This window comes from Vipera ursinii (assembly GCF_947247035.1).
Source record: "Vipera ursinii genome assembly, chromosome: 8".
Classification (NCBI taxonomy): Eukaryota; Metazoa; Chordata; class Lepidosauria; order Squamata; family Viperidae; genus Vipera; species Vipera ursinii.
In genome coordinates this window covers 9,587,274-9,637,768 of record NC_139519.1, presented here as the reverse complement: position 1 = coordinate 9,637,768, position 50,495 = coordinate 9,587,274, and the positions used below count along the sequence as shown (strand labels likewise).

The 50,495-nt window shown below is 40.2% G+C and overlaps 2 protein-coding genes across 3 annotated transcripts; both read right to left on the bottom strand.

Moving 5' to 3' along the window:
• Window positions 1-8,573: 8,573 nt before the first annotated feature.
• LOC310644112 (D(1) dopamine receptor-like) lies at window positions 8,574-9,977 on the bottom strand (the record flags this gene model as incomplete). Its single annotated transcript, XM_083368884.1, has 1 exon — window positions 8,574-9,977. One exon carries the CDS (start codon window positions 9,975-9,977, stop codon window positions 8,574-8,576), a length of 1,404 nt encoding a protein of 467 aa, XP_083225010.1.
• Window positions 9,978-19,481: 9,504 nt separating this feature from the next.
• On the bottom strand, window positions 19,482-38,723 carry CHMP7 (charged multivesicular body protein 7). 2 transcript variants are annotated; one of them, XM_083368518.1, is made up of 10 exons: window positions 38,178-38,723; window positions 36,250-36,424; window positions 29,824-30,009; window positions 26,891-27,024; window positions 26,367-26,415; window positions 25,796-25,915; window positions 25,346-25,444; window positions 24,493-24,553; window positions 22,669-22,845; window positions 19,482-21,100 (listed from the first exon to the last, which is right to left on the bottom strand). In XM_083368518.1, exons 1-10 carry the CDS (start codon window positions 38,465-38,467, stop codon window positions 21,036-21,038), a joined length of 1,356 nt encoding a protein of 451 aa, XP_083224644.1. In that variant the 5' UTR covers window positions 38,468-38,723; the 3' UTR covers window positions 19,482-21,035. The 2 variants fall into 2 exon arrangements, with proteins under 2 accessions (XP_083224644.1, XP_083224643.1); XM_083368517.1 differs by having other exon boundaries at window positions 22,669-22,848; window positions 38,178-38,721.
• Window positions 38,724-50,495: the final 11,772 nt, after the last annotated feature.

Below are 50,495 nucleotides of genomic sequence, written 5' to 3'. Positions count from 1 at the left end.
AAGCTTCTTCAGTTCTGGAACTGAACTGAAGAAGCTTCGTGGATGAGAAGCGAAACATCTTCAAGCAAAAAGCAAAGTCCAGTTGCCTTTGAAAAAAAACACCGTTGGGACATGAGTAACCTCATTTGTGGCTCATTTAGGACAACCCTGACCTAGATGACTGAGAATCTCCATGGAAGTCACCCATGGTCTTTGGAAAAGGTATTCTCACAATTGTTATTTGGGTAATTTGTGGTATATAAAGTGTGCCTGATCACTACATCAAAAATGCGTGTTGATTTCGTTAGATTTAGTCTTTTCTGTCCAAGAATCCTATCTTTTTTGGGGGGGAGCATTTGCATGATTTCATTTCCAAGTTAGCTCTGAGGAAGCTAAAGGACCTTTGCCTATGGAAAAGATTGAAGTAGAAAAAGTCCAAATTTCACTGTTAGCAAACAAGACAGAGAAGCAAGATAGAAATAGGAATAAGAGGACTGATATATTCCAATAGCCTTAAGACTATTTTTCAACTCCCTTTCTCTCTCCTTTGTATTGGATTACAACTTCCATAATTTAAAGCAGAACTTCTGCAAGGTATAGATTCCGTTTTCTTTCAAATCTCTGATTCTGGAGAGAGCACACCTCATCTAAGATCTGGTTAGAGAGCACACCTCATCTAAGATCTGGTTAGAGAGCACACCTCATCTAAGATCTGGTTAGCTTATGTTCCCTCTAGACATTGTGGTTCCCTTTTGACCAAGGCCTTTGCAAATCCTATTGTTCCACTGCAGCCAGACACATTAGAACCAGACTAAGAATAGGGTGAACTTCCTTCAGCCACGGAGGCTTTGTCAGTGATTCTTGGTCAGCCATTCCCTTTCAGCCCAAGCTACCCTGTAGGACTGAGATGGAGAACAATTGAAAAAAGGGGAATGCTATATACACTCTATTGAGCACTGAAGCACCTGTGGAAAAAAATCAGGACATACTGTAAATATAATGGACGCATTATTCATTCGCTGACATTTTTCTCAGCTTCCCAAGTGGCCTTTTCAGAGCTTATCAAGCAAAGGGGTAGCATAGCTGAGCCCTTTTTTTAGGCCACCTTGTTGCTGCCATAGCTCCCTCTCATTGCAGGAGAGGCCTTGCCCCCAGGAGGTTAAGTGCTCTGACTCTTTTTTCCCTCCCTGAACTAATGCTGATTGCCCAAAATTAACATACAAATTGAGAAAGCCAATCTTATGATTGCACAAGAGTCTTTCCTTCAAGCGGTCAAGACCTTCAGCATCTTCTAGATGGGCTTGGCTTGCTTTTTCCAATTAATAGATCCACTGCATAAGCATAGTTTCTTTCTTCCTGATGAGAATAATCTCAAAGGTTGGAATAACAGAACGTTAGTGACAGAAACCCCTTGGCTTCTGGAGAACTGCTTGATTTCCAACACCAGACAATATTTTTATGCTCTTCTAATCCTCTGTCTCGTGAAAGCGTGCTGGGTTGGGGCTCGTCGGCAGTATTATCCAATATACTTATAGGTTACCCAGGTGGGAAAGTGATTTTCAAATGCCCAAACCACTTTATAAACATTGGTTGAGTTCAGTCATGTTACTAAGCTATGTAGGTTGCAATAATCAGGATCCCAGATAAAAGAACATAGAATAATTAGGTTGGAAGGGACCTTGGAGGTCTTCTAGTCCAACCCCCTGCTGGAGCTTTTTCCTTCTATGTTCATTTTACCAGCATATCTCTAGGAGAGAGAGAGAGAGACAAGAGACAGAAAGAACACATAAAATACTAAGTTTTGAAGGAACCTTGGAGGTCTCCTACTCCAAGCAGGAGACCCTACCATTCCAGGCAAATGGCTGTCCAGTCTCTTCTTGAAAACCTCCAGTGAAGAGCACCCACAACTTCTGAAGGTAAGCTTTTCCACTGATTAATTGTTCTCACTGTCAGGACATTTCTTCTCCCTTCTAGGTTGGATCTATCTTTTATGATCTTCCACCCGTTATTTCTTGTTGTGCCTTCAGGTCCTTTAAAGGTAAAGGTAAAGGTTCCCCCGCACATGCGTGCTAGTCGTTTCCGACTCTATGGGCCGGTGCTCCATTTCAAAGCCGAAGAGCCAGCGCTTGTCCAAGGATGTCTCTGTGGTCATGTGGCCGGCATGACTAGACGCCAAAGGCACACGGAACGCTGTTACCTTCCCACCGTAGTGGTCCCTATTTTTCTACTTGCATTTTTACGTGCTTTCGAACTGCTAGGTTGGCAGAAGCTGGGACGAGTAACAGGCGCTCACTCTGTTACACGGCACTTGGGATTCAACCCGCCAAACTGCCGACCTTCTGATCGACAAGCTCAGCGTCCTAACCCACTGAGCCACCGCATCCCTTTGGAGAATATCAATTCCCCTCTTCTCTAATGCAGCCCCTCAAAGTAGGAGAAGACCGCTATCATATCACCCTTAGTCCTTCAGTACATGCTGCAGTACACCATAAAGCGTAAGTTCCTAGCTGCAACAGCTATTTTTACCCACTGCTCAAAGTCAGAATTGCAGCATATCAGCCCCAATATAGCTTCTCACGATGATAGGTGAATGTAGACATCTAGATCAGCGCGATGATCTTTTGAACCAGGCTCTCAACCAAGCTGAGAGAGATGTCGACGCTGGCTAAAGAACTTATGGCAAAGATGTCCTTTGAACCGGCCATTTCCGCACTTCCTTCAGCTACATCAGATCTTGAATCAAACCTCCAGGTTTGATGGCTGCACAATGGGAAGGAAGGAATGCAAGCTTGCACCAGCTAATCATGGTGATTCTCTGGACGTTGACGAGAATCCTTGGTTTGGGTTTCCATTTCAGTTTTATCCTACCCAGAGAAGCTCACTTCCCCATATGCTGGGCCCCACACTCCACTTTCTGAGCCAACACTTAGAATCACCTCCACAATTCATCCCCGTTCCAGAGGCGTGAGTCATATACTCTGCCTGACCTTTGTGTCTCTAAGAGCATCTGGTTCGGCTTCTTAAGCAGCAGCAGCCTTAGACCCACCAGTCTGTTTCCTGGTAACTGGGGATGTTAGGAAAATGTCAAACCTGGTTAATTTATTGTGCATTCCACCCCACCACCCAAAAGCCTGAGCTGAAAAGAGCTCGGTGGATGGCTTAAAGCTACTACAAAAATGCAGCTCTTTTCCAAGGTGAGGAATTGTTTCAGTACCTTCCCTCCAGTTTGGAGTTTAGAAGCAACTTTATTTCTCACTCAATAGAACTACTTTCACCAGGTCACTCGGTAAATGTTCACAGAGGGGTCTAATCAGCCATTGTTAATATAGTATTTACGTTGTTTTTTTGAGTCGACTCCGAATCGGATTTTGCAAATTTAATAATAATAATAATAATAATAATAATAATAATAATAATAATAATAATAATAATAATATTAATAATAATAATAATAATAATAATAATAATAATAATAATAATAATAAGAAGAAGAAGAAGAAGAAGAAGAAGAAGAAGAAGAAGAAGAAGAAGAAGAAGAAGAAGAAGAAGAAGAAGAAGAAGAAGAAGTAGTTGGAAGGGACCTTGGAGGTCATCTAGTCCAACCCTCTGCTCAGGAAGGAAACACTATACCATTTCAGGCAAATGGCTGTCCAATCTCTTCTTAAAAACTTCCAGTGTTGGAGCATTCACCACTTCTGGAGGCAGGTTGTTCCACTGGTTAATTGTTCTAACTGTCAGGAAGTTTCTCCTTAGTTCTAGGTTGCTTCTCTCCTTGACTAGTTTCCATCCATTGCTTCTTGTCCTGCTTTCAGGTGCTTTGGAGAATAGCTTGACTCCCTCTTCTTTGGGGCAGCCCCTGAGATATTGGAACACTGCTATCATGTCACCCCTCAGCCTTCTCTTCATTAAACTAGACATACCCAATTCCAGCAACCGTTCCCTATATGTTTTAGCCTCCAGTCCCCCAATCATCTTTGTTGCTCTTCTCTGTACCCTTTCTAGAGTCTCAACATCTTTTTTACATCGTGGTGACCAAAACTGGATGCAGTATTCCAGGGGTGGCCTTACCAAGGCATTGTAAAGTGGTATTAGTACTTCACTTGATCTTGATTCTATCCCTCTGTTAATGCAGCCTAGCACTGTGTTGGCTTTTTTGGCAGCTGCAGCACACTGCTGGCTCATATTGAAGTGATTGTCCACTAGGACTCTGAGATCCCTCTCACAGTTACTACTATGGAGCAAGGTACCCCCTATACTATACCTGCGCATTTGATTTTTCCTGCCTTAATGTAGAACCTTACTTTTTTCACCATTGAATTTCATTTTGTTAGATAGCGCCCAGTGTTCGAAAACGAAGCCTAGCATGCATAGCGCAAGGCAGGCTCTGAAGAGTTTCACAAAAGAAAAAAAAAGCTGAAGTTTGCCCGCCTCTGATTGAAATAACGGTAGTCCTCAACTTACAACAGTTTATTTAGTGGCCATTTGAAGTTACAACAGCACTGGAAATAAAAGTGAACCATGACCATTTTTCACATGTACGACTGGTGCAGGATCCCCCTAGTCATGTGATCAAAACTCGGACACAACTGACTCCTATTTATGACGGTTGCAGTGTCCCGGGGTCATGTGATCACCTTTTGAGACCTGAGGAGTGAAGTCAGTGCGGAAACCAGATCCACTTCACAACTGTGTTACTCACTTCACAACTTCAGTGATTCACTTAACCACTATGGCAAAAAACGTCGTAAAATGAGGCCAAATTCACTTAATCAATGCCTCGCTTAGCAACAAAAATTTTGGGCTCGATTGGGATTGTAAGTCGAGGACTACCTGTCAAAGGGAATTCATAGCTGACTGGGGGAATTCTGGGAGTTGAAGTCCACAAGTCTTAAAGTTGCCAAGATTGGATAGCCCTGTACTGAAGTATATACACCCGAGTCTTCTAGTCTGGTTCATGTGCCGGAGTATTAGAAACTGACTTTTTTCATCTGCCCAATGTTGTTTATTCTCCTTGAGTCACTGATCATTGGGATAAAGTGTTGGTGGAGCAGGATGTTATGTGCATAATAAATCACTGCCTTTCTGCAACCATGCATCGGTAACCATCAGGTCCCAATCCATGTGTTCATGTGCTGACATGCTTTCTATTAATATTTATGATCTTCTGGTAGCTAAACCCCTGAAGATGACATATAGTGGCCAAATACTGCTTTCTCACTTCACATCTTTATATTAGGGAGACACAAATGTGCTGTATATAACTCCTGCAGCTCTGTCGTACATATTCTTGCTCTGCTTTGTATTTTATTAAGATACTGCTGATTTGAGACTGTCAGAAAGTTTATATATTCTGCACCCTGCAGCTTGTTTGTTTTGTTGCCAAGCTCTTTGGTTCAGCAAAGAGAGCCAATTTCAATACTTTGAATAGTGTTTGAACTCTACATGTGATCACACATGAAAAATTGTTCTTCCTATTAATATTATTGCCAGTGACAAGTAAAAGTGGATTGTATCCTAGAGCAGCGTTTCCCAACCTTATGAACTTGAAGATGCGTGGACTTCAACTCCCAGAATTCCCCAGCCAGCTATGCTGGCTGGGGAATTCTGGGAGTTGAAGTCCATGCATCTTCAAGTTCCTAAGGTTGGGAAACGCTGTCCTAGAGAGGTGTGTGAAAAGTATTGGTGTGTTCCCCTGTACTATTTTCATTGCAGTCTACATGCCCCAATAGTGTTTTAATTTGGTACAGAAACTCTGAGCTGTGGATAATCAAGTTTATTCTTTAATGGATATTCTGGAGCGGGCTGCCATTGTAGCTGACACAGGCCCTTCTTCCTTCAGCAACTAATTTCCATTTAGATCAGGGGTTTAATTGGTTTGATTCAGACAGGAACCCCCTTGCAGTGAATAGCTTTACCTCACTTGAAGAGTGTCTATGCGGGATTTGGACATACAGAGGGCAAAGGGCCCTTTCTGAATTGAACAATTTATGAACTGTGAAATGATACAAGGGTGCTTAACAGGTGTCACCTGATAACAATCCTGATTCATCTTCTCTTAGGGGAAGATGGGCAAGGCAGATTCTAAAGGAACAAACATCATTCAAGTTCACATTCAAAAAGGTCAAGACTGGTAGCCAAAAGATCTAATATTTGAAAGAATTCACAGTAGGATGCATGCGTGTGTATATGACAGGTGTATGTGCCACATGCGTATATGTATATATGTGTATGTTTTAGAAAACATGTGCATAGCTGTATGTTTGTACAATATGCATGTACTGTATATATGTCTCTCTCTCTCTGTGTATATACATAAAATCTGTATATATCAATGGATTGATTGATTTATTAAATTTATTTGCCACCCATCTGACAGTTCAGGTGACTTTGAGTGATTTACATCAATATAGTAAGGATTGGGACAATGACAAGCCCCTTATCTTTCTTACTGTATAAAATTGCATCTCGAGTCAGATTTTTGGATGGTTTTCTTATTGTTTGAATCAACTTTAGTATGCTTTTAATTCCTCTTGTGATTGCTTTTGTTGTTTTCTTTTAGGAGTTGCCTTGCACAGCCTATTCAGACTGAAAGATGGGGTTATATACATGCAATTAACTAGCAGTAGTGATGCTGATTTCAAGAGTTCCAGAAATTAGATGAGGGATCAATCCAGCAACTTCAAGGTAACCTCAGTTAGCTCAATTAAATCAATCAATCAATCAGTAATTTAAATAATAAATAATATACCAGGTCCTTGGGAAGGATTCGATAGGCAGACAAAAATGTCAAATCCAGCCTGAACATCTGGCTGACTTTGTGACAAACCAAAATAAATTAATTATATCCATTCATGAGATAACCTCAGTTACCTTCAGCAACTAAGTAGATTAGATCTGCCACAATAATGCAGCAGCAAAACCCTGGGACAGTCTCTTCAAAGGGCCATAAAAATGCTTCAGCCTCTCACCCCAGCCATGCCACAGTCAGACTATGATTAAGGGACATTTTGTTATCCCCATTCTGCAGTAATTATCCAATTCTGATCGTTTTGTCTCCTTTTGTTGAAGATTGCCAAAAGAAGAAAGTGGAAAGTGAACTTTTGGTTTTACAAATGACCTTCAGCAACGGTGGAATGTCAAGGAAATGGAGATCTGCCCGTTTCACCTTGAGCATAGGACGCTTGACTCCTGAAATACTTTGCTCTGTTTAAAAATGGTAGCACAATTTTCTCTTTGACGTCACACTGAATATGGAAAACAGTCGGCTGTCCCCCCTTTCCTCTTTTCTGTTTCTTTCCTCTTGCCACTCTAAATTTGGCAGACAGGATGAGAATACACAAAAGAGGAAATAATTAAAAGTTGCAAATAGGAAAAGCTAAGTAAAGAGGCATTGTTATTGAAATAAGGTACAGAGGTGTTATTAACAGCCAATCCAAATCAAATGTTCAATCAAAGAACATTAAATTCAGGGCTGAACCAGACATGCATTAGACCGATACATCACATGCTCTGGTTTCTTTAACTAAATTTTGAAGAAACTCCATTTGGTTAGGTTAAAACTCGTGCTGTTTTATAATGGTGTGGATATTTCTTTATTAAAAAATAGTTCTATGCAGTGGTGCTATTATAAAGGAACCCCAAAGCACCAGAGGGCAGGACCAGGAGGAATGGGTGGAAGCTTGTTAAAGAGAGATCCAACCCAGAACTAAGGAGAAATTTTCTGTCAGTGAGAACAATTAATCCAGGGGTCTTCAAACTTGGCCCTTATATGACTTGTGGACTTCAACTCCCAGAATTCCTCAGCCAGGCACATTAAAACATTAAAAAGAAAATCTAATTCTTTTAGACAAGCACACTGCATGTACCAAACACAGCTGATGGAGGGGTCCACAAATACCCTACCCCAAGGCTGGGAGAACAATCAAATTTTTAAACATATGGAACATCATCCAGATGGAAGCCAAACATAGCTGTTAAATAAGGTCCTACAAAAAGGGCCACATAAACAGCAAAGCCAAAGCAACTACTGTACATGACTGGTTTTGCGTGATGTGTAATTCCAGCTTCTAGAAATTAGCTTAATAAAATGACGTATTTGGAGGTTGTGTCCTAACAGCCAACATTTCTATTTTTCCTTTTTTAAAATGTGGTATGAACCAGATTTCATTTTAAGTCATGCAAATAACTGGCACTATATTTACACCTGTCCATAAAAGAGAGAAAAAAACGTTTAGAATAATCTTCTCTTTGATTCTAGCTAATGATTGAACATTGTTGGCTGCATAATTACTAAAAACATTGAGTAAAGTCTTGGGGCACTTTAAAAGCTAACTATTTATTCTGTCATAAAAGTTTTTGGAAAATAATTCGTCACATGCATGATGTAGTCCTGTGGTCCATAAAACCTCAGGTCATATTATCTTTTAAGATACCCCAATAAACTTTTTTTGCATTTTGCTACAACAGACAAACCTAATTATCCCTCCAGAAATACTTTCTAATAAGATACATCAATATTTGTTTTGGATGAGATAGACGTACAAAATGATTTAATTGGGCCCGTTCCCTTTTCCTTCACGCGCATCCAGCCAGTTTCATCTAACCCAAGGAAAAGGTTGACTGCTTCCATCTCCCTCTGCGTGATCCTCCTTGGATCTCTCTTCCTCTGTCACATCGTTGGCAAAGGGAGTGATCTTCTCCAGTGAGAGATCCGTTTCATACTCCACATGAATAATGGCCGACAAAACAGTTGCACTGTTACCATGAGATGATTGGAGTTCCTCCTCCTCGCCCGGAAAAGTGATAGCATGAGGGAGAAAGTGTGGGTAGCTTAAGGTCCCGAGTTCTTTTGGGCAGGTGGTGTCATGGTGGTAGGAAACCAACTCGTTGCTGAAGTTTACTGTCTCCACGGCAGTGCTGGGACACAATCGACCACAGCCCAGGATGGCTGCAAAAGCCTTCCGGAAGTCAGCATTGAAGGCATAGATGATGGGATTGAGAGAAGAGTTTGCCCAGCCAAACCAGACAAAGATGTTGAAAACTGTATCACTCACGCAGGGGAGCTTCCCCAGCTTATGAAGGCTGGGATCGCAGAACGGCACGATGCAGTTGAGCACAAAGAAAGGAAGCCAGCAGAAGACAAAAACTCCCATTATGATAGATAGTGTCTTCAGGACCTTGGTTTCTTTTCTAAAGGAGTTCTTCAAGGAGACCTCATGAGAACACTCACTGCTTTGGCAACTCTGGGCGTGCTCCACAGCCCTCTCCAGAGAAGAGATCCTCCGTATCTGTCTCTGAGCAATGCGGAAAATCCGGGTATATGTCACGATCATGATGGCGACTGGAATGTAGAAACTGATAAATGAGGAGGAGATAGCATAGGTTCTGTTGAGGCTCGAGTCACAGTTTCCCTTGAGCATCCAGGTGAGGTTGGAGCCCAATTCCTCACCAGGAAGCAGCTTCCTGGCTTTGTGCCATCTCAGATGGACAGGTATGAATGAGATCAGAACAGAGAGCATCCAAGCCACCCCAATCATGACAGAAGCTACCCGCTGGGTCATCTTCCGCTCGTAGCAGAAGGGGCTGGAAATGGCCCAGTAGCGGTCCATGCTGATGATGCACAAGTTGAGGATGGATGCTGTGGAGCACATGATATCGAAAGCCACCCAAATGTCACAGAAAGCCCCAAAGGGCCAGAAACCAGCCACTTCGGCGACTGCTTTCCATGGCATCACCAGCACAGCCACAAGGAGATCCGAAACAGCCAAGGAGATGACGAAGAAGTTGGTCACCTTGGAGCGTAGATGTCTAAATTTGATCACCGCCATGCACACAAGTGTGTTGCCCAGTAAGGTGAAGAGGATGAGAAGCACTAACAAGGCAGCCATCACCACACGCAAGGAGGTTTTTGTATGTTCCACTTGGCTTTTCTTCATGAACGTATCATTAGTCGTGGCAGATGCTCCATCTCTTCCTCCTGACAAGCCCGGTCCATCCATGTCTACCTGTGAGCCTTCTGTGCCCGTGATGCAGTGTGTGTGTCATCAACTACATCTTTGCTCCTCCAACAGTCACCACGAAGCCCAAGCTTCTCCACTTGCATTTCAGAAACAATCACCCCGCACTCCCAAACTTTCCAGGCTCACAGGCACAACTTGAGCTGAAAGAAGCAACGTCCCAACATTTTGCTCCTTTTCAGGACTCCAGCAACGAGCCAGACATTCCCTCCTCCACCGCCTTCTGCATCCCTAGGCTGCCACGCTCAGCCAGCCAGTTGTCACCTTCTATAATTTTGGCAGAGAGGATTCATAGTGCAAAGGCTCCTTCACTCTCTGCTTCCCGCCTTCCCCACAAGGCTTGCCACTTTTGTCTCTGGCCGGCAAGAGTTTAGCCAGAGCTTAGTCCATTTTCTGCTGGTAAAGATGGGATGGGGTAAGGTAAGACCTGGAGACGCAGAGAGAGATTGAGACTTTCTTCCCGCCCCCCCCCCCCCGCCCCCGTTTTGCTGCTGCTGCTGCTAGAAGCTCTTTCTGCATTTGAGCTCAAGTGCTGTTGCTGTGCTTCAGCTGGTCACCACATGCCAAGACCTCTGTTCAGGTGAGAAACCCTTTTGTTATCTCTGTGTACCTCTTTCTTCACAATTATCAGGGAGCTGAGACGAGGTATCTTCCGCAGAACCCAAGGACTCTCCCAAAAATAAAAAAGCAAACAAGGAGTGGGAAAGCAACTAGAGAAATTCTAAGGATTCAGAACCTTCGATTTAACATGAAGGCAGCAAATTCTTTCAAAAAATATCCTCTCTTTGAAGCAGAGCAGAAAGCCACCGAATGTGGGAGTCAGAAACTGCAGGGGTAAGAAAGGGCTTTGACCCAAACTATTGTTTTTGTTATGTTTGGGGTGGGGGGGAGGGAATATGCCGAAATCTCCCTGAGCACCAGCTCATTTTCAAATGCTCGTTTCAAAACAGTCATTTGAGTGGAAGGAGGAATTCTTTGATTTTACAGTAACGGAAATGTATATTTTTCCTTTAATTGGGAAAAAGTATCTAGTCCAACAGCCAGCCAATGGATGAAATCAGGGATCAAATTTCTCTATCTACTACTCTCTGCTAAAAAAAATTCTTCCCTGCCTTTCAATCCAGTCTGTTTTACTCTCAAGTAGCTTTATTTTAACATTTAATCAAGGCACCCACTTTTTTATAAGGCAAGACTGCTATTATGTCACCCTTAATCCTCCTCTTCCTTAGATTGAATATACCTAGTTCCCTTAGATGTTCTTCATATCTTTTAATCTCCAGACACCTTTATCGTCTTTGTTGCTCTTCTCTGCACTCTTTCTAAGGTCTCATCATCTTTTTTTGTATCATGGTGACCAGGACTGGGTGCAGTAGTGCAAATGTGCTCTCACCACTATATTATGAAGAAAGAAATATATATATATATATATATATATATATATATATATATATATATATATATATATATATATATATATATATATATATATATATATATAAAATGGGTGCAATTTCATATACATAGGCAGTGATAAAACCGAGAAAAAACTGTTTAAAAAATAACCCTATTCGGGCAGTTGCGCAACAGAATCCATGCATTTCCTACCTGATGGGCATTGCACTTTTGAGTTTTACTGGTACTGGCGACAGGGAACTTAGGTGACTACAAAATGATGCTTTGGTACTGTGCCACCAAGTCTGCCAGCATGACTAAAACAAGCCTATCTACCTCAATTCAAGTGCATGTACCTTTTCAAATTAATGGCCTGTGTTTGCTAGCAATGTCAGTTGCAGTCCTGCAAGCCTACATTTTTGCCCTCCTCTAACTGGGGTTTTAATTGCGTGAAACAGCAGGTGAAAAAGTGAGCTTTTCAAAACATTTTTTTCCACTGGGATACCCCTTTCCCGTGGTTGCTTGGCTGATCTACGTTCTGCCAAATTGCCCTTTGTGATGAATGATGCATTTAAGGCATTGGTTACTTTCAATGCTCTTTGTAGCCCGAGACTGCACAAATGTCAAACCTCACAAGCCATTTTAACCTAATCGGTTTTCTTCCTGAGCAAAACAGGGATGAAGTCTATAATACAGGATGGATGAGAAAGGATACCGAGTAATCAAACATAACACGGTTGGAGCATGATAGTTTATTTCCCGGGCATTATTTTTTGTTTCTGAAAGACTTGAAACACAAATACAGTATAAAGGAATCAAGAATGGGAAAACTATAAACCAAATCCTAATTCCTGTTCAACTTTTCATAGCACATCATCACTCTTTTGAGTACTTAGCCCAAAGTGGAAGTGAGGAAGTCTGGAAAAAGTGAATATACACAAGCTATGTTGTGCCTGCAGTTGAGCATTTCACCTTGGAACCAACAACTGATTCCAAGGTGTTTCTCAGCCTTGGCATTTCGAAGATGTGTGGACTTCAACTCCCAGAATTCTATGCTGGCTGGGAATTCTGGGGATTGAAATCCACACATCTTCAAACTGCCAAAGTTGAGAAACACTGAATTATTTCCAAGTGTTTATTCTTATCCCTGAGATCAGATCATCGAATCATAAGATTAGAAGGGACCTTGGAGGTCTTCTAGTCCAACCTCCGTAATCGTAACTGCCCTCATGGATGTTTGGTTTGTTCCCCATACTTTGAGCAGGGCTTCCGAGCCCTTTGTGGCTGACCTTGCTTTTCCTTCCTGAGTTTGTTCCTGCTAAGCTTGTAAGCCGCCCTGAGTCTTTGGAGAAGGGCGGGATATAAATGGAATAAAAATAAAAATAAATAAATAAATTTATTGAGACCCACGTTTAAGGGAGCTCAAAGCAAAATCTTCAGGGGTGAGACAGTTCAAGGGTTTATTTACAAGCTCTTAAAGCTCTTAAGCTCTTAAGCTCTTAAAACCCAGCTTAACAAAACACTTTCTGTGCTCATACAAATATTGAGTCCAAGCTAACCCTTTGAGGTTTAGCCTGGTTCAAGCAACAGTCGGAGACATTGGCTTGCTCCTCACAACACAACTATCTAATTGCATTGTAGCCAAGTCTAACATCATCAGATTTGCTCCATAAAGTTATCGGTTTGTTTTGGGATCTCATTCAAAGCCCTAAATTGTTTAGACCAGGGGTGTCCTTGGCAACTTTGGATGAGCCTTGGTGGAGCAGTGGGCTAATGCCTCCTTAAGTAACACCAGCTGCCTGCAATTAGTGCAGGTTCGAGTCCCACCAGGCTCAAGGTTGACTCAGCCTTCCATCCTCCCGAGGTAGGTAAAATGAGGACCCAGATTGTTGGGGGCAATTAAGCTGACTTTGTAAAAATGCCGCTTGGGGGGTGTATGAAAGCCCTAATAAGCAGGCATATACATAGAATGAAGGCTATTGCTAAGCTTGTAAGCCGCCCTGAGTCTTCGGAGAAGGGCAGGATATAAATGGAATTAAAATAAAATAAAAATAAAATAAAATAAAAACTTTAATAATGTTGACTAGAGAATTCTGGGAGTTGAAGTCCACAAGTCTTACAGTTGCCAGGGTTTAGACCAAAGATACCATAACCCTCAGCTTGGTATCCTAGGATTGTCAAGCAACAATTCATTAGAATGAGAAACAGAACCTTCTTAAATCCACATTATGTAAGCATTTGTCCTGGTTGACTTGACCAACTATCTCTTAATGATGTTTTCATAGATGGCAAAAACCTATTTAATAGTTATTTAAAATAATTTTGTGATTCTGATGCATTGTTAGTCCTGAGTAATTCAGAAATACCAGAAGAGTTGCATATAAATTTCACATCAAGAAATAAAATTTGACTAAGAAAAATGTCGTTTTTAAAATTGATTTCAGAAAGAATTTTCAGAATCTGTAACGGCTGGTTGGCTCTAACTATGCAATCAATATAATTGCCCTACCAAGGTTATGTTCCAAGAATAATAATCCTTATGTGGGCATCTCCTTTCAAAACTTCCTGCCAGTTAAAAACAGCAAAACACAAAAAGGATTGCTCTGGAACAGTTCTAGCTGATGATCTTTGTAATTGCAAGGAGCTTTTATATAAAGAATATTAAATAATGGTATCTCTCTTAACTATGGCCTAAATGACACAGACCATTTCCCCACTTTGTTGTATTGTCTACTTAGAGTAGACCATCTCCAAGTTTCATGTAATCACAACTATTATTTTTGATCCAAAGACTTAATAATATAGGACGACCTCAGATGCCCCCTATTCAGAACCATCAGAAGCAAGGCAGCAAGGCAGCAAGCGGGGGTGGGGTGGGGTGGGGGGAGGCCTTTCCTAAAAACCTTCAGTGGAGCATTGTAAAATATTTTGATTCAAGGCCCATGTCCCCAAAGGCGCTTTTTCCAAAAAGCTGCTGGGCTTCAGTCTCAATTCTGAAGAAGCTTCTCAGATGAGAAGCAAAACATTTTCAAAGGGGTGCGGGGTGGAAACCAAGAAAGTCCAGTTGCCTTTTGGGGAAAAAAAGCACCTCTGGGAAAACCATGACCTGGATGATTGAGAAACTGCATAGAAGTTAAAGGCTGATGTTACACTGTCAAGCAACTTTTAAGAATTTAATTGGAAGTGTGCAAAAAGCATAACCTTCAGCGGCCACGAGAGCCATGTTCAAGGAGGTGCAGAACTCTACACATCCCTATCACCCAGCCTTCTTCCTGATCTGGGGCTTTCTACCACCCACAGCACTGTCCTGATCTCCCTCCATCCCTTCTTTTCTATGTATTCTCATTCTTTCTCTCCTTTCTAGCCAGTATTCTACCTCCATTGCAACATCTGCATCTCACGCTGCTTTTCTACCTGGCATTTCGGATAAAAAAAGGTTACAGAAGTTTAATTTGCTCCTGCGCTTGTTGTGAAACCCAACCAAATTATCTTTGCTCTTCTTGTTCTTTATAAGCAGTGGCATACTCTAACTTATCACATGCTAATACTGAAGCTGGCGTACTATAAAAGCATAATGTCTTATAGTATACAGTATACGCAGTTTGCCCCTTGATCACTTCTAATTAAACAGTTCTTTTTAAGTACTTTTTAAATATCAGGATACTTTGCTAAACAAAGCATCTTTGGCAAAGCCAACAAGGATTTAGGAACAATGCCTCTGCCCAATTGCTGCCAAGATGAGGGAAAGCTGTAATTTTTCTCTAGCTGTAGCTTTGTTTAAGTCTTCTAGGACAACAATGTACACTTTTCACAACAAACAAGAAAAGAGCGCAATCACTTCCTAGACTGTATTTCACTCAAACCCCAATTACTAACTCTTCTGAGGAACATTTGTCGAAATCAGCATGAGGTTTAAATGACTAAATCAATAAGCAGATTAAAATTAATGACCAAAGCAATACTTGTAATTGCTTTGGAGAAGAGGACTTAACCTGAATGAATAGCTTTATTACTGAATTTGGATCTGGGGGAGTGGGGTAAAGTTAAGACACAGTAAAAGAGAAGGATGCAAATCCCTGCTTAAAAATGGAGTCTATCAAATGTTCCTTGGGCCACTGACTCTCTCTGAAACCCACTTAGCTTCTTGAGGCTGTTGCATGTTAAAATGAGGCAAGGCAAAGACGCCATCACGTTGCACTTTGAGTGACATCACAGACCCATCTATGCAGTTGTCTTGCAATAATATGCAAGTATATTTTCTATTTCTTTCACAATCTAGCATGCGGTCATGATAATTTAGCGGTCTCCCGTGTAGGTAATAATCTGCTAAGCTTTTCAAGATCAGCCACGTTGGTTAGGTGCTAGTAATATTAAAACATTCATTTGCATGCTAATTCCATATTGGAGATGAGAAAAACTGAAGTGGGAGAATGGCTTAGTCAGAATGTCCATCTATATTATTATTTCAAATTGTATAGCCACTCATCTCACAATTATGGGTTTCAGTGGCACACATGGGGTTAAAATCAAACAAAACAAAACACAGTAGCAAAAGTATTAATGGCAGCTAAAGAGAAACCCAACATCCATTATATAAAAGAAAAACAGACCAATAGGCACACCTAATTTCCAAATTCCATGTCCAAGGGAATATCCAAGGATTTCCAAAATCCTAGCAGATCAGAGGACTTAGTGTTCCAAAAGGCAGATGCCACCCAAGATATTTTGGAAAAGGGGCTGGAAAAACACTTGAAGAAGTGACCTCTATAAATAATTGCTGAAGAACTTACAAAGGGAACTGGAATTTTAGTGCAGTGAAAGAACCCAATAATAGCAGCATTAGCCTTATCTCTTTTGGACACAGTGATCTGGACGAAGCAATACTAGAAAAGAATGATCTGCTGTAAAACCAAGGAACTGGAGGCGTAAGTAAATGAAAGAAATGAAATTCATCTGTCCTCAGACTACTTTTCCTACATGAAAATGATGAGTCCCAGTGCTAATATCACTGTGGATTTAAAACATAAGCAGGACAAGAAACAATGGTTGGAAACTGATCAAAGAGAGATGCCACCTGGAATTGAGGAGAAAGTTCCTAATAGTGAGGACAATTAACCAGTGGAACAGAAGTTGGCTTCAGAAATCATGGGCACTCCATCACTGGAGGTTTTTAAGAAGAAACTGGACAATCATTTGTCTGAGACACTACAGGTTCTCCTGCTTGAGTGGGGAGCTGGACTAGAAGACCTCCAAGGTCCCTTCAAGCTCTATTCCTATTCCTATTCCTATTCCTATTCCTATTCTATTCTATTCTATTCTATTCTATTCTATTCTATTCTATTCTATTCTAGTCTATTCTATTCTATTCTATTCTATTCTATTCTATTCTATTCTATTCCATATTTATTCTCTCTTCTATTCCATTCCATATTCTATTCTATTCTATTCTATTCTATTCTATTCTATTCTATTCTATTCTATTCTATTCTATTCTATTCTATTCTCTATTCTATTCTATTCTTCAATATGTTAACCACAAGCCAGAATTGCTCCCTGCTCAGAAAGAAAAATATCTTAGAGAGGTGTTCATTATGGAGCTTCATATTTTATATTTTGGCATTATAAAAATTAAGCCAATATATGAAAGTTCTTAATTCATATGATTCAAGAACCTCAAGCACCCGAAGAGGACAAAATGCTGCAGATTCCAAGCAAACCCTTTCAACTACCTTGTTTTTCCAAGCTTTGTCCATTATCTCCTTGCTACCTTTTATTCCACCAGCACAATTGCTTCTTAGGCAAATATTTTTAATTCCCAGTTCCCCAAAACATGCCCATTAATTCCCAGGGAAATAAGAATGTTTGCTCTCATTTAAAGCACCAAGTTAGAATCATTTTGGTACAAATTCAGGAGGAGGACAAAGCATTAAACATTTGGGTGCTAGTGGCGATATATGTACCCAGTGTGACATAAACACCCTTATTTTTCCCCTGGTATTCCACCATCACTAGCACATTTAAAATTTAATCTCTTCTGCTCTCCCTTCTAAAAAAACATTCTCTAGATAAATTGCCCTCTTTTAGTAACTAGAACTTTATAATTTCTTTTCCTTCATTCATTCGCTTTTAGGGTCAGTGCGTGAAAATTACAGACCACTTCAGCAAGGAACAAAATTGTTCTGCGTTAACTACTCTTCCAGTCTTTCTGACGTAGCAAATATTTTAGATCCAAACACATTAGAGACTGACATAATAAGACCTTCTTGTCTCTTATACAGATGATTAAGAGAAGCAGGAGATCCTCTTCTGCAGGTTGTATTGAACATTATTGTTTCCCAAAACATAAAGACTTTGAAGCTAGAGAGAGAAAATAACCTTTTATCCCTTTGTAGATTTTATATACACAGTAAAAATAGAGCTATTTATTACAAATGTTGGTTGGCAGAAGCTTGGACGAGTAACAGGCACTCACTCTGTTACGCGGCACTCGGGAAACGACTAGCACGCATATGCGGGGGAACCTTTACCTTTACCATATTACAAATGTTAATTCTGAGTATAAATAAATCCCTTGGAGTCAGCAGTATAGGTAGTCAACTTACAACAGTTCATTTAGTGATCATTTGAAGTTATGGCGGCACTGGAAAAAGTGACTTATGACCATTTTTCATACTTACGACCATTGTGGCATTCCCCATGGTCACATGATCGAAATTAAGATGCTTGGCAAATGACTTGTATTTATGACGGTTGCAGCATCCCGGGGTCATGCGATCCCCTTTTGCGACCTTCTAACAAGCAAAGTCAATGGGGAAGCCAGATTTTCTTAACCACCATGTTGCTAATTTAACTACAGTGGTTCACTTAACAACTGTGGCAAGAAAGGTTGCAAAATGGGGCAAAACTCACTTAACAAATGTTTCACTTAGCAACAGAAATTTTGGGCTCCGTTTTGGTCATAAATTGAGGATTACATGTATAAGTAGCTAATAGGTAGAAAGCTCAAATTCAGCTTCCTCGTAAAGCTGTTTTTTAACAGTTGGCTCCTAAATTTATAAAGTTTAAAAGCATGTCAGCCTATATATATCCAAAGGAAGGAATTGTCTGTGCTTGCTCTTCCCATGACCAGCAAAAATCATACTCCAAATGTGGAATCTTGCAAATTTGCCCTATCAAGGTCATCAAATTTATTTTCTGAAATATAAAATGTGAATAGGGTGCAGCATAACAATTTTGCCAAAGGCAAAGAACAGATAATCCAGCACTGATACTGCTTTTCCAAAAAACAGCAACTGTTTAATTTGCACTGGGATGAGAATGGGAATATAATCTGATTCCTATGTGCAGCATCACATGTGGGGAATGTGCGCATAGTTAATCTCAGAGGAAGTATAGAAACGAATCAAAATTGATTTTGCTAGATGAATAGCGAATGAGCAATGAACCTATTATGTTGCTGTGCTCAACTCAATGGAATGAGGGCCCTCTGGTGTGGAGGTGCAGTGGAGATCAAATAGCTTGTCAATGCTATGCTCAAATAAGACAAAATGTAAGAAGGAATTCTGATCAGAGCCACAGAGAATGAGATGCCTTTACAAAGCAAGCGAACCTTTGGAAGTGAATACAATTCCTGTATAAAGGTAAGGTAAAGATTCCCCCGCACATGCGTGCTAGTCGTTTCCGACTCTAGGGGCCGGTGCTCATCTCCATTTCAAAGCTGAAGAGCCAGCGCTTGTCCGAGGACGTCTCCGTGGTCATGTGGCCGGCATGACTAGACGCCAAAGGCACACAGAACGCTGTTACCTTCCCACCGTAGTGGTCCCTATTTTTCTACTTGCATTTTTACATGCTTTCGAACTGCTAGGTTGGCAGAAGCTGGGACGAGTAACAGGCGCTCACTCTGTTACGCGGCACTCGGGATTCGACCCGCCAAACTGCCGACCTTCCGATCGACAAGCTCAGCGTCCTAGCATTGATTAAGGCTTTGCTTGAGGTCCAGCAGGAATTCTCACTCAGAAAAACAAGAGATGAAGGAGAAATAATGAGTCAATTGAATATTGTTATATGGAATGATAAAAGCACTAAACTCCAGAAGTCTTTTCACTCCTTTATTATTTCACTGTTTAGAAAATAAATAAAAAATAAAGAAGCCGGAGGGACATTTTTCCTTCCTCTCCTTTCTAAACCAATCAAGCACAATTCTTGAATTTTGTTTAAACAAGTGGTATATGAATCATCGGCTTGGGAAAAAAAAACACCCATGTTGTTAGAGAACTTACAGGGCCCTGACATGGAATTACCCTTTTTTCCAAACGTTTCCCTTTTTCCAATGTCTTCCTTGACAAATTGCCTATCACACAATCTAAACAAAAGCTAGTTTCATAGAACAAAAACATAAAGTTATTCTCAAAAGAGCTTATGAACAGCAAAAATTTGTTCATCTCTTCTCCCCACCCCAATTATTTCAGCAGGTACCGATGCACAAGTCAATAATAACCAGCTTTTCTTCAGTTTCTGCAGCCAGCTTATATGCTGTCATTAAACAACAAAAAATAAACATCTGCCCTGATGCATACAGAGGGAGTTTCTCAGAGTCTTCTGAAAAAGACAGAAGATCATTGCAAGCCATCTCTGGCAGGTGTAAATGTGATTTGATTCAATAGCTCTTTCATCATTTTAAATTAGTGTCTTGAGATGTCAGGAAATGGTGATACAGTATTGTCCACCATTATTATTCATGGCGCTGAGACAGTGAACCAAATCTCTGCCATTCTTTAAACATTATTCCAGCACACGTGACTGAAGAACCTCTTATGATGCTAACCCTAACATGTATTTCTGATTTAAGAGAATAGCTTAAATCTCCTACTTGCAGTAAAGAGAATTCTTCCTAACAAGAAGGCAATGTGAATGGCTCTCCTTGCAGATAAACTGGAAATGTTTTAAACATCAAAACATCATCTTCAAACAGCAACAACAAAAAATAACAGCCTCATGTTGAAAAGCTTTGCAAATTCTTTAAGGCAATGTCAGTCTTGACGTAAAAGACATTTATAAGGTGAATTTTGTGTTGACAGATGCTTCCTACTTGTGTAAAACCCTATAAAACCTTGACCTAAGTTCTCCACAACTGTGCAAATACAAAGAAGAAATATAGAAAAATCATTAATACATATGTCTACTTGCTGCCAAACACGGCTCACTGCTATCCAAGTCAGCATCTTATCTAGTGCATCCAGTTAATGTTTTGCACAATTGCACAAAACAGCAGGATGCCAGACAGCGTGTGACTTTATTGCCTTTCAAGTGGTTGCAAGATGGGAGTTCCATGAAGTGGCAAAGAAGCCTCAGCATGTCAAACAACATTAGGATCAGCAAGACGTCAACTTGCCAGAGAAAGCGCAGCCATGAGTGGCCATATGGGTGAGCAAACCAACCAAAGAGACTGTAATTTGGCACCACTGGGGGGAAAAAATGACAACAGAGCAATTTTCTGTGGAAAGGATTTGGATTGTCATGGCAGAATTTTCCTGCCTGTTCGAAAAGTGCAGTCTAACGAGCTTTTAAGCCGTGTTCCAACAAGTTGCTTTCGGAGTTATGATCGGCAAAGTTAAGACAGCTTCACAGCACAAAGGGGATGTTGAGTCATTAAAGAGGCAGCTCCAGAGCGCTTTGGCGGTCAGGGGCCTTCTGATCTGTCTTTCGTGCCAATTCTGTAATCGACGTAAACGCACATGTGCACACCCAAAAAAGAAAAAAAGAAAGAGAAATGTGGTCAAGCACGCTTGCAGACTGAACAGAAACAAATACGTATCATCTGATACATTTTTATATTCCTAGAGCCTCCAGCATCTATTAAAAATTGGATTAGAAATTATTTTTACTGCCATTCTATAAAGCATGATGCACACATGTACCTATATTGCTCTGTAAAAATAAAAATCAGTCATTGGCTAGATCGCTGCATTTGTTAAAGGAATCTTTTAAAGGCAAATGGAAGAGCTATTCAGAGGCTTCTTCTGCATGAACATTTTCCATAAAAGTATGCGGATAAAACTTCCTTGCACCATCATCTAAGAAACAATAAAATCCTGTGGTGTGCTATTATTTATTTTCGCATCTCTGTGAAGTGTTAAAATTTAAGAAGCCTTTTGCAGTGATCAGACTATTTATGCTCGGAGAGATAGTGCAATGGCTTATGGCAAAGAAACTAGAAGAATTGGTAAGAACAACTAAACACAGAGGATACCAGACCAGTTTAGCTTCAAATGCATTTAATCCTGAACAGCAGTAGAAAACTTGTTAAAAAGATTTTTGCCCCAGCACACATCTACCCCATTGTTTCTTAGCCTTAGCAACATTAAGATATGTGGACATGCTGGCTGGGAATTGGAAGACCAGACATCTTAAAGTTGCTAAGGTTGAGAAACACCGATCTACCCAAATAAATGATATCATTAGTCCCAAAACCTTAAGATCTGTGAGAAAAAGCTTTTAACAAATTGAGTATTTTTTTTATTTTAATCCCATTTATATCCCGCCCTTCTCCGAAGACTCAGGGCGGCTTACAATCTAAGCACAAATCAATGTGCTTAGCAATAGCTTTCATTCTATGTATATGCCTGCTTATTAGGGCTTTCGGGGGGGCCCAAGCGGCATTATTACAAAGTCAGCTTAATTGCCCCCAACAATCTGGGTCCTCATTTTACCTACCTCGGAAGGATGGAAGGCTGAGTCAACCTTGAGCCTGGTGGGATGCGAACCTGCACTAATTGCAGGCAGCTGGTGTTACTTAAGGAGGCATTAGCCCACTGCTCCACCAAGGCTCTTGTAATATATTATAGGAAGTTGCTGAAGAGTGAGGTTTGGTTATAGAAGTACAGGTAGTCCTTGACTAACAACCATTCATTTAAAGTTACGAAGGCAATGAAAAACGTGAGTTACCACTGGTCCTCACACTTACGACCACAGCCGCATTCCCCCAAGTCACATGATCAAAATTCAGGAGACTGGCATGTTTTTACAATGGCTGCGGTGGTCACATGATTGCCATTGGCAATTTTCCTAGACGGCTTTTCACAAGCAAAGTCAATCTTCTTAACAACTGCGATTCACTTAACAACCCCGATGATTTGCTTAACAACAAAAAAAGCTGGTAAAATTGGGCATAAGTCATGTAACCACTGCCTCGGGATGGAAATTCTGGACTCGGTTGTGGTTGTAAGTTGAGGACTACCTGCAGGCAACAGTAGACAAGGGAAATGTACCAGATACAGCTTACCTCCATCTGAACAAGTGAGCTTCTCCAGCTCTGCTTCAAGTTCAGCGTCTGTGAAGCTGGGAAGGACTACAGAAGCTGGAGGGAACAACTTTGGTGGCACCGAAGGCAGGTCCAACAGATATTTTGAGGAGTCCATGAGAAGACTGTCCAATTCTTTTTCAAGTTCCTCTGTATCAGCTTCTAAGGTAAAAATAACAAATAAACTGATCTCAGTCTCATGTGCATTTATTCACAGTACAACATAACAACGTTCAATGGAGCTTACTCCCAAGCAATTGCACATAGGACTGGAAAAAAAATGTAAAAAGAGATAAACTCAGTAAGGAAGCTGAGTTTCGGAGTACAAAAGTGAACAACATACAACCTTAAGTTCCACATGACGGTAAGAGCCTGAAATAAGCGTTCTCATTCTTTTACAGTTGTACAACTTTTGTTAGTGCGAATCTTGGTTGTTGTTATTTTTAAGCTTCCACATAGTTTGGGGGGGGGGATATCTAAGAAATACCAATCTAATCAGCAATATACATTCAGATTTAGTACAAAGTAGCACTCAAAATTGTCTTATGTGGCTTCCTCATGCAGAGATGATCAAGCCCATATTTGACCACACAATCTAAACTCATCCAAGACAAAAGTCCTGAGGTATGTAATTCACATTTAATAGAAGCATTTTTCTACCATTATTCTTGCAATTAATGCATGTGCAGAAGCAATTACGAACACTAATTAGGTAATGAACAAACACAGAAAGTAGAGGAATCACAATCATTGAAGCAAATATAACATTATTTAAGCTAAACAATATTTTTCTAATAAAAATGGTATTCCCTTACGGATAAACTGCTGGATTCTGTGTGGAAGCAGTAAGTGGGACTCTGCCAACTGTGGATTGGTTTGTTCCTACTTACTCTACCCACAGACTTTCCTATCCAACAGACTTTTCAGGAAAAGGGAAGTTTATTCTGATTAGAAGTCTGAACTGGTTGTTTAGAGAAGGTTTTAGAAATCAGGCTAAAGGTTACAGACAGCCTTAAAGTCAGAATAAATATCCCAGATAAATACTTCACATCCACAAATCCATCTACTTCTAACTCATCTGGGGAATGAGATAGACATTAACACCGCAGGCACACAAGAGGTAAAATAGGCCCATACATTCTTAAATAATGAGGTAGATCCATTTGACAAAAGAAATTACTTATCAAAAAACTGTCACTTAATGCCTATTCGGAGAACAAGGTTAAGAATTTCACCCATTATTTTAATTTAATCCACACCACATGTGGACATTTACAAATAATATTGAAAAGTAATCTCCAGAGAGCAGGAGAGTGATACGTCATCCTGAGAGTAAAGGACATAATTATTAGGTAAGAGGAAAATATGTAACTGACCAGGCATTTTTAGCCAATGTTCAATATTTCTCATGCATTACAACTGGAAACAGGACATATACCGCTAACCTACAGTAGGGGTCTGCAACCTTGACAACTTTAAGACTTGTGGACTTATGCTGGCTGAGGAATTCTGGGAGCTGAAGTCCTCAACTCTTAAAGTTGTCAAGGTTGCAGACCCCTGACCTACAGTGGAAGCTATAAAAAAATATCTGTTAGTGGGAGACTCGATTCCTTTCTTTAACAAATCTGTTTTAAATGCTGTAGAGCAAGAATTTGCAAATTTGCAACTTTTAAGACTTAAAAGTTGCTAAGTTTGAAAAACACTACAAACAGCAATTGTAACTTTGAGGAAAACAATATTCCCCATGTGTGGCTTGTTATGGAGAAAAAGGAATCAGAAGAGTGCATGAAGCAAGCTCTGACTCACCCGAGCCGTTGATTGCCACGCCTGCTAAGGTCTGAGCCACTTCATCCTGGGTATCACAGAGCTGTGAGAGAAGTGGAGATTTTAATTACAGATATGCAATTAATGTGCAGCCTGGAGGACCGAAGGGAAAGGGGGGGGGGAAACATGATGAAATCTTTAAACACATAAAGAGTGTGGATAAAGTTCTAGAAGGCAACATTTTCAGTATTAAGCAAACATCAAGAACACAGAGGCATAACCTCAAACTGACAGGAGGGAAGTTCAAGAGTCATGCTAGAAAGTCTTTCTTCACCGAAAGAGCAGCGGAAGCTGGGAACCAACTTCCAGCAAGAGGTAGTGGATCAGTCGTCAGCAGCTGAGTTTGAACATACTTGAGATAAACAAATGTCCACCAGACGACAAAAATTAATTAATTAAATATGTATATAAATATATATAAATATAATTTTTTTGGGGGGGGGCTTGCTAACAAAGAATAAAGGGAGACAGATATGATCATTAAAACTTATTTGTTCTCCTCAGTCAGCCATACCCTTCTGAGATTCGAACCTGGGCCGACTGCATCTTAAGCAGTTGCTTTAACCCCTAGGCCACAGGCTCTCTCTCTCTCTTTGTTAGCTGAGAAGCAAGGGAGATATGTGTTAAATGTTTGTTAAGTATTTAGAATGCACTTGCTTAGGCCCCAAACACGGGACATATACATACATACATACATTAAAAAAACCTGCAAAGGGCAGACTTGATGGACTGCTAGGATTTTCATCTGCTATCAGTTTTCTATGTTACTATATGATGTTTTTAAGTCCACCCATGTATGTCTCCTATGTATGAGCAGTACCTGCTTCTTACATACCTCTTGAATCTGATCCACTAGGCTTTCTGCCTTTTCCACAGTCACATCTTTCATAGATAACTTCAGAGCTCCTAGCCCAGCCTGATAAGCATTAAATACCTTTTGGGCAAGAGAGAAATCAAGCTTATTTTTCTATAGTATCTCGAGCAGACGACTGCAGATTTTAGAACTTCCTTTACAGCAATTCCAAGGTGGGTTAAGCTAAAGATTGAACAGTATAACTCACAACACAGCACTGTGCCATACAACGAGCCAACGTGGATTAATTAGCCTGCTGAGATGCAAAATCTAATACATATATTGTAAAAGGAGAGGAGGAGAAGAGACTTATTCCTTGCTTGGGACAGTCAAAGTGAGATCCTCAGTGGAACAGTTCACAGTGCTCCAGAAAGAAAAAATATGCAAGTATACAACGCCAAAAAAAATAAATGCCAGGCTACAAACAAATACCATTTGATCTGTCTGAGAGGCATATATGCGATCTAGGATGCCTTGTACCACGTCCAGCTTGGAATGAAGCTCTGAAATGCGCCTTTCCACTCTTTTTCTGGACTTCAAAGATCTCAGAGCCTAAGAACAGAAAAAAGCAGACTTTATTCAAAAGCTAGAAAAAAAAACAGGAAATTGGGACTGGGCAAAGCGTTGCCGGGTTAGTCAATTAAGAGATAGTATAGTCCACAGCTTCACAGCAGGCAGGACAAGAGGCTCGGGAGGGACCCTCCCTAAGTTATGGGGCTGGAAACGTGACAGTGAGAGAAATGTAACTTCACATTTGCCAGATTCTTTAACGGAGCTTTGCAGTAAAGTAGAATTAGTTTATTTAACCGTATTTCCATTGGATCTACCAGGTAAGCCTGGCAAAAGATCTGTGCACATCTGTATAATAACACCTGAACTCACCCACTGTCTGAACAGATTCTAAAAAAGTCAATGACCACAATTTTGGAAATCTGCAACAGGGCAGTTCGGAGATGAACATACCAATTGGGACACCATGGACCTGACTTCCACCAGTACCTACCAGTTGCTTCTTCCCAGCTTTACAGGCCCTCCGAGCCTCCTCTTTACATCTGAAAAAGGAAGAGATACGCTTGTCCATGCTTTGGATTAGGAATAGCTACAATCCCATTATTCTCTCTGTACCTTTCACCCAGCTCATTATAGGAGGGGTCCCCAACCCCTGGCCCGTGGACCGAGACCAGGGCACGGAATGCCAGAAACCAATCCACACAAACAAGCGAAGCCCCATCCGCGGGATGCAGGCAGCAGACGAAGCCACGCCCCCTCCGGTCTGCGGAAAAATCTCTCTCAAATCTCTCTCCAAGGAACCGGTCCTTAGTGCCCAAACGTTTGAGGACCGCTACACTATAGCTAAGACAATTACAAATACAATTCTTTTTTTTTTTTGCATGACTGTGTGTATTATTTAATTATCAACTAAACTGCTTTAATAAGCCCAGCGAACTACCATAATTTTGCCCTCTTTCAGAATCAGATTTTTCTTCTCTGTTTTTACAAAGATGAATGACACACACCCCACATTACCTCTCTGCTTCCTGCGCCAGAGATTCCACTTTCTGTGACAACAGCTGTTCACTCTGCATCAACTGATAAACCCCAATGTCTACATCATTCATCGGAGAGACTTTTGCATGAAGCCCTCGGGCGAATTTCATTATCTGAAAGACAATGTCACCATTTGATATTAAACTATGAGACTCATGGTATCATCAAGAATAGTCTTTCAACAATACTAGTCGGATGTATTATTGTTCCTAAAGGGGATGCGGTGGCTCAGTGTTGAAAGACGCTGAGCTTCTCAGCTGGAAAGCTGATAGCCCAGGTTCGAGATTTGGGCGCTGCGCAACAGTGTAAGTTCCCGTTCCTTGCTCCAGCTCCTAACAACCTAGCAGTTTGAAAGCATGCCAATGCAAGTAGATGAATAGGTACCACTTTGGTGGGAAAATAACAGCATTCCACAGGCCTCAGCACATAGTCATGCCAGCCACATGACCACGGAAATGTCTTTGCACAATGCCCTCAGCTAAGAGGCAGAAATGAGCACTACCCCCTAAAGTTGGACACAACTGGACAGGGGAAACCTTTACCTTTATTGTTCCTAATTTATCTTTTAGAAACCAATTGCTCACACGGTTAGTTTTATCCAAGATTTCAATATTATTTTGCTTCCCTCTATGGATTTGTACAACTGGATGAGTGGGTTCAGTTAGCCTTGGCTCCCGATGACTATCTAGACCAGACATGTCAAATTTGCGACATCATGCGATGTCACGCAATGTATCAGGACGGTTTTGCCACTGCCGGCAATGGGATGGGCGTGGCTTCCAGATGACACATGCCGCCCAGGGGCTGGCAGTTTGACACCCCTGATCTAGACTAATCCCTGCAGTTTTCTTTGCAAATGTTGTATTTATTTATTCAATTTATTAGAAGTGGTTTTGTCACTGCTGCCTTCTTCACTGAAGTAGTCATCCTCTCTCAGCCCTACGTCATCCAGCTGGTTTCATGCCTAAGGCAGGACGAGAACTTAAAGAGTTTTCTCATTTCTACCATGGCGTCTTAATTACCTCACTAAACTGGCTCTCCTACATCAACGAAAACACTTAAATTATAGGATGGAAGTGTGTGTGTGTGTGTGTGTGTGTGTGTGTGTGTGTGTAATATGTAAATACATGAACTTGAAGGAACCATGTAGTCTTAAAAATTGTTCTATCAAATGCACCAAGAAGTATTTTGCATTTGTAACTTACAAGCTATGGGATAATTACATTATTCTGCAATATATCTTTAGCTTAAAGACCAAACATCATCTTGTCTTTGCAGGGAACAAGGAAAAGTTCTTGTGAGGAACAGTGACAGACATGGAGCAAAACATTTAGTAAAGAGGAGCAGGGAGACCGAGACTCTTGAAGTGAGGACAGAAATGTCCAGCATGCTCCCTAATTTTTCTGTGAATATAGTTGTATTAAAAGCCCTGCAGTTAAGTAGTTATTAAACTATCTTTTATATAGCTATTGCAAAATTACTGGGGTGAATATTGTTATGTTCAAACTGTGTTCTTCATAACCTCCCAAATCTAAATATTATTGTCCTACAATCCATCCAAATTAATAACTAAAATGGCTTTACCAGTTGACTCTTTTTCCATGCTGCAAGGAAGACTCTCTGTCTCCTTTCCCACATCCCCAATGAACACATTTATTAGCACAACAAAGAGGCAAGTTGTATTTCAGGAATTGTGTCCTTCAGAACAGAAGGGAGAAATACACCAGCCTAGGCAGATTTTGAGATTAGAGGCAAAATATGACTTCAGCTGCATTGGTTTATTTTGGAACACGCTGACCTTGTTCAAGAATATGATATCATGATCATGGAAAAAAATGCCTCTAATTTCCATATATTGCAACCACATTTTCCTGTAGTCGGGTATGGGTACAAAACATGACTTTAGCCAACAGTCTTCTATCTCTATTTACAATACAATACCACTAAAACCTAATGACACTATTTCATTAATTGGGCTCTTCAAATTCAGGAAGAAAAAAAAAAGGACGAATAGATTAAATCAGCGTTTCCCAACCTTAGGAACTTGAAGATGCGTGGACTTCAACTCCCAGAATTCCCCAGCCAGCTATGCTGGCTGGGGAATTCTGGGAGTTGAAGTCCACGCATCTTCAAGTTCCTAAGGTTGGGAAACGCTGGATTAAATTACAGCTGTGACAAATGCATCACAGAAACCCCTGAAGGACTGCAGTGGGGACAAATCATCTTGATAAAAATATAAAGAGTCAACACTGACTTAATAGCACATAATCAAGCGAACAAACTTTTACCGCCCCTTTGAATTTTAAGGTTAGAAGTGACATGCTTTCTGCAGAGTAAGTACAGCCCATTGGGTACTGATAGGTTGATTGTATTATTGGTTTATTGAAAGTGTGCAGAGAGAGCAACAAAGATGATAAAGGGTCTGGAGACTAAATTGTATGACAAATGGTTGAGGGAGCTAGGAATGTCTAGACTGTTAAAGAGAAGGATTGTTTTTTGGGGGGTGGGGGGGGGACATAATAGCTGTCTTCCAGTACTTAAGGGGCAGTCACAAAGAAGAGGGGATTAACTTATTCTCGAGTCTAGGGCACCAGAGGGCAGTAATGGTGGAAGTTTGTTAAAGACAAAAACCAACCTAGAAATAAGGAGCAATTTCCTGACAGTGAGAGCAATGAATCAGCAGAATAGCTTGCCTCCTGGGGTTGTGGGTGCTTCATCACTGGAGGCTTTCAAAAATAGACTGGATAACCATTTGACTGGAATGGTATAAGATCTCCTGTCTTGAGCAAGGAGTTGGACTAGAAGACCACTGGGTCCCTTCCAGCCCTATGATTTTTTTTTATTTTCTGTGATTTTTTATATATATAGAGAGAGATAGGATACTGCCTGAAGCAGCCAGTTGCACGCCATACCTTATTACCATTCTGTTCCAGCACAGTGACTCTTTTTTCCTTCTGCAATTGGAGCAGCACCAGACAAAATGTTCGTTCATCCGGACAGGTGCTGGTGCATAGGGAACGCAGCTCAGACAGACCAACAACAGGATGGGATGAAAGTGCGGAATTCTGGTAGAGATTATAGACTTCTTCTGCCTTCTCCTAAAAAAATGCAAAGACAAACAAATACCTAGTATCCAACTGTGGCTAAAAAGAAAAAAAGAAAATAGACAAGACATCATTGCAGGTGATGGCATCTTACAACTATCACAATGGAAGGCATAATACAATACAGATCATCAGACTTGCTCTATGTGGCTTGTATACTGAATATCTGCTGAAAAGAGTAAACGGTGATTATTGTATGACAGTTCTTAAATTATCTGTTTCCAATAGCTAACTTGCACTTAACAAGGTGAAAAAACAGAACATGATCCATGCCACAAGAGGGGAAAAAATAACATTATATAAAATAACTGAGATATAATTCTTTTTGAGAGTCAATTTAATGCAGAAGCTCCACATTAGTAACTGGAACATCAGTAGTTCCAGATGTTGTCCTGCTGGGTGACTTTGGGGCCAATCACTGTCTCTCTGTCCTAAGAGGCAATGACAAATTACTTCTGAAAAACTTTGGCAAGATGGAAATAGCCTAGACAATCACCAGGAGTCAAACCTGACTCAAAGGAAATAATTTTTTTACAGCAAATATTCTGTCACTCGTTTCTATAAATTTTTACCTGTTCATGTACTATATTATATTGGATCACAGCAGAGGAATGTACCATGAATTCTTCAAGGCTGCACGATCTTGACTTGGATCCTATTCTTAAATTATTGTTATTCCAGCTGATCAGTTAAAGGACTATAAGAACCAATTGCTTGTGTATTTATCTTTATTCTTTTAAAGATTATTAGGATGAAGAAAAAGAAAGAACCACTTGGTTTTTTTAAGTGCTGCTCTTACACTTTTTACTTCATGTAAGTAATTTCTTGGAGACAAATCTTGCTGGAAGATCATACGGTGAATGTTTCATGAATAAAAAAACTAGTTATGTCTGAAACAAATATATGTCTGTCAAAAACATCAGTGTTTGAAAGTTAAATATTTCCCTCCTTTAAATAGATCTGCTTAATGGTGGCATTTTACAGAACCTCATCTTTCCCAAGGATCCCTTTATGTCAATATCTATACATCCTTAAACTGAACAGAATAACATAGTTGGAAGGGACTTGGAGGTCTTCTAGCCCAAACCCCTGCTCAGGCAGGAAACCATGCACCATTTCAGACAAATGGTTGTCCAATCTCTTCTTAAAAACCTCCATTGTTGGAGCACCTACAACTTCTGGAGGCAAATGGTTCCACTGACAAATTGTTCTCACTGTCAGCATTCCAGTATTTGAGGGGCTGCCACAAAGAAGAGGTGGTCAACTTATTTTCCAAAGCCCCAGAAGGCAAGACAAGAAACAATGGATGGAAACTAATCAAGGAGAGAAGCAACCTGGAATTAAAGAGAAACGTCCTAACAATGAGGACAATTAACCAGTGGAACAGCTTGCCTTCAGAAGTTGTAGGTGCTTCATCACTGGAGATTTTTAAGAGAAGACTGGACAGTCATCTATATGAAATGGTATAAGGTCTATGGCCATGGTCCCTTCCAGCTCTATTTTGATTGATATGTCATCTCTACTGCTCTTCTGAAAAATTTCTCCTAATTCTCAAACCAAACAATGTAAAACTAATATGCTAGTTCTATGCATCTGTGCATTCTAGATAAGCATTATTCACAGGCACTAAAGTTGCCTTTTTCAAAATATGCCTTTTGAACATTTAACTGTGATAGTATAATCCTACAGAAATCTTGTTAGCAGGATATATATATTTGCATGACATTTGTGCTGTATATTTGTGCAAGAAAGCACTGACTCAGACTGAAAGTATCTTGGGGGAGGGGGATGAGTGAAAGCCTTGGAAGGAGCTGCATTTGCATGGTTTAATCTATTTCTCAAAAAAAAATAATTGTCTCACATTGCTCACGAAATGCAATGAGTATTAAAAAATAGGAATCCAAACAGTTTCGTAATAAACTACGACTGCTGCAAACTGGTTTCTTTTGCTCAGCTCAGCTTTTCTTCTTATGTTGCTTGGTACAAATTGTTATTATTTTTTTAGAAAAGCAGCTTTCTGCATTGATGTCAGTATATTTCCCCAAGGCTATGAAGAAAGGCACCTCTGTCAAAAAGATAACCAGCACAATCGGTTGTGAGACAGCATGATATCCTCATATCCTAAATAATAAAAATACCAAACCATCAAGAAGAAAGATAGATGAAGCCCTGGGTGCACGGTCTCTCCTTTCATATAACAGCACTCCCTAACACATATTAGGCCTCCCTGTGGAGTATAAATCATCATAAATTAAGTCATAATTTCTAAGGAGAAATTTCCTGACAATTAGAACAATTAATCAGTGCGAACAGCTTGCCTCCAGAAATTGTGGGTGCTCCAATACTGGAGGTTTTTAACAAGAGATTGGACAACCATTTGTTTGAAATGGTAGAGGATTTCTTGCTTGAACAGTGGGCTGAGCTAGACGACCTCCAAGATCCCTTCTAACTCTTGTTATTTTGTTATTCTATCTAGGCTACGGGACCTTATATACTTTAGCACACAGGTTATTTACAGTGTTAAATTTATTTCTGAAACCGATACAGTCAGAAATGTTTACAGAGGTTTTGTTCATTTGACAGTAAAATGTTTTTGAACCCTAAGGCGAGAGATTAACTTTTTTCCCACACAGTAGTCATTTTTTTGTATACTGACTAGGTTAGCTTCAAGCTAGGCAGCAGTACTGTAGCACCTCATTAAATTAGGGGTAGAGTATAGAAAACTACATCAGTATGTTTTTTTTTAAAAAATGCTTTCTACCTATTGGTCCTTAGTTATAGTTTTTACACAAAATTAATGCAGACTACATACTCACATAAGTTGTGCCAATTAGGTTCACATATACCGCTAAGCCTTAAGGCGTGGTTTATAAATTGCAGCAATTAACCCATACTCTAAAGAACCATTATTTCCTACCAAACAACCCTGGGCAATTTACGTTATAAAAAGCCAGAACAATAAAAGACACACTTTAGCACACAGGTTATTTACAGTGTTAAAATTTATTTCTGAAACCGATACAGTCAGAAATGTTTACAGAGGTTTTGTTTGTTTGTTCATTTGACAGTAAAATGTTTTTGAACCCTAAGGCGAGAGATTAACTTTTTTCCCACACAGTAGTCATTTTTTGTATACTGACTAGTTTAGCTTCAAGCTAGGCAGCGGTACTGTAGCACCTCATTAAATTAGGGGTAGAGTATAGAAAAGTACATCAGTATGTTTTTTTAAAAAAAACATGCTTTCTTCCTATTGGTCCTTAGTTATAGAGTTTTTACACAAAATTAATGCAGACTACATACTCACATAAGTTGTGCCAATTAGGTTCACATATACCGCTAAGCCTTAAGGCGTGGTTTATAAATTGCAGCAATTAACCCATACTCTAAAGAACCATTATTTCTTACCAAACAACCCTGGGCAATTTACGTTATAAAAAGCCAGAACAATAAAAGACACACTTCAACAACATCAAATAACAAGTGGTGAGGATACCAGAAGAGCAAGAGCCAGAACTTCGCATCTCCCTTAACATCCAAAGTGGAGGAGGAGGAGGAGGAAGCAGATGGTATGTTTCTAGATAGAAACACAGACATAGAACAAAACTGAAAGAGACATAACAGTACCCTATTCCAAGACCAAGATTGAGGGCAATAGAAGAAAAGGACGACAGAGAACGAGGTGGCTGGATGGAGTCACTGAAGCAGGAGGCATGAGCCTAAATGGACTCCAGAAGATGGTAGAGGACAGGAAGGCCTGGAGGAATGTTGTCCATGGGGTTGCGATGGGTCGGACACAACTTTGCAGCTAACAACAACAACAACACTCCAAGACCTGGGAATAAAACAGAGGTCCCCAACCTTTTGGGCACCAGGGACCGGCTCCGTGCAGAGAGGTTTTCCCGTGGACTGGAGGGTGAGTGGTTTTTTTGTGCTGCCTGCATCTCACGGATGGGGCTTTGTTTGCGCGGCCCAGTTGCTAGCATGCCACGGCCCGGGACTGGTCAATAGACCAGGGGTTGGGGACCCCTGGAAGAGACGGATGCTTTCAGTGCCTTTCAGTATGTCATCAAGGTGGTAGCCATGTGGATCTCTGGGGGACTCCAGAGAGCCTGCCCTGACAGAGAAGACATGTCTCCAGTAGATGGCATTGTCTGACCATGGGGACCTGAAGCATACCTACTCTGCATAACTTTATTAGCTAGCCTTGTGCTTATGTAATGGGCTCATGTATCAGACTCACAAGACATAATCATGCCTTCAAGACTAACAAAAACAGCAACACATATCCAAACAAGCAAGTGTTTTGTGAGAAATTCTTTAGGTGTCTTCCGGAAACTATAGGCACCTCAATGGCGAAAAACAACTTGGCGTTCTTATACCTTATATAAATATCAGACACATTCTATAAATTTGCATCTTTGCTTAGTCAATATAGAATTAGCAAAATAGAAGACAGTACCGACGTGAAGAAATATTAAATATATTTCTTTGTCAATGTCATTGTTTAACTCAAGGCATGGGAATGAATCTCTCTAGGAATTTAAACACCTATTCAAGAACTAGCTGTTGAGGAGTCAAGGACAAAGCTCAAGAGAGAAGTTGGTGTTACTGCAGCTTTACCTGCAAAGATAAACTATTCAGGATCTAAGAATTAAATTTCACTGTTTTTTAATTCATCTTTTAAATCTTATCTTTTTCTTCTTTCACTTACGTAGGGAAAGAATTCTTGTTATTTCTCCGCCTTAGGTGTGGAAGGCTCTGGCACAATGCTTTGATAATTGTCCTGTCCTGTCTCAGGCTCTCTGTTTTCAATCAGGCCAGCTTCATTCCTCATGCCAAAAGTAAGAGGGAATCCCACATCTCATAACAGGTTGGGGCAAGAAGGGATAAGAACCATGTAATGAGCAATGGAAAAGGAATGTTCATGTCAATAGACACAGAATGCCCAGTGTCTTTAGAAGGCACAATAAGGGCACACCTAGCTGCTTAGAATGAAATGCAAAGAAATACATTCTCACTGCAATAATGAAAAACAAAATGTTTTTGTTTTTGTTTTTGCAAAACTATGCAAAATTGGAGAGAGATGATTCTGGCATGTTAACTCTTCTGTTCAGTTACAGAGCATTCTGACAGCCCACTTCAACTTTGTGCCTATCTACAAGTATAACTTAGTGAGTAAAAAGTGTCCTTGAGAGAACCTCGTTAGACTTTGCAACAGCAGAACTGACAACAGGAAATGAGTTGAGTTTCCCTCTGTTTACATAAAATATAAAGTAACATGCCACTGGAAACCCCAAATGAATATATGAATTTTTAAGACACTTTATCCTTGAGACATGTATTAAAAAAACAAACCCACAAAAGAGGCTGTGTTTGTAGTATAGCTTGCCTGTGTGCATCAGCCATGTGTACCTTGAATGGATCTTATTGTACACTTAAGACTGTCTTAATTGCATTTCTCTGAACTGTTTGCAGCCTAGTTCAAACAGACAGTATATAAATATCAAACAATATACAAACAGCTAAAAGTAGGGCATTGAGAGAATCCATAGTTGCAAAAACACAGTAATACAAAAATACAGCATGGCAATCACAATAAATATCAACAAAATTTTATCAATATGACTGTTTTTTTTAAAAAATAATTGTTGGGAAACTCTTATTTAAATTAGGTAAAGGTTCCCCCGCACATGCGTGCTAGTTGTTTCCGACTCTAGGGGCCGGTGCTCATCTCTGTTTAAAAGCCGAAGAGCCAGTGCTTGTCCGAGGACGTCTCCGTGGTCATGTGGCCGGCATGACTAGACGCCAAAGGCGCACGGAACGCTGTTACCTTCCCACCGTAGTGGTCCCTATTTTTCTACTTGCATTTTTTACATGCTTTCGAACTGCTAGGCTGGCAGAAGCTGGGACGAGTAACAGGTGCTCACTCTGTTACGCGGCACTCGGGATTCGACCCGCCAAACTGCAGATCTTCTGATCGACAAGCTCAGCGTCCTAACCCACTGAGCTTCCGCGTCCCTTAATTAGTTGGCTCCCAAAAACAGCTTGGTGTTAGATGGCAGGCAAGTCCCTCCAGGGAGGAATTCAGGAACAGGGTGCAGCAATGGAAAAGTGGGAGAGGGAGGCTTTTTTTTGAACAGGAAAGAAATCTTACCAAAGCACCAAGAAAAAAAAATCTGCCTTCCCAATGTATTTATAATATCTGACCTGCAAAATGTGAGTCACCAACATTACCTGAAGAATCTCCACGTAAATCAGGGCTTCCTCTTCCTCCGGCATTTTGCTGTCACCTAATACGCTAGACAAGGTCCACTTCAGGGGTTTCAGAATGAAGACTCCCACACCCCAGGAGATCCAGCTGCTGTCTACACTAGCCATGTAGTCAGACTCTCTTTGCAGTTTGCCCCGTCTAAAGAAATCAATGAAAAGTTTCAAAGAAGCCAAAATAAATACTTCAACACTATCTGCAAAAAGATAACCAGGGTGGTTTACTATATGGCCGTTTGAAAAGCTACACTATGGCTTAAAAAGATTAGGCCACTGCTGTTAGAGAGGAGGGATTGAAACAGAACATATGAGGCTGCAGTAAGAAAAAAAACTAATTGTAGGAATCCATGTTTCTAACCAAAACATCAGCAATGAATTTGTATTTTCCTTAATATATATGGGAATCTGAAAGATGTAGAAAGAAATGGTTTAATGTAGTGCACACGTTTCACTGTCTTCAATGTGAAAGTGGAGCATCGAAGATAATTTGCCTGGATTTTTATTTTTCCTTTTCAACTTCCCTAATGCAAAGCAGTGGCCCAAGCAAATACCCTACATGATTTGGGGATATTATATTTTCTGAATACTGACTCAGAGTTGATTAATTTTCTTTTTCAACATATGGAACTCTTGTATTCCTGTTGAAGCTGTTTTGAAACACTGACCTCCTTCTCTTAACATTTTTTTAATCCCCATTTTCTTTAAGCAATTTTTAAAACTTTTTAAATAATTAAACTGCTGGTCTTCTATATTCGTTTACTGTGTGGTTTTTAAGAAGCTCACTTGTGTTGTATTTAACATATAATAATGTGTTTGGACCATTAGTGTAATAACACTTCAAATAAAATACAGTAGCATAGTTTGGATTAGTTTAAAATTCTTACATTAGGCCCCCAATACAGCATATTATACAGGACATTTATCAGAACATTGAGTAATAATCAAAGTTAGCAGAGAAAAAGAAACAAAGAATCCAATGGGAGATAAATTATGTTGCCACTCAATTTGTAACCCTTCTTTCAACAAAAAGCAAAGTTTGGCAAATTCTTCAAATATTAAATACACTTACAAAGACAAACAAAGCTGAATTTAGTTATTATTTGATGAAAGAAATTCTTAACCACACATATAAAACTACAGGTGATCTTTATGTAAAATGGATAGTAAGAGTGTGAGTGGAAATTGCCAAGAACAAAAGGGGGAATTCCACCAGGTAACACTTTTAAATCACTGAGCAAATAAAGGTAGATTTAAATATATACATAAGATATTTATAAGAGAGAGAGAGAGATTTGAGTGTTTGTGCGTATGTACAGTTATATTTATATATGATAACAGATTATACTTATGTCTGTGTACTTGTAACCCATTGTTTCTTAAACTTTTTGCACTCGGAAATTCTTTTAAAAATTACATTTTTAATTTTAATTTTAAAAGTTTTTTTTATCGGTATGGCTTCTATTTATTGATATTTACTAAACTAAAAACGGATATGCATTTGCAGAACATGTACAAAAAAATTAAACGTATTAGATATTAACATAAATAAAACATTTTTCACGAGGAAAAAAAATAGAAGAGTGACCACGGTTTACATTTTTACAAACATCTTCAATATTTGGCAAATAATATTTTTTTTCAGGGACCCCAAGCGAGCTTGGCAGGGGGGGGGAGGGGAGAGAGAGAGAGAGACCCCCCAGGAGTCTTTCAAACACATTTTAAGAAATAAAGGTTATATCTTATAAGGAGTTGAGATTAAATAGGGCCTCCCCCTTCTTCCCTTCCTGGAAAAAGCAGGTGTTCGAGTGAAGCTGCGCGAGGCCATCAGCACGCGCTCAGAGGCACTCTCGCCCCCCCTCCCCCACCCCGAAAGTGAGCGGCCCCGCCGGTCTCACCTGAGCAGCTCGCGGAGGACGGTGCCCAGGCCGAGAGGGACGCTCCCCCGGCGCTCGAAAGCCTGCTGGAGCTCCCTCAGGCAGGTGCGGATCCCTCCTTTCTGCCTGCCCCATTTCAACACCAGCTCACTCCAAAAGCCCATCTTGCTGTCCCACTCGGTGGCGTTAACCTCCCGGCTCTGCTTGAAAGCCGAAAATAGAAATGCCATACGTTCTTCATCCGTTTCCCACTCTACCGGCAAGTCCCTTTCCGGGGCCGGCGCAACGCGCGCCTCCTCCGGCGAAGACATCTACGCCAGCCCCCGGCTCCTCGCGGCCTAGCTACCCTTTGCCTAAGCGGGCGTTCTCCTACAGCGAAAAGCGCACGCGCGTGGAGACAAAAAAAAACAAACTCCCTACGTCACTCGGAGCACAGAGATAGAAAAGGGCAGAGGTTTCAAATGCCCCGCGTTTTAAAAACACAATGGAAGGCAATTGAGAATGGGCGCCAATTGAGAATGGGCGCCCACATAGAGCTACGAAGAAGTCAAGATAAACACCTACGCTTTGCCCAGGCTGAACCTGTGTAATTCTGCTTTCAAAGCTGAGAGCAATACAGAAAGTTGTGGGTGTTCCATCACTGAAGGTTTTTTTTTTTTTAAAAAAAAGACAGAATAGCCATTTGTCCGGAATGGTCTCCTACTTCAGCAGGGGGTTGGACTAGAAGACCTCCAAGGACCCCTTCTACTCTGTTACACTGTTACTTCATCTAAATCCTGTGAATTTTTTAAAGAAAAAAAAAGAAAGATTAACATTTGACATGTACCTTATGCACCTATTGCAGGCTGTGGCAATGAAAAAAATGCCACACAACAACAATCCTGCAATATAGATCACTTATCTGCAGTTTAAGACACGGCAAACTGTCTTTGATCTAATTTCTTTGCCCCCCCTTTTTTTATGAGAGGCCTCTAGGGAGCATTTTCCTTCCGTTCCCCCATCCTACAGCTTGATAAAAGCGGGATTTCCAAGACCTCTTGGTCACACCTAACCATGGTTTATTCAGTTAAGAATCGGAGGGGATGCCTTGGAAATCCCAGTTTGAGACTGCAATTCCATTTTACCTGCAAGACAGACACCTAGGTGCTCTCAGTTCCCACTTCAATCTTAAAGCCCAAACCAAACAAAATGAAAACAGAAAATGGAATTCAAACTTTCTGCAACAGTCCCCGCTGAACTTTCACTACGAAAGTGAAACGTGAAAGCAGAAACATTCAAGATCAAAAGGCAAAAGACGAGGGCTTCTGATCTAGAAACGGTCACAGAAGCACCAAGGGGAGCAGGCTCCCAGCCTGGCATTATGGAGAGTGTCCTTTCTATAGTTCTTGGCTTCTCAAGGTCACTGAGGTGAGTGAACTTTTCGGCTTCCTCTAAACTCATACGGTATATGCAGCACAGGGATCGAAGGCAGGATTCAGTTTCTGATTTTTTTTTCTTGCCAAATAACTTGGTTAGGTGCTATACTAACAGCTGTAATCAGTAATAAAATTGAATTTTACACATCCATAGTATCTCTGGATGGAAGCTTTCACTGTAAGACTTCTGCAATGCTGATCTTACCAGGGGGGTGTCTAAATTCAGAGCTTCTGCAGTTAACAAGTGACGTCAAATATTATCCTGGTCAATTAAGAGGATCCTATATCCCTGATAGAAGGGATGCGGTGGCTCAGTGGGTTAGGACGCTGAGCTTGTCGATCTGAAGGTTGGCAGTTTGGTGGGTCGAATCCCGAGTGCCGCGTAACAGAGTGAGCGCCTGTTACTCGTCCCAGCTTCTGCCAACCTAGCAGTTCTAAAGCACGTAAAAATGCAAGTAGAAAAATAGGGACCACTACGGTGGGAAGGTAACAGCGTTCCGTGCGCCTTTGGCGTCTAGTCATGCCGGCCACATGACCACGGAGACGTCCTCGGACAAGCGCTGGCTCTTCGGCTTTGAAACGGAGATGAGCACCAGCCCCTAGAGTCGGAAACGACTAGCACGCATGTGCTGGGGAACATTTACTTATATCCCTGATTCCTATGTTTTTATATGAATGCTTGATCATAACGAAGCCGTTTTAAACTTTTTGCCCTGATCAAAGAGGGAGGGGCTTGGTTGCCTAAATAATCCTTTTTAATTGCTCTAGTCCAGTGACGGCAAACCTTTTAGAGACCGAGTGCCCAAACTGCAACCCAAAACCCACTTATGTATCGTTGGGTGCCGGGTGGGCGTGGTCCATTGGGTGGGCGTGGCCCATTGGGTGGGCATGGATGTGGTGGTAATGGCAGACTGGGTGGGACTAAAAAGTTCAAACAATCAATTCCAACTTTTAATATTTCCTTCTCTGGGGGCTGACTTCCCACACGTCTAGATTCAGTTTATGTCACACATTCACAGCCCTGAGCAACAGCCACAATCAGTTCAATTTCAAATCATCACTGAGGCATAACCCAGTGAATTTTAAAAAGCTGCAAAACTTTACTTGTTCCAATTGCTCTTTCCCACTCACTCATCCACAGCTTACCCACATCTTTCTCCCCTAGGCTGGCAGGCACAGGAGACAGCCAAGTCTGAATCCAAAGCAGTCTCTTAAAGAGTGGGTGGGCTTCAGGACCCCTTTTATCCCCCAAGTCACTGATGGGATTTGAGGAGGGGGCCCTATGTATTCAGGCTGGGCTTTTGTTTGATTTTTGCTTCAGCCTAGTTTCACACTTTCCCTCCTGGAACCAAAGCAAACAGATCTGATTAATCCATAATGTCTCTTAACATTTTTATGGGCTGGGCTGGCCTGTCAAAGCAGTTTTCATAAATGTTCCAAACAATCCTATATCTATTCTTTTGTAGCACCTTGTTTGCTAAAGCCTACAGAGATAAACTAATAAATGACAACAGAAGCAATAGTAAAAGCAGTAGGTAAAGGTAAAGGTTCCCCCGCACATGCGTGCTAGTCGTTTCCAACTCTAGGGGCCGGAGCTCATCTCCGTTTCAAAGCCGAAGAGCCAGCGCTTGTCTGAGGACGTCTCTGTGGTCATGTGGCTGGCATGACTAGATGCCAAAGGCTCACGGAACGCTGTTACCTTCCCACCGTAGTGGTCCCTATTTTTCTACTTGCATTTTTATGTGCTTTCGAACTGCTAGGTTGGCAGAAGCTGGGACGAGTAACAGGCGCTCACTCTGTTACGCGGCACTCGGGATTCTACCCGCCAAACTGCCGACCTTCTGATCAACAAGCTCAGCGTCCTAAAAGACCAAATTAAAAAGACATATCTCAACAGTTCACCTCCTAAAACCCACAAAGGGTGGGGGGTTTCCCCCAATTTTTGAATTGATGTGTTATATCCCACATTTATTATTTTTTAAATAAATAACTCAAGATGGCGAACATATCTAATATTCCTTTCTCCTCCTATTTTCCTGCACAAAGCAGCCTTATGAGGTACATTGGTCTGAGAGTGACTGACTGGCACAAAGTCACCCAGCTAGCTTTCATGCCTCAGGCAGGACTAGAATTCACCGTCTCCTGGTATTTGGCCCCAAATCAGGATCATCATTTGGTGGAATCCAGAAATTTTTAATTAGTTGATTTTTCAAACATTTACTATAGGGGATAAATGAGAAGAAGAGACTGGACAGCCATTTGCCTGAAATGGTATAGGGTTTCCTGCCTGAGCAGGAGGTTGGACTAGATGACCTCCAAGGTCCCTTCCAACTTCTTCTTCTTCTTCTTCTTCTTCTTCTTCTTCTTCTTCTTCTTCTTCTTCTTCTTCTTCTTCTTCTTCTTCTTCTTCTTCTTCTTCTTCTTCTTCTTCTTCTTCTTCTTCCCAGAATTTATCTTCATTTCTGAAGTATCTTTTTTTTAAAAAAATCAAACTAAAATCAACAATGCCTAAGCATGCCACAGCAGCTGAATGAATCAAATTGTTGTAGAGAGAAGAGTGTGAATAGCCTTGATGAGAAATTTACACGTGCAAAAATGTTAGGCTGAACCCATTATGCTGAAAGCTTCTTGTTGTTTTACCTCAGGGGACTTCAAACTTGGCAACTTTAAGGCTTGTGGACTTCAACTCCCAGAATTCTTAAAATTGCCAAGTTTGAAGACCCCGGTTTTACCCAAATAGTCAAAATGTACACACATTGCCTCTTTGGTGAAGGATCAGTAGCACCTCTGACTTCCTCTTCTAAAAGACTTTGAGAGCTGTGTGTGTCCTTCTGTAACTCCTTTACTTGCACAGCTTAAATGTCTGGATTTTCATAAAGGTAGTCCTCGACTTACAACTGCTCGTTTAGTTGACCATTCAGAGTTACAACATCCCTGACAAGCGTGACTTAAGACCGCTTTTCATACTCACAACTGTTGCAGCATCCCCATGGTCACGTGATCAAAATTCAGGTGCTTGGCAACTGACTTGTACTTATGACAGTTGCAGTGTCCTGGGGTCATGTGATCCCCTTTGGCCACCTTCTGACAAGCAAAATCTGCTAAGCTTGTAAGCCGCCCTGAGTCTTCGGAGAAGGGCGGGATATAAATGGAATTAAAAAGAAAAAAAAATCAATGGGGAAGCCAGATTCATTTAACAACCGTGTTGCTAACAACTGAAGTGATTCACTTTAGCAGCTATGCCAAGAAAGGTCATAAAATGGGATAAAATTTACTTATAACAGCTGTCTCAGCCCCAGAAATTTTGGGCTCTGTTGTGGTTGTAAGGCAAGGGCTATCTGTACGAGCCTAAATGAAATTTGAAGCAATCAAAACTCGCATTGAATGGACTCCTTCCTGGAGAAGGATGACTCATTTCTTCCTCTTTGAAAAGAATGTGAAGCTGTGTCTTCCCAATACCTCTTTCAGTTATTCTACTTCAATTTCTGGATTCTCGTGATATTCTAAACCACTCTGAACAACCCATTAAAGTCCAGTTGGCTAGTTTTTCAGCTTGTAAGCCGCCCTGAGTCTTCGGAGAAGGGCGGGATATAAATGGAATTAAAATAAATAAATAAATAAATATTGCTTCTAAGCAGCTACTAATCCTGGCAGGTTGATTGTTTTCAGAAGCAAATTGCAACAAAGTCTTTCTGAATTATTATGTCCCAAGCAGGATTAAAACCCTATCCTTTTTAAATGAGTCCTTGGTCAGAGTCCAGTAATAAATACCTCCATTGGTGCTGGCTATACTAGCTGTTCCAACTGTACATATTTTTTTTAAAAAAAATACTTTTTTTAAAAAAATGGGGAAACAGGCAAGCTATGAATATCTGACTTCATCATCACTTTTATTTCCCCAAATACCTAGCAGATCTATATAACCTCTGCATATATTCTCAAAAAATAGAAGTGGCAGGTAACCAGTGTTGTGCTTGGTTTGGAAGTGGGCCATCTGCTCATAAAAACTGAGATGAAAAACGGCCGGGGGGGGGAACAAAGTGGGATAGAATAAGATCCCACCTGGCTTGGTTACTGGGACCAGAGTTTTGTCTTCCAAGCTTTTGGACTCATTCAGACTTTTGAAGACAAAACCTCTGGTCCCGGTGACTGACCTAGATAGGATCCTCAGTATTATCCAGGGATACATATATTCACTTTCATTTGTGGGATAGAATAGAATAGAATAGAATAGAATAGAATAGAATAGAATAGAATAGAATAGAATAGAATAGAATAGAATAGAATAGAATAGAATAAATATTGAATGGAATAGAAGACAGAATAAATATGGAATAGAATAGAATAACTAGAATAGAATAGAATAGAATAGAACACAACACAACACAACACAACTTAGATTTACTTAGACTTAGACTTAGACTTAGACTAGACTAGACTAGACTAGACTAGACTAGACTAGACTAGACTAGACTAGACTAGAATAGAATACAACACAACACAACACAACTTAGACTTACTTAGACTTAGACTTAGACTAGACTAGACTAGACTAGACTAGACTAGACTAGACTAGACTAGAATAGAATAGAATAGAATAGAATAGAATAGAATAGAATTCTTTATTGGCCAAGTGTGATTGGACACACGAGGAATTTGTCTCCGGTGCATAAGCTTGCAGTATACATATAACCAGAAAGTAATAAGTCATAGGTCATGATCATAGTTACAATCATTAATCATAAGTTACAAAGAGCAACTGATAAATCATACGAAACCAACAGGAGAACAGAGTAGGAAAGATGCGAAGATGAGAAACGAGACAGTGCTGCGGGAATTAAGTGTTCATCAGAACGATGGTACAAGGGGGAAAAACTGGTTGTTTTGGCATGCCATGCCCTATAGGGGAGAAGTTGAAATAGATTGTGTCCAGGATGTGGGGAATCTATAGATATTTTCTCAGCCCTCTTTCTGACTTGTGCAGTATACAGGTCCTCAGTGGAAGGCAGGCTGGTTGTGATTGTTTTTTTCTGCAGTCCTAACTATCCGTTGAAGCTTTTACCTGTCCTGTTTGGTTGCTGTGACAGGATGGGAGTTTGCCTCTCCCATCGCACCATACATCTATTTTGTGAGAACCTATCCAAGATGTTCTCCAAAGCCTTATTCCCCAAAAGTTAGCAATCAAGCCATTTAGAGTTTAAGTATACAGTTAGCCCTCAGCCTAGGACCACAATTGAGTCCAAAATCTATGTGGTTAGGTGAGAAGCTTGTTACATAGTTTTGTCTCCTTTTACGACTTTTCTCGCCACGTTTGTTAAGTGAATCACTGCAGTTGTTAGTCACATGGTTGTTAGTCACGGTCATAAGTCAATTTTCCAGTGACATTGTAACTTTGAACGGTCCCTAAATGAACTGTTATATGTCAAGGACTACCTGTAATATGTTCCTTTCTGCAGCTTAGCAGTTTGGGAAGGAGAAAAGTATTTAGTTTTGAATAAAGACAGAACACTTATCTACAGTATAAAACATTTTTTACCATGTTCAAAGAATCTTACCCAAGTTGATTTTATTGCAAGTTTTGTTTTATTGCCCTTATGTACAGTACTTAGCAGGAAATACTTTCTAATGTCTCAAACAATAGAGGTCTTATGATTTCTCCTGCAATTTGTTGAATAAGCTGAGTCATCACTGTTTGTCTAAAGTTTTTTTCCATCTCCTTTGTAAAAAACGTTTAACACTTGTCAATAGGTGTAAAGCATTTCCAAGTCAAGAAAAATACTTCTTTTTTAAAAAAATGTTTTATTGATTTTTAACATACACCTTAATATTTGGTAAACATCATCTTGTCTGGTTTAATATTTAAAAACAATCACAATTAATTTCTATAATTCTATAGTCCATAGGATAGTTTTACATGATTTTCATATTTCTTGCTGAAGTATATTCATTAAATAGGGCTGCCAGATCTGGGTTGTAATAGCTTTTTTTTTAAGTTCTATGAGAAATTTATCCCCAGCTATCCTTCTGACATTAGGATAGTCCTTTTCTAGTTTTTAATTAAAAGATTTAGTTCTTATAAAAAGATTATGTATGTGATAAGACATTAGTTTAAAGTAAAAATATAGTAAATGTGATAAAGAAGAAAAACAAAAGAGATAAAGAAAAAGGAAGATTAAAAAAGAACAGAAAACGTCTATTTGTCTACATATACACACACACACAAAAACCCAAGAAAAAAAGAACACAAAATGTGTATGCGTGTGTACATTTTCCATTGTTTTGTACACACACATACATACACTATTCTCTTCCGTTGTTTTAACTCCTTTTTATTTATTTAATTTATTTTATTTTATTTATTTATTTTATCACTTGTTTTTTCTGTATCCTGCATCCTGTATTTTTTCTTTGAATCTATTTCTTATGTACATAATCTTTTTTACATCCATAATCTTCATCTTTTCTTTTTTTAATCTGCTTTTTCCTTTATTCCTTTTCCTGTTTTTTATAAAGAAATTTCTAAAAAATTATTCTTTCTCATTCTCGAGTCACAAAATCATTTTCCTTTTTACTCAAAAAGTCACCGGTGAATGCCAGTAACCACCTTTCTCTAATCAAGTCACTTTAGTCAGCATGTTCTCTTAACTTCGCCAACCTTTCCGTCATGATGGGTAAATTCTGTATTTGGACATTTCGCAGATTCCACGTTGATTAGGCAAGGAACTTCTATTTGTGTAGTTCTGGAGCTAAGCAGCTGGTTTTGGGTGTGGCTCCCCATATCTTTTCCTCCTTCTCTGCCAAATGTATTTGGTTAGTTTCTCAAGGCCAAGGATTTTATAAGTTTTGTAGGACATTTCTCTCCAGATTACCCTTTTCATAAATGGGTACTCCTTTCATTATATTTTCTCCCTCTCTAAACTTGGTTAGATGATGGAGCTTCTTTTTTTTTTAGAAGCTACATAGTTTATATTAGTTTGTAATATAAAATACAAAAGAAAATAGTGGGAAAATAAGGGAGGGAGAAGGGAAGGAAAAGGTGTGGGGAAAAGGGAAAAAAGAAAGGTGTTGACTTCAGACTCCCTTTGGTGCAGTAGAATAAGATAATAACATCAAACATCAACTTTATATTTTTACATAGTAATATAAAGTAGCCATTTTTATAACAACAGACCTATCTAACCAGTAAAACCCAAAATCAAAGTTTCATTTTTTTTCCACCTCAAGCACAAAGTCCAGAAGCAGTTTCCAAGCAGAAACAAAAGTAATGTTGCTTTTTTCTTTAATCAAAGCAGTCAATCTATAGCTATCTCTGCTAACTCCATCAACTTTTGCAGGCATTCATCCATTGTGGGAATCAAAGTGTCCTTCCATTTTTGTGCATAAAGTAATCTTGCTGCCATCAACATATATAACATCAAAGTTCCATTTTTCCCCCAAGTCTTTTTCCATTACACCCAAAGTAAATTTTTATCTTTATATTCACTTCTGAGAATCTTCTGTATTAAGATGTAAATCCTACTCCAATATTTCTTTGCTTCATCACATGTCCACCATAAATGATAAAAGGTCCATTCTTTATATTTGCATTTCCAACATTCATTTGAAATACCTTTATACATTCTTGACAACTTATCTGGTGTTAAATATCAACGATACATCATCTTCTAAGTTTTCTTTTAAATTATAATTTAGTTTAAATTTTAAGCCTTTCATCCACATATTCTCCCATTGTTCAAGCATTATATTATATCCAAAGGTTGGTTGATGGGAGTTTTTGTAGAGCAGCTAAATGAAATCTTGATTTCTGTGCTAGGTGGAGGCGTTCACCACCCTGAGTCCTTCGGGAGAAGGGCGGTATATAAATAAAATTATTATTATTATTATTATTATTATTATTATTATTATTATTATTATTATTATTATTATTATTATTATTATTATTATTATTATTATTATTATTATTATTATTATTATACTGGCTCATGGGAGGTTGGAAGGCCTTTGCAACAGGGCCATGCATGAACTGGAGAGAATTAGAAGCAGAAAGTTAATTTCAGTCTCTCTCCCCCTCCTTCCAATTTCTTACTGCCTCCTTGATTTATTTTTCTTTTTGCCCATTGAATCCAGTAAACTGGACCAGGATGAGAAAATCAAATCTTGGAATGGTGGACTTGGATGCTTTTTTTCTCTGATGATTAGTTTCACGGCTTTATAAAGAGAGCAAGCGCCCATCAGATTGTTTTTAATAATGAATCATATTATGAACCCCTCCACAAAGTGGGGGAGGATCAGGACCACTGCCTGACTTCCTCAAAAATGGCTTTGCTTGACCTCTATTTGACCATCTTCTTGGCTGTGGAAAACCAGTTCCAGAATTACAGAATAACAGATGTGACAGGGATTTTGGAGGCCTTCTAGTCCAACCCATGCTGAAGCCATTCCTTATAAATGGCTGTCCAGACTCTTCTTGAAAACCTCCAGTGATGGAGGACCCACAACGTCTGGGGGCACGTTTGATTAATCCACTGATTAATTGTTCTCAGTGTCAGTGACATGTTTTCCAGCTGCTTGGTGACATTGTAAAGAGAAAGGGGCAGCAAATCCATTTTTATTTATTCATAATGCCCTTTTATTATTGTTCTAAATAACTCAAGGTGGCAGACATACCTAATACTTTTTCCTCCTTCTCTTTTCCCCACAACAACAACCCTGTGAGGTAGGTTGGGCTGAGAGAGAAGGACTGGCCCAAAGTCACCCAACTGGCTTTCATTTCTAAGGCAGGACTAGAACTTACAGTCTCCTGGCGATTGGCTCAAAATCACCCAGCTGGCTTTCCTGCCTAAGCTAGGACTAGAACTTACAGTCTCCTGGTTATTGGCTCAAAGTCACACAGTTAGCTTTCAGGCCTAAGACAAGACTCTTGGTGACTAGCCCAAAGTCATCCAGCGGGCTAAGGTGGGACTAGAAGTCACAGTCTCCTAGTTTCTAGCCTGGTGCCTCAAGCACCATGCCTATAATGACAACCATAAATTAGGTCTTAATTTTCAGCAGGGACTCCCAGCCAAGCAGGATAAGGATATTGGCAATATAGACACTTACTTTTATGATGACCGAAGAAAGGATTGGACAACCCCCTACGTTCTGGGTTTAGACAACTCACAAACAGGAAGAAACCGCAACCCCATCTCTATGCACAGTTAGTTAGAGCTGATTGCTCATAGCTTTTTCAAGGGCATTCTTCCATTTCCTCTTTGGTATGCAGTTCAGATCACCAGTTCTCACACACACACACACAGAGAGACACACACACACACACACACACACACACACACACAAAGTCAAAATAAAGGGGGAAAAAAGATTAATCAAACCTACCCGACGGTTTTGCTCAAAATACAGAGAGTGCCTCAACTTAGCACCACACCTAGGAGCCCAAAATTTTTGTTGCTAAGTGAGACAGCTTTGCCTCATTTTACGACATTTCTTGCCATATTTGTTAAGTGAATCGCTGCGGCTGTTAAATTATTAACATGGTTGTTAAGTGAATCCGGCTTCCCCATTGACTTTGCTTGTCAGAGGGTCACAAAAGGGGATCACACAACCGCAGGACACTGCAAGCGTCATAAATATGAGCCAGTCAATCACAGCAAGCATCAATAAATATGAGTCAGTCAATCAAAATTCAGTCAGTGTCTGAATTTTGATCAAGTGACCACGGGAATGTGGCAAAGGTCATCAGTGTGAAAGATGGTCATAAGTCACTTTTTTCAGCGCCGTCATAACTTTGAAAGGTCACTAAATGAACTGTTGTAAGACAAGAACTACCTCTACAGCATTCTGAGCAGTGTGCGCAAATCCAAATCCATTCAATGTGACTCTTTGCCCGTGAAGTATTTAAAGGGTGGTAGATCAGCTGTTTGTTTTTTTAGCCAGTCTATTAAAAAAAAATTATTTTTTAATTTAATTTCATTTATATCCCGCCCTTCTCCGAAGACTCAGGGCGGCTTACAAGCTTAGTAGTAGCCTTCATTCTATATATATGCCTGCTTATTAGGGCTTTCACACACACCCCAAGCGGCATTATTACAAAGTCAGCTTAATTGCCCCCAACAATCTGGGTCCTTAAAGAGTCTTAAAGGGCTTAAGACTCTTTAAGTGAACGGCATTTGTTTACTGCTTTATTTTATGACACTTACTTCTAACCCCTTTGGGACTACAGGGTGTAACAATATTGTGGGATGAATTATCTTAAGGAAATGCAAGATCCTGTGCACAGGCCCATATTTTATATTTTAGCTCAGTGTTTCTCAGCCTTGGCAACTTGAAGATGGGAGGACTTCAATAAAGCAGTAAACAAATGCCGTTCACTTAAAGAGTCTTAAGCCCTTTAAGACTCTTTAAGGACCCAGATTGTTGGGGGCAATTAAGCTGACTTTGTAATAATGCCGCTTGGGTGTGTGTGTGTGAAAGCCCTAATAAGCAGGCATATACATAGAATGAAGGCTACTGCTAAGCTTGTAAGCCGCCCTGAGTCTTCGGAGAAGGGCGGGATATAAATGTAATAAAAATAAAAATAAAATAAATAAAATATGACGATGAGTTTTTCCATGAGGGAGGAAAATGAAATATGCTGGTCCTTTCAAAGAAAGGCCTAAAGGACAGGCAAAAATATTTAATATTAACTCATTGTAGACCGAGAACCTGTTCGTGGCTAGTTGGAAGTGAGTCTCAACTCAGCAGGTTTTTCCCCAAGAATAGATTTGCACAAAACAGAGAAATGCCTAGAAAAAGGGACAAGAAGAGCATCCTGGAATAAAATCCTGTTGATGTTGGGATGAAGTATCTCAGTTCAAACTTAAAGAGTTTGTCGTCGTTCAGTTGCCTCCCAGTTCTTCATGGCTAAGCTTATCTACGTATCAAGCAG

Coding starts and splice junctions, on each gene's coding strand:
- CHMP7 (XM_083368517.1), bottom strand. CDS start 38,467: ATGTCTTCGCCGGAGGAGGCGCGCGTTGCGCCGGCCCCGGAAAGGGAC. Junction 25,916..26,366: donor AAGCTGGGAAGAAGCAACTG/GTAGGTACTGGT, acceptor TTCTGTTCTTAG/GCTCTGAGATCTTTGAAGTC. Junction 25,445..25,795: donor CCTCTCAGACAGATCAAATG/GTATTTGTTTGT, acceptor CTTGCCCAAAAG/GTATTTAATGCTTATCAGGC.